Here is a 71,486-nt window from a genome sequence, read left to right on the forward strand (position 1 = left end):
CAAAAAGCAGATTAGTTACCATCAGGTTACTTCAGGTTACTTTTCTTATAAAGATTAAAGCATAGGGAATTTCCTTATCATGTAGACTAAAACTGGCCAGTTTAGGGATTTGGCTATCATCTTTCTCTCCTGACTTCTCCGAAGATCAGAAAACCAGTTTAGTTGTTTGGTTTGGTGACAAATAACTTTAGCATCAATAACTTCATTTTGGTTTGATCTTTTCTGTTGGGGCCCAGTGCAGAAGCTCAGTCCAAAATAATGGCTTCCCACAAACTTCATTTAATAGTGAGATTAAGTCACTGTGGGTAGTAAAACCAGACTTTGGCTCCAGAGCCTGCACTCATACTGAAGATGCTGTATTGCCTTGTTTGAAAGCACAGGCTGCTGAAGCCTGGGGATCTGTGCTCTTTATCTGTCTTGCCTAGTGTAGTACAGGATACATGAATGAGGAACAGAGGAATCAAAGAAACAGACAATGGTGTGACAGCCACGGCTCAGTACAGCAAAGCCCTTTATAATAACTCAGGTCCATTAAAAATGCACTGCGGGGCCGGGCGCAGTGGCTCATGCCTGTTATCCCAGCACTCTGGGAGGCCGAGGCAGGTGGATCACTTGAGGTCAGGAGTTTGAGACCAGTCTGGCCAACATGATGAAACCCTGTCTCTACTAAACATAAAAAAGTTAGCCAGGTGTGGTGGTGCACACCTGTAATCCCAGCTACTCGGGAGGCTGAAGCAGGAGAATTGCTTGAGCCCAGGAGGCAGAGGTTGCAGTGAGCTGAGATCACACCACTGCACTCCTGCCTGGGCAACAGGGTGAGAGACTCTGTCAAAAAAAAAAAAAAAAAAAAAAAAAGCACTGTGGAATTCTAGATACTCAAATAGATAAGCAAGCTGTTAAAGCTGCTAAAATTAAGTTTAGCCTAAATCTGCTTCCTTACATATTTTAAGTTCAGCCTAAATGTTTCTCTGTACATAGTGAACTATAACCTAACTGGGTATGTAAACAGACTACATCCTACCTTCATACCAATGACTGAGTTTTGGCCAATCAAATATGGCCAACTGTTCAAACTGTGTTCAAATAAGGCAAATGCAAAGCTGTAAGCAATGCAACTGTTACTTTACCTCACTTTGCTTTTTCTGCCCATAAATTCTCTCTGACCATGCGGCAGCACTGGAAATTCTCAGAACCTATTCTGTTTTTCTTTCTTTCTTTATTTATTTTTTTAAGAGATGGGATGTTGCTATGTTGCCCAGGCTGGTCTTGAACTCCTGAGCTCGAGTGATCCTCCCATCTCAGCCTCCCAAAGGTGTGAGCCACTGCACCCAGCCACAGAACCTTTTCTGGTTTAGGGCACTGAAAGATTCAGAAATTGTTCTTTGCTTAATTAATCTGTTTAATTTGTCTAAAGTTTTTCATTTAACTTAAGAAAAATTAAACAGATTAATTAAGCAAAGAACAATTTGGTGTCAGAAGTAGGAACCAAAGTGGAGCTCCTAGCGTCTCCTAGGAGCATCAAGCGATGAAATGAGTGACGTGCTGGACTCATTTTGTCCATTCCTCTCTCACAGCAACTGGGGATTGTGGGTAAGTTCTCAGATTTGAAAGCCCCATGAATTTGGGTTTCTAGCTATCCAAGTTTATTTGAGCAAATTTTTTTTTTTTTTTTTTTTTTTTTGAGACGGAGTCTCACTCTGTCGCCCAGGCTGGAGTGCAGTGGCGCGCTCTCCGCTCACTGCAAGCTCCGCCTCCCGGGTTCACGCCATTCTCCTGCCGCAGCCTCCCGAGTAGCTGGGACTACAGGCGCCCGCCAACATGCCCGGCTAATTTTTTGTATTTTTAGTAGAGACGGAGTTTCACCGTGTTAGCCAAGATGGTCTCGATCTCCTGACCTCGTGATCCGCCCGCCTCGGCCTCCCAAAGTGCTGGGATTACAGGCTTGAGCTATTTGAGCAAATTTTTGATCCGAGCTGTCTTCAGAAGTCATGATAGAAAACTGGCAGTAAATGGCAATACTTCAGAGAGTAAGAAGTTCAGCTTTCAGAGATTTACAGGAATTTTTGGAGACAGAGTCTCGCTCTGTCACCCAGGCTGGAGTACAGTGGCGCAATCTTAGCTTACTGCAACATACACCTCACAGGTTCAAGCGATTCTCATGCCTCAGCCTCCCAAGTGGCTGGGACTATAGGCGCATGCCAGCATGCCCAGCTAATTTTTTTGTATTTTAGTAGAGATGGGGTTTCACTGTGTTGCCCAGGCTGGTCTTGAACTCCTGAGCTCAGACAATCCACCCGCCTCAGTCTCCCAAAGTGCTAGGATTACATGTGTGAGCCACTGTACCTGGCATGAAAGTTACAGGATTTTTTTGTGTGTGTGTTATGTCTCATTTGTTTCTTCTTCTTGCTTGTTTAAGTAGGGAAAAACTACTGGGTAAGTTGATCAAAGGGATCTGAGAGCCAAAGCCAAGATTCAGTATAAAAATAGCACCTTTAATTTCTGAAGAAAGAAGTACTCTACCTTTTGGCTATGCCTACCTATACCCATGAAAGTATTAGGCCCCAGAAGAAGCATGCACTTACAGAAATAGCAAAATCTTACTAAAGGTAATTTAAAATTACAATGAAGGGTGGGTGTGGTGGCTCACACCTGTAATCCCAGAACTTTGGTCTAGACAGGTGGATCACCTGAGGCCAGGAGTTTGAGACCAGCCTGGCCAATATGGCAAAACCCTGTCTCTACTAAAAAAATACAAAAGTTAGCCAGGTGTGGTGGCACATGCCTGTAATCCCAGCTACTTGGGAGGCTGAGGCAGGAGAATTGCTTGAACCCCGGAGGCAGAGGTTGCAGTGAGTCGGGATCATGCCACTACACTCCAGCCTGGGCAACAGAATGAGGCACTGTCTAAAAATAAACAAAAATAAATAAATAAAATTGCAATGAAATGTTCCAAATAAACAACACTGATACAGACAGGAGACAGAGAAATACTGGGTAGAAGAGGGTGGTTCCCCAGCAAAGGCCCCGCCATCAAATCTGGATACTCACGGCCCTAAGTGAGGACAAGCATTTCTGTTTTCACACCCAAAAAGTTGCCTTTTGGCCTGCCACTCCCCCATCCTGTACCCATATAAACCCTGAACTCCGGGCTCCAGAAGCAGATGAGGAGACGAGGAGACAAGGAGACAAGCAGACGAACAGCAGAACAGCATGGCAGAGAAGGAACGTCTGGAGGGGTTTGGCTGTGGATGTTCAGAGAATTGGCCACTGGACGGCCAAACTTCAGGGGAAGATCATCTTCCCACTCCATCCCCTGTCCAGCTCCCCATCCATCCTACTGAGAGCCACCACCACTGCTCAATAAAACCCCTGCATTTATCCTTCAAGTCCACGTGTTACCTGATTCTTCCAGGATGCTGGACAAGCACTCAGGATACAGAAAGCTGTAACACTGGCCCTCTGCCCCTGCAAAAAGGCAGAGGATCCACTCAGCTGGTTAACACTTAAGCCATCTGTGGATGGCAAGGCTAAAAGAGCATACTGTAACATGTTCCCCCTTGGGCTTTGGGAATTGCAGACAGCCACCCCTAGACACTGCCATGGGGCTGGAGCCTAAAAGTGTCTACTCCTGTTCCTGCACCTGTCCATCTGTGTGCTCCCCATACCATAAGGGGTTTGAGCTTGCTGCAGCAAAACAGAGAGCCACAACCCTGTTGCATGTCCTGCAAGGGGGGCCAGGGAACTCTCCCATTTCAACACAGCACTTTAAGAAGTGCATTTAAAAAAGAAGGCTCCGCCGGGCGCGGCAGCTCATGCCTGTAATCCCAACACCTTGGGAGGCCAAGGCAGGTGGATCATGAGGTCAGGAGATTGAGACCATCCTGGCTAACACAGTGAAACCCCGTCTCTACTAAAAACACACACACACAAAAAAAGTTAGCTGGGTGTGGTGGCAGGCGCCTGTAGTCCCAGCTACTCGGGAGGCTGAGGCAAGAGAATGGTGTGAACCCGGGAGGCAGAGCTTGCAGTGAGCTGAGATCATGCCACTGCACTCCAGCCTGGGCGACAGAGCGAGACTCCGTCTCAAAAAAAGAAAAAAAATGAAGGCTCCAGGGATGTCTATTGATGTGCAAAAGTTTCTAAAAAGATTCAGTATTGTTATTGGCTCTTTTAAAAGGATTTATAAAAGGCAAATAAAAAACTTGAGACTAATTAATTAAAAAATAAAATCCAGCTGGGCACAATGGCTCACACCTGTAATCCCAGCACTTTGGGAGGCCAAGGCAGGCAGATCATGTGAGGCCAGGACTTTGAGACCAGCCTGGCTAACATGGTGAAACCTTTTCTCTACTAAGAATACAAAAATTAGCCAGGCATGGTGGCAGGCAACTGTAATCCCAGCTACTTAGGAGGCTGAGGCACAAAAATCATTTGAACCCAGGGATGGAGGTTGCAGCAAGCCAAAATTGTACCACTGCACTCAAGCCTGGGTGACAGAGCAAGATTCTTTTCTTCTTCTTTTTCTGTTAAAATAAAAAAAAATTAATTTGCTAATTTTCACTTTGTTACTATCTGATATGGTTTGGCTGTGTCCTCACTCAAATCTCATCTTGAATTCCCATGGGTTGTGGGAGGGACCTGATGGGAGGTAATTGAATCACGGAGTGGGGTGTTTTCCGTGCTGTTCTCGTGATAGTGAGTAAGTCTCATGAGATCTGATAGTTTTATAAAGGGGAGTTTCCCTCTACAAACTCTCTTCTCTTGTTTGCTGCCATGTGAGATGTGCCTTTCACCTTCTGCTATGGTTGTGAGGCCTCCCCAGCCACGTGGAGCTGTAAGTCCATTAAACCACTTTCCTTTGTAAATTGCCCAGTCTCAGGTATGTTTTTATCAGCAGCGTGAAAATGGAATAATGCAGTAAATTGGAGCCAGTAGAGTGTGGTGCTGCTGAAAAGATACCCAAAAATGTGGAAGCAACTTTGGAACTGGGTAACAAGCAGAGACTGGAACAGTTTGGAGGGCTCAGAAGAAACAGGAAAAGTTTGGAACTTTTTAGAGACTTGTTGAATGGCTTTGACCAAAATGTTGATAATGATACGGACAATGAAATCCAGGCTGAGGTAGTCTCAGATGGAGATAAGGAACTTGTTGGGAACTAGAGCAAAGATGACTCTTTTTATGTTTTAGCAAAGAGACTGGCGGCACTTTGCCCCTGCCCTAGAGATCTGTGGAACTTTGAACTTGAGAGAGATGATTTAGGGTATCTTTTGGAAGAAATTTCTAAGCAGCAACACATTCAAGAGGTGACTTGGGTGCTGTTAAAGGCATTCAAGTTTAAAAGGGAAACAGAGCATAAAAGCTTGGAAAATTTGCAGCCTGACAATATGATAGAAAAGAAAATCCCACTTTCTGAGGAGAAATTCAAATCAGCTGCAGAAATTTGCATAAGTAATGAGGAGCCGAATGTTAATCCCCAAGACAATGGGAAAAATGTCTCCAGGGCATGTCAGAGGTCTTCACGGCAGCCCCTCCCATCATACGTCTGGAGGCCTAGGAGGAAAAGATGGTTTTGTGGGCTGGGCCCAGGGCCCCCCTGCTCTGTGCAGCCTAGGGACTTGGTACCCTGTGTTCCAGTCTCTCCAGCCATGGATAAAAGGGGTCAAGGTACAGCTCAGGGTGTTGCTTCAGAGGGTGCAAGCCCCAAGCCTTGGCAGCTTCCACATGGTGTTGAGCCTGTGGGTGCACAGAAATAAAAAACTGAGATTTGGGATCCTCCACCTAGATTTCAGAGCATGTACGGAAATGCCCAGATGCCCAGGCAGAAGTTTGCTGCAGGGGTGGGGCCCTCATTGAGACTCTCCACTAGGGCAGTGTGGAAGGGAAATGTGGGGTTGGAGCCACCACACAGAGTCCCTATCAGAGCACCGCCTAGTGGAGCTGTGAGAAGAGGGCCATCATCCTCCAGACCCCAGAATGGTAGATCCACTGACAGCTTGCACTGTGCACCTGGAAAAGCTGCAGGCACTTAATGCCAGCCAGTGAGAGCAGCCAGGAGTGGTGAAAAAGCTGCAAAGCCACAGGGGTGGAGCTACCCAAGACCATGGGAACCCACGATCAGCGTGACCTGAATGTGAGACATGGAGTCAAAGGAAATCATTTTGGAGCTTTAAGATTTGACTGCCCTGCTGGATTTCAGACTCTCATGGGGCCTGCAGCCCCTTTGTTTTCACCAATTTCTCCCATTTGGAATGGCTGTATTTACCGAATGCCTGTACTCCCATCGTATCTAGGAAGTAACTAACTTGCTTTTGATTTTACAGGCTCATATGTGGAAGGAACTTGTCTTGTCTCAGATGAAACTTTGGACTGTAGACTTTTGAGTTAATGCTGAAATGAGTTAAGACTTTGGGGGACTGCTAGGAAGGCATGATTGGTTTTGAAATGTGAAGACATGAGATTTGGGAGGGGCCGGGGCAGAATGATATGGTTTGGCTGTGTCCCTACCCAAATCTCATCTTGAGTTCCCAGGTGTTGTGGGAGGGACCTGGTGGGAGGTAATTGAATCATGAGGGCAGGTCTTCCCTGTTATGTTCTCATGATAGTGAGTCTCACGAGATCTGATGGTTTTATAAAGGGGAGTTTACCTGCACAAGCTCTCTTCTCTCGTTTACTGCCATGTGAGACATGCCTTTCACTTTCCACTATGATTGTGAAGTCTACCCAACCACGTGGAACTGTAAGTCCATTAAGCCTCTTTCTTTTGTAAATTGCCCAGTCTCAGGTATGTCTTTATCAGCAGCATGAAAATGGACTAATACACTATTCCACCCTAAAGGCTAAAAGAAACCATCCTGGATAGTGTTTATAAAAGGTATGCCCTCTGACTGGGCATGGTAGCTCACCCCTGTAATCCCAGCTCTTTGAGAGGCTAAGGTGGGAGGAATCACTTGAGCCCAGGAGTTGGAGACCAGCCTGGGCAACATAGTGAGACCTCTTGAGACCTCTTCTCTAAAAAAAAAAAAATTAAAAAGTTATGCCCTCAGGTAAAGTATGTTTGCTGCCTTTTCAGAGATATCCACGCTGGGCTCATGCATAGCAAATCCTTTCTTTGCCCAATTCCTGAATGGGCTTCACCCAGAACTCAGTAGTTTTATTTTATTTTATTTCATTTTTTTATAATGTGCAAAGAGAAGGAGAAATAACTCAGTAAATTTAGCTAAGAAACAGTAGCTATATTAAAAAGACCACCTATTGAACTAAATCCATCTCCAAAATACATCTTTCTGACATTTAGCTGGCCATCTTAAAACATTTTTGTAAAATAAATTTACAGCTATAACAAAAATTTTCATTTGTAAGAGTTCTGAGAGGGATGACTGAGTCACTAAAAAACTCTTACCATTGTTTTAAATTTACATAACAAGTCTTTGCTTTGTTTAAGGTGCTTTTCCTTCCCAATTTTTTTTAACTGGGCCTTCACACCCTTCTTCCTTGTTTTTGGCAAATGATGGTACAATGTTTAGACCTCAAGTCTCAGCTCTGTGCTTTTGAGATATAAATTTTCTGTCTTCACTGAAGAATTATTTATTTATTTATTTTATTGTTTGAGATGAAGTCTCACTCTTGTTGCCCAGGCTGGAGTGCAATGGCACAATCTTGGTTCACTGCAACCTCTGCCTCCCGAGTTCAAGTGATTCTCCTGCCTCAGCCTCCCAAGTAGCTGGGATTACAGGTGTGCACCATCATGCCTAATTTTGTATTTTTTTTTTTTTTTTTGAGACAGAGTCTCGCTCTGTCGCCCAGGCTGGAGTGCAGTGGCGCAATCTCGGCTCACTGCAAGCTCCGCCTCCCGGGTTCACGCCATTCTCCTGCCTCAGCCTCTCCGAGTAGCTGGGACTACAGGCGCCCGCCACCACGCCCGGCTAATTTTTTTTTGTATTTTTAGTAGAGACGGGGTTTCACCGTGGTCTCAATCTCCTGACCTCGTGATCCACCTGCCTCGGCCTCCCAAAGTGCTGGGATTACAAGCGTGAGCCACCGCGCCCGGCCTTAATTTTGTATTTTTAGTAGAGGCAGGGTTTCACCATGTTGGTCAGGCTGATCTTGAACTCCTGACCTCATGTGATCCACCTGCCTCAGCCTCCCGAATTGCTGGGCTTACAGGCGTGAGCCACCATGCCTGGCTGAGTCATCTTTTTAGAAGGCAAATTATTGCCTAGTGAACAATTGCTTTGAGCAACAAAACAGGTAATTGGAAGATTGATCATCTGAGTGGGGAAAAATTATTTATTTATTTACTTATTTATATTGAGGCAGGGTCACACTCTGTTGCCCAGGCTGGAGTGCAGTGGTGCAATCACAGCTCACTGCAGCCTCGGCCTCCGAAGGCTCAGGTGATCCTCCTGCCTCAACCCCTGCCAAGTAGTTGGGACTACAGGCATGTGCCACCATACCCAGCTAATTTTTGTATTTTCAGTAGAGATAGGGTTTCACCATGTTGCTCAGGCTGGTCTCAAACTCCTCGGCTCAAGCAATCCACCCACCTTGGCCTCCCAAAGTGCTGAGATTACAGGCATGAGCCACCATGCTTGGCTGAAAAAATTATTTAAAAGCCAGAAAATACAAATTCTTTACGAAAGCTTAAGATCGCTTTCTGTACGTATATCTATATGTCTATATGGGTTGTGCGTATGTGATAATATTTGGTAAATTAAGCTAGTTTTTAAATTATTGATATAATAGGAATGGCTTCAAAATTATCAGTTAAATATAATTCAGAAATTGTTGCCTGGGTCTACTGGTTAAACAGGTTTATGCTGTCTCCAATACATGTTTTAAGGGCCACAAAACTGCTGCTTCTATATTTTTGATACTTGCTTGATTTGTCTGTGAGCTTGTTTTTGGTTTTGAGCTTCTGGATTCTGGAATCCGACAGGTGGCCATATTAAGACCTGGGGACATGTTTTCAGCACCTAGACCACCAGCTAGCTTCAAGGCAGAATCAAGCCCAATATGGCCCCTTCCTCTCTGGTCCATCTTTGCCTCTTGGCTATTCTGGGAGGGGTTTGATCCTCTAGGCATCATTTTCACAGATCTGCCTGTTGTCTTGAGCTCCAAATGTGGCACATAAATTCTGGACCCAGAGGAACCCTGCCCTCTTTAGCCATCCTGGGTGCCACACGGCTACATGAGACCCAGGATGACTGGGGAAGACATTAGGGAGGGTACCTGTGTCAGAGTTTCAAATTTATTTTTAGTAATCTAAAATCTTATAGTTGTGTTATGTTAAATTAAGTAATAATCATAAAATGTCTGAGCCATTTATAAATAAAATACCAAACATTTATTATTAAATATAAGTTTAAGTTGATATGCTTTGGCATCTTATTTTTTATATGGTATAGAAAAGCTAAATATACTTAGATTTGCTAATAAAGAAAAAATGTGAGGCTGGGTGCAGTGGCTCATGCCTGTAATCCCAGCACTTTGGGAAGCTGAGGCAGGAGGACTGCTTCAGCTCACGAGTTTGAGACCAGCCTGGGCAACATAGTGAGATCCTATCTCTACAAAAATAAAAAAATTAGCTTGGACTACAGGCCACATTTTATATTTGTATGTTAAAATAATAATAAAAAAATCTGATTTTTCTCTCTCGGAGACAGGGTCTCACTCTGTCACTCAGGCTGGAATGCCACGGTGCGATCACACCTCACTGCAGCTTTGAACTCCCAGGCCCAAGTGATACTCCTGCCTCAGCCTCCTGAGTAACTAGAACTACAGGTACACAACACCACACTGGCCAATTTTTTTATTCTTTATAGAAACAGGATGTCACTATGTTTCCCAGGCTGGTCTCCAACTCCTAGGCTCAAGTGATTCTCCTGCCTTGGGCTCCTAAAGTGCTGGGATTACAAGTGTGAGCCACCATGCCCAGCCTGGTTTTCTCTTTTAAACAAAAATGTCATGCAGTATTAATAAAATACAATAAAATATTTTTGCTCACCTTTTGCATAAACTGCAAAACAATTTTTAAAAAGGAAAGGGCAGGAGAGACAGATTCTGTCTCATGCTATTCTTGTTTAGGTCTTTTGATTGTTTGGAAAACAGTCTTCTCTCTATCAAAAAGTAAAGGTTTTTGCTTTTTAAAATCTGAATTATCACAGTGACCTGTGATCCTATTTTGATAAGGTCTTTTAATCCTTTAACATATTTGACAGGCTTCTCAAAATCAAATTTCAAATTAAAAATTGTCTTTTTTTTTTTTGCCTTTAACCTTGGGATGCATCACAGGGTCCTTGCAGCATCCAGAAGAAAGATAAAAAAAGGGCTTATTTGATGTGTTAAATTACATGGGAAGCATTGTCAAATAAGAAATAATGTTTAGGCCACACGTGGTGGCTTACGCCTGCAATCCCAGAACTTTGCAAGCGTGGATCGCTTGAGCCCAGGAGTATGAGATCAGCCTGAGCAACATGGGGAGATCCTGTCTCTATTTTAAATAAACAAATAAAAAGGAAAAAGTAATGATGTTTAACTTTGAGTTTTGTTTTTATGAATGTTATTAACATATGTTCCAAAATTATATAAGATTCCCCAAATTCTGATATGTCTGGATGTATGTGTGTGTGTGTGTGTCTGCGTGTGTGTATATATCGTTTTATATATATGGTTATATATATATATAATTATAGTTATTATATTACTGTAGATCACAGAAATGAACAAATTTGTAAATTGTGTCTTTAACAACGACAATTAAGTTGGTTCTATAGTTAATTGCTTAATTCTGATGCAGTTTCTGAAAGTTCTTGGCTGGCATGGTGGCTCACACCTATAATCCCAGCACTTTGGAAGGCCAAGGTCGGAAAATCGCTTGAGCCCGAGAGTTCCAGACTAGCCTGAGTAACATAGGGAAATCCTGTCTCTACAAAAAATAAAAGTAAATTAGCCAGGTGTGGTGGTGCATGCCTGTGGGTCCCAGCTACCAGGGAGGCTTCAACCTGGGAGGTCAAGGATGCAGTGAGCCGTGATCACACCACTGCATTCTAGCCTGGGCGACAGGGTGACACCCTGTCTCAAAAAAATAAAAAAATAAAATTAAAGTGAAAACTCTTCTCAAGAAGTAAAATCCTAGAGTATTATGTCTTCAAGGAGGTTCATGGAAAAAGTAAAAAAGACCCTTACAAGCACTTTGTTTTTCCTGAGAAGCACTCTTAAACACAGGTTTCTGATAAGTTTTCAATCATATCATTTGGACTGGGTAAGAATTCCCAGAAGTGTAATAAAGAGAATAACTGATAAAACTGCTCACCCAAGAAAGAGAGGAGTTAATTGAATATCAAGACAATAGTTTCCCAGATTTTCATGCTAAATCAGGCAGTCCGGAAATTGTTTAGATATGCAATTTGAATGAACCCATGGTCCAAGACAAATGACCTATGATAACCCATCTAATAAATCATGCTATACATCTGACTTGGGGAAACAAAATCAGTATTTAAGGGGATATAAATCTAATGTTAAGCATGTACTCATAGAGAGCCTGGATGCTTGTCTAGTCCTTCCTGAGTCCTTAAAGCTTCCGTTATTAAAAGCTCTGCACTCCATGACTCCTCATGGAAGAGATAAAATTATCCAAACAGGAATCATATATATATATATATGATTCGATGACTGTTCTAAATTGCCAAAATAACTTATGACCAGTGTTTGGTTTGTTAAACCTATAATCCTGGGAAGACAATGAAAACTTCAGGTATATTTCTGCTACCTGATGGGCTATTTAAACATTTATAGATGGACTTCATTTAATTGTCATTTTCAATGTATGTTTTCTGGCTTCATAGAAACTTTCCCATGTAAGTGGGCTGATGCTATAACAGTAGCTAAAAGGTTATTAGGAAATGTGTTTCTCTCATGGACATTCCTGGAAAAATCTCCAGTGATAGAGGTACTTGTTTCACTGGACAAGTTGTAAAATGGTTAAATAAGGTATTACAGATACAGTAAATATCTGGAAAAGCTACCTAAATCAACTGTATTGGCTCGGTCAAAGGCATTAGGAATTGATAACAATCAGATCCACTTTCAGTGGAAAACATGAGTTGACCCCATATGAAATAGTCACTAAAAGGTCTATGCTCCTAATAATAGAATCGCATGTATCTTCCACTCCTAATCTCTGATATGACTAAATGGTATAAGGCTTTCTTTCTTTCTCTTTTTCTTTCTTTTTTTTTGAGACATGGTCTGGCTTTGTTGCCTACACTGGAGTGCAGTGGCACCATCATGGCTTACTGCAACCTCCATGTCCCGGGCTCAAGTCATCCTTCCACCTTAGCCTCCTGAGTAGAGTGGCTGGGACCACGAGCATGCACTACCATGCCCGGCTAATTTTTATATTTTTGGTAGAGACTCGGTTGCACCCTGTTGCCCAGGCTGGTCTCCAACTCCTGAGCTCAAGCAATCCTCCTGCCTCCGACTCCCAAAGTGCTGGGACTACAGGTGTGAGCCACTGCACCCAGCCTTTCAAGGCTTTAATGCATTCTGCCAAAGTGTATTTTCACCAGGTAAAGGAAACTTTTCATGATCCACTGACTAAGGACAGTTGAAGACTTCACTATCTAGAACTCAGAGATTGGGACTTTTGGAAACGACATCAGAGAAAAATTGCACTTGCCACCCACACTGCAGCAAAACTTTGTGACTTTGAGCTTTGGGTTTGTGATCTTGCAACTCAGAAAAGCCCCGCTAGAACTGTATACCTATTGGAGAACATAAGGTAAAGCTAATCAGAGAAGGTTCTCTCCAGAAGCAGACGACATCCTAGATGTGGACAGCTTTCCCAAAATCAGGGATCAACATTCCTCTGCCATCATGAGATTCTTACTTCTCCTAATTTTTTCCTTACTTATGCCTCTATGAACAATAGAACTGGAAAAGAGGTCTTGTGTGCACCCGTGGGGTATACTTTTATTTGTGGAGGATTTTGCAGCCAATCTTATACATGGACAATCTTATGCCTTGATAGATGGAAGATATAGGGCCAATGTCGGTGAGAAATTTTAATGGTACATTTTTTGCATCATAATCAGTCAGAAACAGAACACTGGTCCACTCTTAACCTACATCATAGGTTAAAGAATACATTGCGGCAGGTACAGGAGGCAATCAGCCTGACCCTTCACTGAGCTGTTAACACTCAGCTGTCCACAGACTGGAAGCTGAGTGAAATGAGCCACTCCAGTTCCTGCCCACAAGGGGGTCAAGGTCAAGGGAACAAGCACCATCTCAAGGCAACCATCAGGTAATGGTCAGGCAGTTGTTCAGCTGTCTCTCTAAAATAATAATTGGTCACATCTGGCATCAAGGAAAAATTAATCTCCCAATAGACAGAAAACACCTGAAGCTGGTGATCCGCAGCTTCCCACTAAGATCTCAGAATTTGGGTGAGTGGGTCCAAGCATGTGCACTAAGAGGCAAAATGGTGGAGTTTAACTGGTACACGACCTTTCTCTAGGAACACTCGGCTGGTAAGGGGAAAATGCCTCAAGTGAGCATGCACACTGCTTCAGTAAACACACCACGCATGCACCCCTTCCCAAGTGTTGGCAGGCTACTGCATATGCGGACAGCCTGCCCCAAGGAAAAATCAAGGGAGGAGAGATGCAAAACTCCAGAAGCATGCCAATGTATAAAACCCAAGTCTAAGGTCAGTCAGGGCACTTGGATTGCTCAAGTTGCCTGCTTGGCCCTGTTCCAAGTGTATTTTACTTCCTTTCATTCCTGCTCTAAAACTTTTTCATAAACTTTCACTGTTTCTCTAAAAAAAAAAAAGAAAAAGAAAACATCGCCAGGGGGGCTTCACTCTTTTAGATGGGCATCATTTGCTAGATCTCTTTTTCTATGGTTTGGAGTAAATGAGGCAATAATTAGAAATTTATCCCTTATAATAGTCTCTATAAGATTCTACTACAAAGGTTTTCGTTAGACAACAGACTTTAAATTCTCTTGCTAAATTATAGTAGGCTGGGCTCGTGTCTGTAATCCCAGCACTTTGTGAGGCAGAGGCCAGTGGATTGCTTGAGCCCAGGAGTTTGTGACTAGCCTGGGCAACATAGCAAGATCCCATCTCTACAAAAAATAAACACAAAAATTGGCCAAATATGGTGTTATGTGCCTGTAGTCCCAGCTACTTGAGAGGCTGAGGCAGGAGGATCACTTGAGCCTGGGAGATCAAGGCTGCAGTGAGATATGATTTCCAGCCTGAGTGACAGAGTAAGATCCTCTTTCAAAAAAGTTGAATAAATAAGGTTGTGTTTTTTTTTTTTTTTTTAAGAGACGAGGTCTCACTATGTTGCCCAGGCTGGTCTCAAACTCGAGTTCAAGCAATCCTCCTTTCTCTGCCCCCTAAAGTGCTGGAGTGCTGGGATTACAGGTGTGAGCCGCACATCTGGCCTCATTCCCTTCTTTCTCATGCCCCCTTTCTCTCTGTCTCCTTCCTTCCCTCCCTTATGTTAAATACAAATTTTAGGAGTTCATTATTTGGACTGGGCTCTGGCATTAGACCCAATGGACCAAACCAAAATGGAGTACAAATGCTGAAGTTCCACACCACTAAGCCAAAACCAAGATTTTTTTTTTTTTTTTTTTGAGATGGAGTTTTGCTCTTGTCACCCAGGCTGGAGTGCAATGGCATGATCTCAGCTCATTTCAACTTCTACCTCCCAGGTTCAAGCGATTCTCCCGCCTCAACCTCCTGAGTAGCTGGGGATTATAGGTGCCCACCACCAAGCCCAGCTAATTTTTGTATTTTTAGTAGAGACAGGGTTTCACCATGTTGGCCAGGCTGGTCTCGAACTCCCGACCTCACGTGATACACCTGCCTTGGCCTCCCAAAGTGCTGGGATTTACAGGTGTGAGCCATTGCACCCAGCCTGAAACCATTGTTATCAAACCTTCCAAGAAATCAGGACAGAGTGAAATAATAACCAAATCTCCAAACAGGCCAGTTTTAGACCTACAGGACTACAGGCGCATGCCACCACACCTGCCTAATTTTTATTTTTTTTTTAGAGAGAGGGTCTCACTATGTTGCCCCAGCTGGTCTCAAACTCCTAGGCTCAAGAGATCCTCTTGCCTTAGCCTCCCAAAGCGTGCGATTACAGGTGTGAGCCCTCACACCTAGTCCAACCATTCTATATTGTTCTTCTGTGCTCTCTTAATGTTTAACCATGCCTTTTATTTAAATAATTCCAGGAACTGGCCTTAGGATATCCAGAATATCAAACCAAGGTTGAGAGTGTCCCATCTCAGGAAAGAATGCTGAACAATTGATTTACAGCCTTGTTGCCTCCAGCTAGACCACCAGGTGGCCCATTATCCAACATAACCATTGGAACTAGATAATGCTGACCTGCATACCCTACCCCCTCAGAGCTTTGCCCCGTCCTGCCTGCATATCTACCCCTGATATTTATTATTTATTTTTAAATAATTTTAAATTAAAATATGGAATGCTTCACGAATTTGCATGCCATCCTTGCGCAGGGGTCATGCTAATCTTCTCTGTATCGTTCCAATTTTAGTATATATGCTGCTGAAGCAAGCACTAACTGTGATGTTTTATATTCCTCTGAAATAGGAAATATTTACTTACTGCTTAACTTACTTGCTATTATCTGTAGCGTCACAACAGGAAACAGAAGGCACACTCCCACTTGAGTAATTTGAAGAGAATATAATAAATCATTAACTTATTTATAATGGTGTGGGCAGGGTGTAGGAAAATTACAATGGTTAGCATAAGACGGTGGGGCTAGGACAATGGAAGGCAGTGGTTACCGGGACTTGGAACAAGAGGGCTGTGTACACTAGACACTATGGCCTTTGGTTGAAGGCCACCGCCAGCCTTAGTTAAGCCTTCGGGGGTGGGGGTGGGGTGCTGTGGGAATAAAGACCCCAACTTCCATCTCCTCCCTCTCTCCATGTCCCATTCAGAAACCAGAGGGCAGGGAAGTGTGTGGATGAAATCATGAGGCTAGTTTCCTGAGGCTCAGACAGGCGAATAGGAAATTGGGATGGAAAAATGGAAGATATCTCTCATATTCATTTAGGCAAAATTTAACGACTGAACTTCAGAATGCTGCCTTGTGTGTGACTTTGGGCATGTGGGTTTACCTGACCTGTTTCATCATCTGTAAAATGCTGGATAAGTTTCTACCACGTATAGTTATTGCAGAGACAGATGTGGAGTTGCCTAGCACCCCGTTATCAGTTAGCTATCATTGTCGCTAACCCCCAAAACTGAGTAGTACACAACAGTACGTTTTTACTTTTCACATTTCTGCAGGTTGGCTGATCTGGGCTGGGTTCTGCTTTGAGCTGGTGGCCAAGGCTCACAGGCAGCTCTGGCCAGCCTGTCTCTTGCCCTCTTGTCCTCTGGCTGAGGTGTATTATTCTCATAGAGACAGCTGGGATGCAGGAGAGCAAGCCCAGGTGTGCAAGTGTGTCTTAACATGTTGTCTTAAGTGTGTCTTAAGGTGTTGTCTTAAGTGTGTCTTAAGGTGTTGTCTTAAGTATGTCTTAAGGCTTTAGCTGTGTTGTATTAATTTTTCTGGAGCTTCGGTAACAAATTACCACAAACTTGGTGGCCTAAAATATACATATATTTTTTGAGACGGAGTCTCGCTCTGTTGCCCAGGCTGGAGTGCAGTGGCACATCTCAGCTCACTGCAAGCTCCACCTCCCGGGTTCACGCCATTCTCCTGACTCATCCTCCCAAGTAGCTGGGACTACAGGCGCCTGCCACCACGCCTGGCTAATTTTTTGTATTTTTAGTAGAGACGGGGTTTCACCGTGTTAGCCAAGATGGTCTCGATCTCCTGACCTCGTGATCCGCCCACCTCCGCCTCCCAAAATGCTGGGATTACAGGCGTGAGCCACGGCGCCTGGCCTAAAATATTTTCAAAGTAATGGCAAAAACCGCAATTACATTTGCACCAACCTAATAACACAAATTTATTGTCTTATGGTTCTGGAGATCAAAAGTCAGAAATGGGTTTCACTGGGCCAATCAAGGGAGAGAGGGAGGCAGGGGCCCGGTCAGGGAGTCGGCAGGGCTGTGCTCCCTTAGGGAGAATCCGTTTCCTCGTTCCGTGGCTCCGCCCATCTTCAGAGCTGACAGTAGAGCATCTCCAATCTACTGTTGCTTCCATTTTTACACCAACTTTTTCTGATTTTTCACTCTCCAGCCTCCCTAGATTATAAGGGAGGCTGGAGAGTCAAAAAAAGCCTCCCTTTGTGATTACACTGGGCCTAGCCAGATAATCGCATCTCCAGAACATTATTTAATTACCTCTGCAAAGTGTCTTTTACAATGTTAGTTACATATTCACAGGTTCTGGAGATTAGCTCGTGGACCTTTTGGGGGGCGGGGGAGGGTATCATTCAGCCTACCAAATAGATCATGCCTGCTAAATTCCATTGGCCAACATCAAGAGAGGGAAGTACTCATAAATGCAGAAAGGGGAGATAGTAAGTATTTCTGACAGTAATGTAATCTACCACACATCTGGCAAGGTACTTTTTTTTTTTTTTTTTTTTGGAGACAGTCTTGCTCTGTCGCCCAGGCTGGAGTGCAGTGGCGTGATCTTGGCTTACTGCAACCTCCGCCTCCTGAGTTCAAGAGATCCTCCTGCCTCAGCCTCTGGAGTAGCTGGGATTACAGGAGCCTGCCACCATGCCCAGCTAATTTTTTTATTTTTAGTAGAGATGGGGTTTCGCCATGTTGGCCAGGCCGGTCTTGAACTCCTGACCTCAGGCGATCTGCCTGCCTCGGCCTCCCAAAGTGCAGGGATTACAGGCGTTAGCCACCGCACTCGGCCAAAGTTTTTAATAAATGCTTACTGAATATGAGTTGGACTATGATGACTCATGGTGCTATACTTTTCCAGGGCTTCCTGAAAAACTTCCTGAAAACACCAGTGAGCACTGATCATCTTATTATGATCACAGCCACACTGTTGTCTGGGCTTGAGTTACTGCTGGGTCTGCAGGCAATGGTCAAGGTGGATGAAAACTATAATTTGAGGTCTTTACTTACTCATTCCATTTACAGTGCTGTTGTGTACTCTAGAATCACACTGAAAGTTAGGCTCTGAATTTTCCTTCTTCCTCTACTCATTATTCAGAGCAAGATGACACATTATCTGCTTTAAACCATCTGACGGTGCGGAAAAGAGGCCGCAGGATCTTAGAGAAACAATTTCCTTTTAATCCTCTTATCCCTTTGCCAGAAACGGCCCAGAAGTCAGCTGAGGAAGCATATATCAAGGCAGGGAAGCCATACACTGCTCTGCTTTGAGCAGGTTAGAGCAAACCTGGAGTGCTTTGTCTACCAGTGGACACCACTCTGTAACAGTGGCACTCACAAGGCCAGGCGCAGTGGCTCATGCCTGTAATCCCAGCACTTTGGGAGGCCGAGGTGGGCGGATCACAAGGTCAGGAGATCGAGACCATCCTGGCTAACATGGTGAAATCCCGTCTCTACTAAAAATACAAAAAAAAATTAGCCAGGCATGGTGGCGGGCACCTGTAGTCCCAGCTACTCGGGAGGCTGAGGCAGGAGAATGGCATGAACCTGGGAGGCGGAGCTTGCAGTGAGCCGAGATCGCGCCATTGCACTCCAGCCTGGGCGACAGAGCAAGACTCTGTCTCGAAAAAAAAAAAAGAGTGGCACTCACAAATTAAGAGTGCAGGAAGACAACATATGGTTAGGAGATTCAAAACTGTGGCACTGACTGAGGCAGGGTTGAGATGGTTTCTGCTTGGAGAAGAGAGGACCTTCAGATGACCAGAAGGTAACATGATTTGTGTGGCCAGAGGGGGAATCAGGTAATATTTTCCTAGCTCTGTCAACCGAGAAGGCCTATGACCAAACAAGTGGCAATGAATTTGCTTATTGCCCAGACTGGTTGCTAAATACCATTTCCAACAAAACCAGGGCTCCTTGGAGAAATGGCTGATTTCAGATCTGGACTGAAAATGTACAACATGATCCTGGAAATCTTACCCTACCAGAAAGCGAGGAAACTGACAAGATTAGAATTGTTTCAAAAGGACTTAGGAGACAACTTGAGTTGCGTCCCACTGACCGAAGACAGAATTAGGTAACTGAGTAGAAGGCCAGGCACAGTGGCCCACATCTGTAATCCCAACACTTTGTGAGGCGGAGGCAGGCAGATTGCTTGAGCTCAGGATTTCAAAACCAGCCTGGGCAACATGGCGAAACTCCGTCCCTACAAAAAATAGAAAAATTAGCCAGGCATGGTGGCACGTGCCTGTCGTCCCAGCTACTTGGGAGGCTGAGGTGGGAGGATGGCTTGACCCCAGGAGGTTGAGGCTGCAGTGAGCCATGATCATGCCACTGTATTCCAGCCTAAGTAACAGAGTGAGACCCTAACTCAAAAAAGAAAAAAGAAGGTAGCATTGATAAGGCGAGCTGCAATGGATTGAAATAAATGTTTAAAGCCACAAGTCCACGGTTTAATGTATCTAGGCAAAAATAATCAATGGTTGCCATTATGACAAAAAAGACATTCAGATAGGGTCTTGCTAAGTTACCCAGGCTGGTCTTGAACTCCTGGCCTTCAACTCCTTGAACTCCTCCCACCTTGGCTTCCTACAGGTGTGGGACACTGCACCCCACCCGCCCCCACGTAGTTTTCTGTTTTTTCTTTTTTCTTTTTTTTTTTTTGAGACAGAGTCTCTGTCACGCAGGCTGGAGTGCAGAGGCGCTATCTTGGCTCACTGCAGCCTCCACCTGCAGGGCCCAGGTGATCCTCCACTTCAGCCTCCCAAGTAGCTGGGACTACAGGCACCTGCCACCATGCCTGGCTAATTTTTCTATTTTTTTGTAGAAGCAGGGTCTCCCTATGTTGCCCAGGCTGGTCTTGAACTCTTGGGCTCAAGTCATCTGCCTACCTCAGCCTCCCAAAAGTGCTGGGATTACAGCCATGAGCCACAATGCCCAGCCCCCAAGAAGTTTTGATAAAAAATAAAGGTGGTGATGGGCACACTGAAAGCCCAGACTCACTGACATAATATATGCATGTAACAAACCTGCACTTGCATATCCTATTCAAAATTTTTTTAAAAATTGGAATTTGACAAAACTGCTAGAGTAGTGGGTCTTAAATTTTAGTATGTGCCAGAACCACCTAAGGGGCTTTTAAAAACACCTATGGCTGTGCTCTACCCAGTTTTATTTTTTAAATATTTATTTATTTGAGACAGAGTATCGTTCTGTCCCCATACTGGAGCACGATCTTGGCTCACTGCAACCTCTACCTACTGGGTTCAAGGGATTCTCCTGCCTCAGCCTCCCAAGTAGTTGGGATTACAGGTGTGTGCCACCACGCCCAGCTAATTTTTGTATTTTTAGTAGAGACAGGGTTTCACCATGTTGGTCAGGCTGGTCTCCCACTCCTGACCTCAGGTGATCCACCCGCCTCGGCCTCCCAAAGTGCTGGGATTGTAGGAGTGAGCCACTGCGCCCGGCCCAGAGTTTTAATTTATTTGCTTAAAAAAATGTTGGCCAGGCCAACAGAGTGAGACTGTATCTCAAAAAAAAAATTGTTGTGGGTACATAGTAGGTGTATATATTCATAGAGTAAATGAGATACTTTGATACAGGCATGCAATGTGTAATAATTGCAACATGGAAAATGGGGTATTCATCCTCTCAAAGCATTTTTTTGTATTTTTTTTCTTTTTAATTACCCATACTACAGAGACATACCCTCAAACATTTATCCTTAATGTTACAAACAATCCAGTTATATAGTCTTTATTTTAAAATGTACAATTAAATTAGACTATAGTCACCCTGTGTGCTATCACATACTACATTTTATTCTTTTTTGGACCCATTAACCATCCCCACTTACCTCTCACCCCCCTACTACCCCTCCCAGCCTCTCATAACCATCCTTTTACTATTTCCAGGAGTTTGTTTTGATTTTTAGCTCCCACAAATAAGTGAGAACATGCGCAGTTTGTCTTTCTGTGCCTGATTCTATCCAGAGTTTTTGATTCAGAGTCCAGGGTGAAGACTGAAGTTGTATTTCTAACATCTAACATCGGAGATGATTTTGCTGCTGCTGGTTGGGAACCATGTGCTTTTTTTTTTTTTAGACAGGGTCTTGCTCTGTCACCCAGACTGGAGTGCAGCCTTAACGTCCTGGGCTCAAGTGATCCTCCCACCTCAGCCTCTTGAGTAGATGGGACAGGCAGGCAGCAACATGTCTAATTTTTAATTTTTTTTGTAGAGATGGGGTCTCACTATGTTGCCCAGGCTGGTCTCAAACTCCTGGGCTCAATGGATCCTCCCAGAGTGTTGGAATTACAGGCGTGAGCCACTGTGCCTTGGCAGAACCACACTTCTTGCTGGGCACAGTGGCTCATGCCTGTAATCCCAGCACTTTGGGAGGCCAAGGCGGGAGGATCGCTTGAGGTCAGGAGTTTGAGACAAGCCTGGGCAACATGATGAAACCCCACCTCTACCAAAAATACAAAAAATTGGCTGGGCATGGTGGCAGCTACTCAGGAGGCTGAGGTGGGAGGATTGCTTGAGCCCAGGAGGCAGAGGTTGCAGTGAGCTGATTGTACCACACACACACAGAGGTTGCAGTGAGCTGACTGTACCACTGCAACTCTAACCTGGGTGATAGAGTGAGACCGTCTAAAAAAAAAAAAAAAAAAAAAAAAAGAAAACCGCTTCACTAGGTCTATTAATTTACAGGAAATGCAGCATACAGGAGAATACACTTAATGATACCATGAGATTGCAATCAGTAAAATCAAGACTGGGAAACTCTCCAGGACAATGACTTAGCTTCTCCAATAGATACACTGCAAGGGGACAAAAAGAGAGACTCTAGATTTAAAGAGAGTTTAGATGTCTTTAAAGAGCTATATAGTTCATCTACAGATAAAATGTCTAGGATTTCCCTCAAAATTATTTGGGAGAGGAAGTAGACAGGTATATATTGTTAAAGCTAGAGGAGCACAAGGGCGGTTCATTCTACTATTCTCACTGGTGTTTGAAACTTTGTATAACAAAAGTAACAGTAATGTATTTAGTACACTCCAGCTGCTCATGAACAACGAAAAAGTAGGGACAGTAGATACTTTAATACTTGGGCACCACGTTCCACATTTGGTATCTTTGTTTTGCCTTTTTCTCAAGTTGGTTACAACAGTATTATTAGAGTTTAGCTATTTTTTTTTTTCTTTTTTTGAGACAGTCTTGCTCTGTTGCTCAGGCTGGAGTACAGTGGTGCAGTCTCTGCTCACTGCAACCCCCCCTCCTAGGTTCAAGCGTTTCTTTTGCCTTGGTCTCCAGGGTAGCGGGGATTACAGGCCTGCGCCACCACGCCTGGCTAATTTTTGTATTATTAGCAGAGATGGGTTTTCACCATGTTGGCCAGGCTGGTCTCCAACTCCTGATCTCAAGTGATATGCCTGCCTTGGCCTCCTTTACAGGAATGAGCCAGCGCACCCGGAGAGTTTAGTTCTTCTATTTCAGAATGTTTTCCTAAATGCAGTTACTATTTAATGAGTGACTGTGCCAAATGCTTTGATAATAGTATTTACTTTTCATAATATTAGCAGGTCTTGTTTTATAGATGAGGGTGCAACTTATTTGTCTCCCAATCCTTTTGGCCCTGGGCTAGGGGATTTGCTCTGCTTTCAGCAGTAATGGGAGTTCAATCTGATGCCATCAAAGCTTTGCCTTCAGCAGCTCTTAATCTCCAAATTGGCTCCCTCCTAAAGACAAAAATAAAAAGCCACCTTCTTTAAACCTTACCTTTACAACAGTCTACTCCCTTAGCTGGCTGTGGTGGTGCACACTTGTCTCGGCAATTTGGGAGACTGAGGTGGGAGCATCGCTTGGGCCCATGATTGCACCACTGCACTCCAGCAGGGTAAGAGTGAGACTCCATCTCTTAAAAAAAAGAAAACCCTATAGTGTACCTGCCCCCTCCTCCCCGCCACCCCTCCAAAGCAATTCCTTTATGGTAGAAGGCCAGGCAAGGTAGCTCACACCTGTAGTCCCAGCACTTTGGGAGGCCGAGGCGGGGGGATCACCTGAGGTCAGGAGTTCAAGATCAGCCTGACCAACACGGAGAAACCCTGCCTCTATTAAAAAAATACAATCTTAGCTGGGCGTGGTGGCGCATGCCTGTAATCCCAGCTACTTGGGAGGTTGAGGCAGGTGAATAGCTTGAACCCAGGAGGCGGAGGTTGTGGTGAGCTGAGATTGCACCATTGCACTCCAGCCTGCATAACAAGGGTTAAACACCGTCTCGGGGGAAAAAAAATTTATTTTGTAGGTTTTTCCCTCATCTTGGATTTGTCTCATTTCTACATGACAGCATTTTGGGCAGGAATATCACAAGAATGAGACTGTCCTCAATGTATTATGTCCAGTGACCCATGTTAATAACCTGGATCACTATGAAGTCATTTTTAAAAATAATTTTGAGGGAGAGGGTAGGCTAACTGGAGGCTAGGTATATTAACTACTCTTTAAAAAGTAACATGAAGAAAAATCCTGAGGATGCATTAGAAATTAAGAGACTCAAGAGCCACGACAACAAAATGCAACCAATGAATCTTAGACCAAGAGAAAAAATGTAAGGGACATTAAGGGACAACTGATGAAATTTCAGTATGAAATGTGTATCAGACAACAGTATTTTATCAACGTTAATTTTCTGATTTTGATAATTCTGTAGTTATAGAAGGTAATGGCCCTGTTCCTAGAAAACACATTAAAAAAATTTTTTTTTGAGACAGGGTTTCACTCTGTCGCCCAGGCTGGAGTGCCATGGTGTGATCTTGGCTAACTGCCACCTCCGCCTCCTGGGTTCAGGCGATTCTCCTGTCTGTCTCAGTCTCCCAGTAGTAGGACTATAGGCACGCACCACCATGCCTGGCTGATTTTTGTATTTTTGGTGGAGACAGGGTTTCACCATGTTGGCCAGGCTGGTCTTGAGCTCAGGTGATCCTCCTGTCTTGGCCTCCCAAAGTGCTGGGATTACAGGCATGAGCCACCGCACCCACTCTTCTAAGTTTTGAACCATGATTCCTTTCTACTCAAAAGGAATAAAAAGTTAATGACTGTGTTAAGTGGTATACTGGGGGCCATCTGCAGGATTGCTCAAAGATAAACAGGCGTATGTAAACAAGCTATTTAGGATCTAGGAAGATCAACTGCACAATTGTACTGACTCGTCCTTTCAGTAAATGGATGCATACATGTTTGGGATACTAATCTATGTCATTAAAAATATGGTCACTGAGGAAACTCAAAGATTAGCATGTAAATTGGTAATTACTACGCTAGGTGCTCTATTGCAAGAACGCTGAAAGTTTTATTGTATAATGTTGAATCCTGAAAGTGATTTTTAAATTCATGTTGATACACAACTCAAAGGATTATTCATTCACGCTGTTGGTTCTGAAAAAAATTTATCATACATTCATTCAACAGCAACCAGTCAGCCATTTAAAGCCGATCTCTGTATTACCATATATTAAAGCAAACTGTGTACTACTACTCAGGGCATGAAAACCTAAAAGGGCATTTTTATATGATCATAGAAATCTCTCAGCAGACGCAAGAAATGTTAACAGCAGCTGCATTAGTAAGTAGATTCCAAGGTATAGTCCAAGCATGTATATTTGTAAATAAAATTGTGTTATGGTATTCTCTTGTACTGTTCATATTCTTGACTTTTAATCTTCACATCCCATGCATGTTTTATCCCTATTGTTTCATGATGACACTGAAGCACAGTGATTGAGTTGCCCAACATAAACCACATACTAAATCCCAAACTCACGTTTCTGGGGAAGTGAAAACAAGATCCTGTTCTCATACTCAAGACAGGAATGGCTTGCCAATGCAAACTCCAATTCAAAAAACCATTTGTTAAGAATCTGGTCCTAAGTGGGCATATGCAATAAACTCAAAACAAGCCTTTCCCTCAGTAAGTATTTTATTGAGATTTAAAGCACAAAATAGATGAACAAATCGGGAGGAAGGTGGTAACACAAGAATGGGAACGTAAAAGTCAAAGTAGGCAGGACTCAAACTGGCCATAAAGGCACTACGGCATGTTCATAAACACCATCAAGTAAAAGAAAGGGGAATCAAGATGTTCTCACTTCTTTTCTGCTCCACCTTAATACTCCATCTAGCCACTGGTATGGAGCATGTCATTGACTCATTCTTCTCACAAGTTAGCAAGGGAACTAAACATTTTATCAGTCAACCCTATGCTCATCAAGTGAGCCAATGTTACACAGTGATTTTGTGCATCCAGTGACTTAGAACTACAGGCAAGGATAGGCCCTGACTGTTAATAAATTGGTTGTGGCTATTACTAGAAAATTATGGGTGCAGGCATTCACCTATACAATGACCTGCTTACTGTGGCAGCTAACAATGTAGTCAAACCAGTCTATTACCATATGACGTCCTAATAACAAGAGAGCCCAGTTGAAGGATGTTTCATACTTTTAGAAAGCCTAATTTCTTACTGTAATATCCTCCCATCCCTCTTTTAAAAAGGCTGTGGTTCAAAAAGCTTTTATGTTCTTTCCCTGAAAACAAGAGAACTTTGGTCAAAGCCAATTTTTAAGAGTCATCACTTCTGCTGAGTAGGCAAAACCATGAACTATAACAACAGACATCATTTTCTTTCCTTAAATTCTGAGGTTTATACTGGAAAAATAAACCCATTTCTTTATAAACATCTAATTAAAGTATCAAAGAAAATAAGATAATGGAAGAAGCATCCGCCTTTTGGGGCACTATATTCCTAAGGCTGGGCTTTAAAATTTTTTAACAGGAAACCCAGGAATTTCTGAAAAACAAGGCTTTTTTCACATTACCAAGAACTCACAGCTACTCTGTGAATGCCCAGATATTTGACTCAAGTTTTTCACTCAATCTTATTAGGTATATTTCTGGATTATTTGAACCTACAAACCAACCCTAGAATATCATGCTTTCCAGTCACACCTGTGGCACAATGAGCAGTGTACAACCATGCCCCATCACAATCCAACCCTTGGTACCCTACATTGTGACAGCTCCTACAAAGGTATTAAAGCTGAGCCAATTAATCTATATTTTGACTTGACTAAGATTAATAAGTGCTTTTAAATAAAGTAACTTTATGTAAAAGTATCGGAACAAAGGGATGTAAGGTTAATTCACTTCCCAAACTGCAATTTCAACTCATCAGGCTTATGGATGTATGGACTAATTGCTAACCTAGTAACTCCTACGAATTTGCAGTATTCAAATTTGGTTTCCACAGTACTCATTACACTTTACTCGTAATAAAGTACAAAAATTTTGGGTTTACCCGTTTCACTATTTTTCAAACCAATTACACAAAGCATTAAAATTTACAAGTATGATCTAACCAATTATCAAATAATCCCACTAACTACAAAGGGGACTGACTACTGGGTGGAACTTAACTGGCAACCGACTCTACTAAGTGCCTGTTAAACATAATGATCTTTCAGCAGAAAATGCAGTATGTGCTTTTACACTTTGAATAAACTCAATTTCAGATCAAAAAGAGGCTACTTCCATTTCCACATGTCAAACATTAAAGACAACTGAACCACTGTCAACACTAATTACGCTGACAACTTTCAGAAAGTGGATTATCTAAACAAGATCCCAAGTATTAGGAGCTATTTCTTAAAGTTTAAATTTGCCTTTGAAAAAAGTTCCATTACTTAAAATTATTAATTTAAGCAAAATCATGGAACACATTGACTAAAAAATACCTTTTATTTTTACTCAACTTGTTAAAGGGGCAGATAAAGACTTTGGCAAATTTGATTAACCGCACAAAATAATGTTATCCAAACTGAGTAATTTATTGCTGGTCTGAGGCTTGCCTTTACACTTAAGTAGAATTTACGTTGTTTCCACAAATGGCAGATATCAACATTTAAAGGAATTTAATAGTGACCTATTCAATAAGGCAATCATCTTGGTAGCAAACTTTTATTTAAATCTTACATAACTCAAGCTTTATAAAAAGCCAACATAATTGAAAATTGGGTTCTCCCTCTAAAGCCTTAAGTATTCAAAGCTCAAAACAGTTAATTTAAAAATAAGCAAACAAATAAAACAAAAAAACCCTGCCAGCAGATCCTGCTGAAATACTTTAAAAAAAAAAAAAAAAAAAAAAAAAAAAACTAAATGAGCTTAATCTTTACAAAAGTTATGTTAGCTCAAAAGCTATAAAATCAAAGTTATCTTAATTCTACAAAGAAGGGAGAGGGTCTTCATGCCACCATTTCCTTAGAACCTCATCTTTTTCATCCAATTTGGCCACAAATCAAATTTCTGTGTGCCCCTGTTTTCAAGAGATTCCTCTTGCAGAAGAGGCCAAGTATAAACACGGAAGAGTAACTGCCTAAGTAGGAAAGTGTTCCGTAATAGTGTGCAAACAAGAGAGTTCTGAGTTAATCTCTGGAACTCGACCTGGACCTTGATCTTGACTTTGAGCGAGATCTAGAACGGGATCTTGAAGCAGCTCTTTTTGGTGGAGGGGACACAGAACGGGCCTTTGAGGGTGGAACAGGTAGCGGTGAATTGGAACGGGACTGGCTCCTTGATCTGGATTTTGACTTTATATCACCCTTTCCATTTTCTTTGGGGGATCGGGACCGAGACCTGCTTCGAGATTTCTCATACTCATCCTTAGATCTGCTTCGAGAATGTGAATGGGAGCCCCGATCAGACTTGGGCTTAGATTTGCTCTTTGATCTAGATTTCCTGCCTTTTGATCGAGAACGTGATCGACCTTTGCTCCGCGACCTGGAACTGGACAAGGAAAGACCGATTTTCTCAATACTTTGTGAGAACATACACATACTCCATAAACAAGTATGGTAATATTCACAGTGACTTAACACAACGTTATTTACCGGGAGCGACTTTTTGAGATACTTCGAGATCTACTGCGGCTGCTCCTGCGACTCCTACTTCGTGACCGTCTTCTAGATCGAGACCTATTAGGAGAAAAACAATGAAGTCTTGATCCCAATCCATCTTAAATACATCTGTGCCATCTGGCAAAAATAGATAAGCCGAAGAATAATGTTTTTCTTTACTACGAAATTAAATACACTGTCTAAAACATCTAGAAAGAACCCAATGATGCACAGCCAAAACAAACTAAAAGCTGGCTTTAATTCAAGTAGGCAACAACTGGAATTACTCAATTACTCCCTTTTTTATTGGCAAATATTGTTTCCTTCCCACAGTGTCCTTCAACAAGTTACCTGGATCTGCTTCCAGAGTAAGATCGCCTATGGCTTGTGCGTGGCTTATCTTCAATAAGCCTAATATTTCTGCCATTTATTTCTGTACCATCCAGTTTGTCCAAAGCACGCTTCATGTCAGAGTAGGAGCGAAACTCAATTACACCCTCATTTGTTCGTTCCTTGTGGGCATCCGCATAGGTTACTTCACCTGCTTGTCGCATAAAATCCTGAAATGACAAGATTGGTCAGACTTGGAAATCTTAAAAGATCTATATACTGTAATAAATTCCCAGAAATAAGAATGTAAAAAGAGTTTACTTTAAAGCATTAGTCATATCATTTCTATCTTGAATTACAAAACATACCTTTAAATCTTGCCAACTGCACCGACTAGAAAGATTTTCTACAATAAGCCTGTATTCTGTACGAACAGGTGGTCCGTATTTGTCTCTGCCAGATGTTCTCCGACTGCTGTATCCACCTCCACCACCTTTATCACATGAAGGGAACAATTAGATGCCTTGTAATGATAAAAACGCATAATGTCTTTGAAAGTTAGTACAAACATATCAACTTTTATTTACTGGAGTAGGACTTTGCTATTATATTGCTAAACCTTCGACACATTTGTGATTTGCCATAAAATTAAATTAAGGGCAAGTCAAATAGACTAAATCCAACTAAACCTCTCCTACAATCTGTTAGAGAGTGACTGCTCCTTTATTCGATTTACCTCGCTAAGTTTTATTTTACAGAACATTGTAAAATATAAAACTTAACTGATTACATGCATTTCTACATTTTACAAAAATGTTTACTAGTTTTACACTAAGTACTTACATCACAGTGTGAGGTTTTTGGTGGTGGTTTGGCCACAAAACACGCAAGGTAACAGTCACCTAGTTCAGATTAACCAGTTTTGTCTAACCCTTGGAATCCTCACCATCACCCTGCGTCTAATGGCAAAAGGCTGCTGTCGTCATGGCTTCCGGTAAGGTCAGCCAAAGGGTCATAGGGCAAGGGTCACACAATGTATGGAAAAGCCAAGGCCAATCAGGAAAGGCAGTCATCTTAGCCTCAGTGGACACAGCCTCAGCCCCATTGGTCACTTTCAAATTGAAACATCAAGGACTTGTTAAAAAGTTTGAATTCAACATGCAACAATTTAAACATCAAACATTTAACATAACCAAAAATCCCCCCAACCTCCTCCCAATAACATGCCCCAATTAGTTCAAATACAGCATGAAGCTTATTTAGATCTACTTTGTGGTACAATACCACATTACTTAAAAATAGTACATTCTTTGGCCCCCATCAAGTTCCATAGCTTTAAGACCTATACTTTATGCTCCTCCCCATCCCCGCCCCCCGCCCCCCCCCCACCTCCACCCGAGCCTGCCCCCGAACCTCTAACTAATGCACTGATAGGTAAGCAAGGAGAATACAACAAATACAGCCACCCCTTACTTCCTCTGTGGGAAGAACCCGTGACAGTGCTGACAAGGGGCCAGAAGAAGCCACCCACCTCCCAACTTGGCAAATAAACAAAACCAAACAACCAAACCCAATCCCCGCGCTCCGGCGTCCCATGGCTGCCCCGGGCAGACATGAAGGCAGCAAGGCTCGGGGACACCCAAGTCAAACGACCCCCGGCCCTCGCGCCTGCCCGGGCTGGGAGGCCCCACCCCACCCACCCCCGCCCCGAGGGTCCCCAAGGGCGCGGAGCGCGCGGGGGTAGGACTCACTGCGGCTTCCGTAGCTGTAGCCGTCGCGATCGCGACGCGGGCCCCGGGCGTGCTCTACGATCACGCGCTCGCCGCAGAGCTCCTTGCCGTTCAGCTCGTAAACGGCGTCGTCGGCGTCGCGGGAGTCCTCGAACTCCACGAAGCCGTACCTGGGGGCGGTGCGAGGGCCGGACAACGGCGGGGGAGTCATTAGCCAGGGCGCGCACGTGCGCGCGCCCGCACCCCACCGCGCGCCCTCGCGACGCCGCGCCGTCGCCATCTTGGAGGCCCTGCCACGCGGCGCCGCGGCCTTGGCCTCTTCTTTCTTTGGATAGTTCCCGCCGCCACCAGGCCTGGGACGCTGGGCGCGGGCGCCCAGGACCGACTCACCCATTTTTGAGGTCTACTTCGAGGAGGCGGCCATAGCCACTGAAAAAGCGCTGGATGTCCTTCTCCCGGACGTTGTAGCTCAGGCGTCCTATGTAGACGCGCGGCATGTCCGTGGCGGGCGGGGGCCCAAGGGCTGGTTGTCGAACGGCGGACCGCAAGCCAGTAGCCGCGGTGCGGGTGCGGGGACTGCAAGAGCCCGAACACGCGCCTCACACCACAGTGGCGGCCGAGTCCAGCCACACAATGGCGCGCGCGCGCGCCCCAGGCTTACGCTATATGGGCGGCCGGTGGGGCGGGACCTGGCGCATGACGTCAGCGCGCAGCGGCACGTCCGTCCCGCGTCGGCCCTGGGCTAGATGGTGACTGGCGAGTCCGTTTCCCGCGACGTTTCGGTGTAGTGCGGTCTTGCTCGCTTCTAGGATTTTTCTCTAGCCCTCCCCACAGTCTTTGAAAACACAATGTCTCTAATCCAGCCGCAGAATTGTTTTCTAATTTGTACCTTTTATAAAACTCTGCGCGATCTCTTCCGGGTTGAAGCTCGGGAGGCGGGCTGAAAGAATCCCAGTTTTTCATTGGATTCTCGAGGTTATCATAATAGGTCGCCGCGGTCTCTGTTTGGTGGCTTAAAACGAGGCTGCCGATTTCCCCCAGCGATTGGTTGATGCTCGCTTTGATGGGGACCGCGCTCTCGGACCCAGTCGCTTGCCTTGTTTCGCAGAATCTGAGGATCGCGCGCCGAGGTCTTGCTGACCGGGCGGGGGTCGCGTTATGAGCGCGCAGACCCGCTGACATCAGCCTCTCCGGGTCTCACTCGCAGTCTTCGCCTCCCCGGACGTTCCCCTCTTCCTCCATGGGTCTTTCTTGGAGCCCTGGCAGCTTGACTCACTTGTGGATTGGGGTATCCGTGGCAATCCTGCGCTCACTGTAGGTGCTCAAAAGGGAACGCGGACAAGAGACCCGGCAGCCCTCCCACAGCGATGAACGATTTTTTTTTTTTCTCCCATATATGGAAAGTCCTTTGTCCCAATACTATCATTTCCTCCATTGACTTGAAAGTGCCTTATTTTGTGAGTTTATCAATGGAGATGCTATTTAAAGCTGGAGAACCAGAAGAAAACCTCAAAGGAGTAAGTTTAAGTGGAGAGCGGAAGACCCAGGCCAACGCCTGGGTACTCTGAAATTTAAGTACAGGAAAGGAGACTGGGAGGAGTGACAAGGGAGGTAGGCAGAAGACCAGGAGAGTAGGGTGTCACCGAAGCTAAAAAAAAAAGGAAGGGATATCAATGAGATAACACCAGCTCTTTAGATATTTGTGTATTCCTGCTCTGTTTTGAGTGGTGCAACCTCAATATCTTTAAGCTTCGGGTTGAAAAAGGGGGGTTTTGTCCTCCTGGAGCTATTCGGAAATCTAGAGGGAAACGTTGTTTGTCACGACTGGGGGAGGTAGAGGCTGTGCTTAAAGTTAGTTAAATAAAAAATACGAGTCTGTAATCCCCACACCTTGGGAAGCTGAGGCAAGAGGATCTCTTGAGCCCAGGAGTTGGAGGCTGCAGTGAGCTATGATCATGCCACTGCACTCCAGCCTGGGTGACAAAGCAAGACTCCAACCTGCTTGAAGGAAAGAACAAAGCTCCCGCAGCATGGAAGAGGACCCCAGAGGGTTGCCACTGCTGGCTAGACCCTTATTTGGCCCCGCCCATATCCTGCTGATTGGTCCATTTTACAGAGCGCTGATTGGTCCGTTTTTACAGAGTGCTGATTGGTGGGTTTACAAACCTTTAGCTAGACAGAGAGCGCTGACCATGTTAGGCTGGTCTGGTCTGGAACTCCCAACCTGAGGTGATCCACCCGCCTTAGCCTCCCAAAGTGCTGGGATTACAGGCGTGAGCACTGCACCCAGCCCAACACCAGCTCTTTAGATATTTTTGTATTCCTGCTCTGTTTTGAGTAGTGCAACCTCAATATCCTTCAGCTTCGGGTTGAAAGGGGGGGTTTTGTCCTCCTGGAGCTATTTGGCAGTCTGGAGGGAAATGTTGTTTGTCACGACTGGGGGAGATAGAGACCGTACTTAAAGTCAGATAAATAAAAAAATATGATTCTGTAATCCCTGCACCTTGGGAAGCTGAGGCAGGAAGATCTATTGAGCCCAGGAGTTCGAGGCTGCAGTAAGCTATGATCATGCCACTGCACTGCAGCCTGGATGACAAAGCAAGACTCTGACTCGATGAAATAAAGAAAAACAAGGAGTAAGGCATGGTAGCACTTTGAGAGGCCCAGTTGGGAGGATTGCTTGAGCCCAGGAGTTTGATATCAAACTGGGCAACATGGCGAGATCCCATCTCTACAAAAAAATTTTTTTTTAATTAGCTGGGCATAGTGGCACATGCCTGTAGTCGCAGCTATTGGGGAGGCTCTCAACAGGGGGCAGTTCTGTCCCCCCTGGGGACATCTGTCAATATCTGAAGACTTTCTGGTTGTCACAGCTGGAGGAGGGAAGGAGCTGCTGGTATCTCATGGGTAGAGGCCAGGGATGCCACAAAACATCCTACAAGGCACAGGACAGCCCCACCACGAAGGATTATCTGGCCCCGAATGTCAATAGCTGAGGTTGAGAAGTGCTATTCCAAATCCTGTACAGAAGTTTTTTTCTTTTCTTTTCTTTTTTAAATAGAGGCAGGATCTCCCTATGTTACCCATGCTGATCTCGAACTCCTGGGCTCAAGGAGTTCAAGCCTTATCCTCCCAAAGTGCTGGGATTACAGGCATAAGCCACCATGCCCAGCCTACAGAAGTTTTTAAAACGGGGTTTGGACTAGCTTGGCAGCGTGCAATCCAATCTCCCAGTTGGAAGAGCCTCAGAGGATCTTTCAAGCATCTGATTCATGATTCTTTCTAACTCTGTCACTGACAGTTTCCAATTCTGGATTCTGTTCCTGGAGCAACTGCTGCTATATTCACTCCACTCCATACAAATACACCTGAGTTGCTAGGAGAGGGGATTTGCCCGGCACTGTGGCCCACACCTGTAATCCCATCACCTTGAGAGGCAGAGATGGGATCACTTGATCCCGGGAGCACAAGACCAGCCTGAACAACATAGCAAGACTCCATCTCTTAAAAAAAAAAAAAAAAAAAAAAAAAAGAAGGCCAGTACTGGCGGCGCATACTTGTAGTCCCAGCTACTCCAGGGACTGAGGTGGGAAGATCAGTTGAGCCTTGGAGGTCAAGGCTGCAGTGAGGTATGATGGCTCCACTTTACTCCAGCCTGGGTGACAGAGCAAGACTCTTGTGTAAAAAAGAAAGGAGAGAAAGGAAAGAAAGAAATAAGAAAAGATATGAGCTCCCATGCTGCACATCTACCATTTCTCCTTTGAGTTGTCCTCCCAACACATCAGAGTTGGGTCCTCAGGAAGACTCCACAGAATGGTGACAATCCAACACCTCTCTCAATTATGATATTTGAAACTGTTTTCTCTCCCGCAGCAGCGCTCTTGGGTTTTTTGTTAGGGGTAGCCACTGGGCTTTGGGAAAGAGAAGTGAGAGGAAGAGTGGATGATATCAGCTGCATCTTTCTCTTTGATAAACGAATTCCCCATCTTTCAATAAATACAACCCCACTAACTCCCCAAAGCAATGTCCAGTCCCACCAATACCATAAGAGTGTCATTTCCTGCTTCAACTCTTGCAAGTAATTTTAATAAATTTTTTAAAAATGAGAGTTTGATGAGTAAAAAATGTTATCATTGTCAAATTCTCCTTTCCGTAACTACATTCCATGAACTTGTTTAAGCCTCTCTCTATACATATTTATGTATACATGCACATATAAATCTTGCTGCTGCCCACTCTTTGGGTCCGCACTACTTTTAAGAGCTGTAACACTCACTGCAGAAAGTCTGCGGCTTAAGACCATGAACCCACTAGAAGGAAGGAACTCCGGACACATCTGAACATCTGAAGGAACAAACTCCGGACACACCATCTTTAAGAACTGTAACACTCACCGCCAGGGTCCGCGGCTTCGTTCTTGAAGTCAGCGAGACCAAGAACCCACCAGAAGGAACCAATTCCGGACACACTACCACAGGGACTCTGAAATTCTGTTAAATTTAGGAATGAAAGCTGGGTGCAGGGACTTGTGCTTGTAATCCTGGCGCTTTGGGAGGATGAGGCGGGAGGATCTCTGGAGGATGAGGTGAGAGGATCTCTGGAGGCCAGGAGTTCGAGACCAGCCTGGGCAATACAGCAAGTCTACAAAAAATGAAAAAAGGCCGGGCACAGTGGCTAACGCCTGTAATCCCAACACTTTGGGAGGACGAGGCGGGCAGATCACTTGAGGTCAGGAGTTCGAGACCAGCCTGGCCAAAATGGTGAAACCCCGTCTCTACTAAAAACACAAAAATTAGCTGGGTGTGGTGGTGCAGGCCTGTAATCTCAGCTACTCGGGAGACTGAGGCACGAGAATCACTTAAACCCGGGAGGTGGAGGTCGCAGTGAGCAGAGATTGCACTACTGCATTCCAGCCTGGGTGACAGAACGAGACTACGTGTCAAAGAAAGAAAGAAAGAAAAATGTTAGTAGGCATGGTGGCACGCACCTGTAGTCCTAGCTACTTGGGAGGCAAAGGCAGGAGGATCACTTGAGCCCAGGAGTTTCAGGCTGCAGTGAGTCATGATTGTGTGACTGCTCTCCAGCCTGGGCCACAGAGTGAAGACCTGTTCCCTTCCCTTCCAAAAATTTAGGCATGGCAACTGGGAAGTGTCTAAAAAGGTTAGGAAAAAAACCCAAAAGAGTGTGGTGTCACAGAAGCTAGGAGTGGAAAGGGTTTCAAGGAGGTAGTGGTTAATTGACAAACAGCAAGTTCATAAACCTTTGACCTAGTAACCTTAATCCTAGAAATCTATTTGACAAGGAGCCAGTTTGTAAAACCATAGGTCCAAGGATGCTTATTCAAGCCATGGAATACTCTTCCACGATGAAAATAAGTAAGATTATTCTCATTTCAAATAAATATTTATCTAATGCCTACTGTTCTCAGCATTGGGAAAACAATAGTAACGTCATGTGTCGGCTTTGCAAACTAGGGCCCCAGTCAAATCTTGGCCTGCCACCTGTTTTGTAAATAAGGTTCTGTGGGAACACAGTATCACACATTCATTTACACATTGTCTATGGCTCCTCTCAAGCTACAACAGTAGTCTTGATTCGTTATTATATTGAGTGGTTGCAACAGAGACTATCCAGCCTGCAAAGCCTAAACTATTTCCTCGCTGGCTCTTCACAGAAGAGGTTTGCTTACCTCAATCTGTGTGACTGACCACTAATGATGCTTATGAGTGTTGTTAAGAAGGCGAGTTTTAATATATGCATGATCCCATTTTTTTTTTGTAAATAACACCACCTCAAGCCCCGCCCCACCCTGCTTTTTTTTTTTTTTTTTTGAGTCAGAGTCTCAGTTGGTCATCCAGGCTGGAGTGCAGTGGTGCCATCTTGGCTTACTGCAATCTCCGCCTCCCGGGCTCAGGAAATTTTCCCACCTCAGCCTCTTGAGTAGCTGGGACTACTGGCATGCGCCACCATGTCCAGCTAATTTTTTGTAGAGATGGGGTTTTGCCATGTTGCCCAGGCTAGTGTCGAACTCCTAGACTCAACTGATCTGCCCACTTCGGCCTTTCAAAGTGCTGGGATTACAGGCATGAGCCACCTTGCCTGGCCCAAAACCCCCAGCTCTTGATACGACTACATATGTGTGTATCGGATGGGTTTGTGGTTGCTTTTGAACATCAATGGGGGTAGGTCCTATACAGTCGCATCCCTCCAACTCTCCCTGCATTCCTTACTCTTCCTTCTCCCACCAGCTCTTGAATGTGCCAAACATACACCGACTTCAGGGCCTTATCACTGGACAGCTCCCTGCATCTGGAACTATTTTTCTGTGATTTGCTCCCCTCATTTTCTTTTGGTTTCTGCTCAACGTTGTTGCTGTGGCTTGAACATGTCCCTCAACAATTTCTGTGTTGGAGACTTTAACCCCAGTGCATGATATTGGGAGGTGGGGCCTAATAAGAGGCGATTAAATCGTGAATAGGGGTGGAGCCTTCACAAATTAATATTGTTATTACGGAAGGAGTGGGTTGGTTATTGAGAGGGTGGATTGTTATAAAGCGAGTCTGGCCCCGGTGCCTCTCCATCTTGTGTAAGAAATAAATTTCTTTTCCGGCTGTCCAAGTGCAATGATGTTTGCGACTAATTGACCACAGTTACAGATTTCTTTGTTCCTCCTCCACTTCCACTGCCTCACTTGCCTAGCCTTAAAAAAAGAGTGAGAGAAATTTTTCATTATAAATTACCCAGTTTGTGGTATTCTAATTTTATTATAAATTAGAATGATATACCAGTTTGTGGTATATCAGCAGGAAAAACTGTTATCAGAAGTGCCTCCTCCACCACCTATTTAAAAATAGCGTCTTTCCCCTGCACTCTGTGTCTCTTCTTCCCCGTTCCATTTCTTTTCATGGAACTTTTCATCACCTGCCTCTCCCATCCCCAACTAGAATGTCAGCATCAGTGGAGCAGGGATGCTGTCTGTCTTTTTACACCTTCATCTCCAGCCCTTAGAAAAGTCCAAAAACAGGCTGGGCGCAGTGGCTCACGCCTGTAGTCCCAGCACTTTAGGAGGCCGAGGCAGGCGGATCACCTGAGGTCAGGAGTTCGAGACCAGTCTGGCCAACGTGGTGAAACCCCCTCTCTACTAAAAATACAAAAATTGGCCGGGTGTGGTGGTGCATGCCTGCAATCCCAGCTACTTGGGAGGCTGAGGGAAGAGAATCACTTGAACTGGGGAGTCACAGGTTGCAATGCAGTGAGCCAAGATCGCGCCATTGCACTCCAGCCTGGGCGATAGAGTGAGCAAGACTTCATCTCAAAAAAAAGAAAAAAGAAAAGTCCACATACAGCTAGACACAGTAGCACACACCTGTAGTCCCAGCTACTCAGGAGGCTGAGGCAGAAAAGTGCGTGAACCCAGGGTTTCGAGACTGCAGTGAGCTAATGCACTCCAGCCTGGGTGACAGAGTGAAACCCTATCTCTAAAAACAAAACAAAACAAAACAAAAACAAAACTGCAGCACACATAGTAAGTGCTAATTGAGAGCGGCACCACTCTGGGACATTGTGCAGAGCACGTGAAGCGAGACTCTCCATTCAGCAGATATTAGTGTGCTGATGGGTTCACCAGGATGTGCTAGTGGGATGGAATCTTCCACCTTCTGGTTAGTGCTGCCCACACACACCACCTTCAGAGGGGTGCAGGGATGTCCTCACCAGATCCCACATTTCCTCCACCAAGATTTATCCAAACAGAAAATTCCAGTGTGGCTCTGGAGCCACTGGAACTCTCAGATTATTGGTGGCAGTGTAAATTGGCACAATCATTTTGGAAAGCTGCATGGTGGTGTCCATTAAAGCTGAAAGCTGGTAGTGGCTGTCACCGTGACCTAGGGAGGGGAGGGCTAGGAAGGGGTATTAGGGGCCGCTGGAATTCTGGTCACATTTTGTTTCTTGAGCTGGGTACTGGGGTGCTCTGTTGATGAAAATGCACTGAGCTGTGTGCTCATGATTTGTGCATGCTACTGTATGCATGTTGTACTTCACCGGAAAATTAAAACAAAAAAAGATGATAAATCTCTAAAGAAAATTACAAAATTACACACTTCACCTAGAACCCTCTGGGTCATGCTGGTAACTAAAGCTCTACTGATAACTATTTATTTATTTATTTTTTTTTTCTGAGATGGAGTCTTGCTCTGCCCCCAGGCTGGAGTGCAGTGGCACGATCTCAGCTCACTGCAACCTCCACCTCCTGGGTTCAAGCAATTCACCTGTTTCACTGCAACCTCCACCTGGGTTCAAGCAATTCTCCTGTTTCACTGCAACCTCCACTTCCTGGGTTCAAGTGATTCTCCTGTCTCACTGCAACCTCCGCCTCCTGGGTTCAAGCAATTCTCCTGTTTCAGCCTCCTGAGTAGCTAGGATTACAGGCGTGTGCCATCACTCCTGGCTAATTTTTGTATTTTTAGTAGAGGCGGGGTTTTACCATGTTGGCCAGGCTGGTCTCAAACTTCTGACCTCGTGATTCGCCCACCTCAGCCTCCCAAAGTGCTGGGATTACACCACGCCCGGCTGAGAACTTGATTTACAGTCTTTGTCCATAAATGTTAATTTATCTGAATCAATTAGTTGTTTCTGGTTTGGCTGAGGGGGCAGGGGACTTGTTTTCCAGTGGGTTTTCTGTAGGCTAGGACACGATCCATGGTGCTGAAGGTGTGGCTTTGTTGCCACCTGGTGGCTATCAGTGTGATTACGGTGGTAGAAAAATTAACAGCGGCTCATTCCTGCCTGAAAGAAGCTCACAGCGATTAATAGAAGAATCCAAGTCTTCTAATTGTCAAGCCTCTTATTCACCTAGAAGTTTTCTGGCCCTCACTTGGCTACACCCCTGTTGGAGAGTTCACTGTTTAACTGGGGGTCCAAGTCCATTGTTGGACATCTTTCACTGTGTGTTATTAATTCTTTATGTACACAATTGCCTTCCTTGAATTGTCTACCCACTGGTCCTGGCTGTGCCCAAGGCTGTGCAAATACATTTGTTTCCCACAAATGGGTCTTTCAGATGTTGGGGTCAGCACTCAGATGCTCTATTCATGTCCTCTCTTCTGGCTAAGTGCCCATAGTCTCCCTGATATGGTTAGGCTCTATGTCTCCACCCAAATCTCATCTCAAATTGTAATCCCCACGTGGACAGAGGCACCTGGTGGGAGACAATTGGGTCACGGGGGTGGTTTCTCCCATGCTGTTCTCGTGATAGTGAGGTAGTTCTCATGAGATCTAATGGTTTAGAAGTGGCAGTTTCCCTTTTGTGCTCTCTCTCTATCTATCTCTATCTCTCTATCTCTATCTCTCAATCTCTCTCAATCTCTTTCCCTCCCTCTCTCCTTCCCTTCCTCCCTTCCTCTCTCTCTCCCTCTCTCCCTCTCTCCCTCCCTACCTCTGTCTCCCTCCCTGTCCCTTTCCTTCTCCCTCTCCCTCTCCCTGCCACCACACCCAGCCAAGACCCCATCTCTTAAAAAAAAAAAAAAAAAGAAGCTTTTGAAAATGTCCATTGTGGCAAATGTGGAAGCAGGCCAGTCAGCAGAATGGAAATCCAGTAGGTGCTGGTGGGTAGACTCAGGATCATTGCCCAGGTTTCCGGGGCAGTGGGGAAATAGAAATGCTGATGAGAATGCCAGGTGCAGTGGCTCACACCTGTATTCCCAGGACTCTGGGAGGCTGAGGTGGGTGGATCACCTGAAGGCAGGAGTTCGAGACCAGCCTGGCCAACTTGGTGAAACCCCGTCTCTACTAAAAATACAAAAATTAGCCAGGCATGGTGGAAGGCGCCCGTAATCCCAGCTACTTAGGAGGCTGAGGCAGGAGAACGGCTTGAACCCAAGAGGTGGAGGTAGCAGGGAGCCGAGACTGTACCATTGTACTCCAGCCTGGGCAACAAGAGTGAAACGCTGTCTCAAAAAAAAAAAAAAAAAAAGAAATGTTGATGAGGAAAATCCTAGTTGGCCACGTGTCAGGTGAAGAGCATGAGGCCATGGGGAAGATTAGAGACAGTTACAGCCCACAGCACACTTTAGTTAGCAGCATTGTCTTCAAGCCTGTCAGAATCCTGCAGGAAGCAGCACTGAGGTCCCCTCTCAGATCTTTCCTGAAGCTGGTGCATGCAAGTTTCTGGCCTGGTCAGGCTGTGGCTTGCAGACCTTTTACTCATCATTAGTTCCACATGCTGTCATCTGGACAGATATAATGGGAGCATGTTCCTGATTGCCTCGGGGGTGCATGTGCTTTTCACTGCAGCCCTTATTCTGGCAGCAAAAGCTGCCTCACATGGTGGCCCTCTAATGCCACAGGCAGGAGAAGCTGAGCGGGTCTGCCACATGGCAGAGGTACAGAATGCACCTCCCAGGAGAGTGAGGGGAAATGAGTTGTTTTCAGGCACCTCAACTAGCCCGGGCACAGTGCTCATCTCAGGGGACATAACCAGATGAGACAGGCCCAGGTGGGCCATCCAAAAATCGCAGTCCCAAGGCAGTGGTCTCAGGCATTGGCAAGCACCGTTGAAACACGGATATGTGGGTCCCATCGTTGGCGTCAGGCTCCCTGGGTGCATGCAGGGCCTGGGGCCCTGCGTGTTAAAATCCTCCTGAGAGCCGAGAGGCAGATGCTCAGGGACCACACTAGGAAAGGTGGAACTGAAGGGACAGCAAGCAGATAAGTGGCTGCCCGGGCTGGCGATGGGAGGAAGGAATTGACTGCTGAGAGGCAGGAAGGAGAAGGAAATGTTCCAGATCATGATTATTGTGATGTCTACACAAATGTATATATTCGTCAAAACTCATTGAACTGTCTACTTAAAATGGGTACACTTTACCATATGTAAATTATGTATCAATAAAGATGATAAAAAACAAAGCTGGCCAGGCGCGGTGGCTCACGCCATAATCCCAGCACTTTGGGAGGCCAAGGCAGGTGCAGTACCTGAGGTCAGGAGTTTGAGACCAGCCTGGCCAACACGGTGAAACCACGTCTCTACTAAAAAATACAAAAATTAGCCAGGCATGGTGGCAGGCACCTGTAGTCCCAGCTACTCGGGAGACTGAGGCACGAGAATCGCTTGAACCCAGGAGGTAGAGGTTGCAGCCAGCCGAGATCGTGCCACTGCATTCCAGCCTGGGTGACAAGAGCAAAACTCCCTCTCAAACAAACAAACAAAAAAACCTAAGAAGGTCATCACATGTTTTTGTCCTCAGAGAGCCTTGGTTAAGCCTCTTTCACCCCACCCTAAGGCCAGGTGCAGTGGCCCACGCCTGTAATCCCAGCACTTTGGGAGGCTGAGGTGGGCGGATCACTTGAGGGTCAGGAGTTTGAGACCAGCCTGGCTAAACATGGTAAAATCCCGTCTCTGCTGAGAATACAAAAGGGCATGGTTGTGTGTGCCTGTAATTCCAGCTACTCCAGAGGCTGAGGCAGGAGAATTGCTTGAACCCGGGAGGTGGAGGCTGCAGTGAGCCGAGATCACACCACAGCACTCCAGCCTGCCTCACAGGGCAACAGAGGGAGACTCCATTCCCCACTCCCCACCTAAAAAATTCACCCCACCCTAGGCAGATGCCAGAACTTCCTTCGCATCTGAACAAAACCCGAAAACTGGGACCTCCAGGCCTGTAGGGGGCGCTGTCTCCCGCAGTGTCACGGTGTCTCTCAACGGACCATTGAGAGAACCCACTTTGTGCCACAGGCACCGTATGGGGAAGAGGGTTGGGAGTACAGCCGTGTGTCCCTTAAAGACGGGGATATGTTCTCTGAAAAGTTGCATTAGGTGATTTCAACCCTGTGTGAACATCATAGAGTCCACTATACATCCCTAGATGGGATAGCCTCCCACACACGAGGGCTGGTGCAGCCTGCCACCCCTAGGCTACAAACTACAGCATGCAACTGACCCCATAACATAGACGATGGTAACACAGTGGGAAGTGTCTGTGTATGGATGACGCCAGACTGGCAAGCCCCAGAATTGGGGCTTAGCTTGGGAGAGTTCTTGTCTTTGTCCAGGAAAGAATTCAAGCGTGAGCTGGTGATGTTGGCAACTTTTATTGAAGCAGCGTACATCAGCCACAGAGGTGCTGCCACAGGCAGTGTGCACAGAACAGCAGCTCAGGCCAGGGCAGTTCTGCACTCATATTGATATTCACTTTTTTTTTTTTTTTTTTTTTTTGAGATCGAGTCTCACTGTGTCACCCAGGCTGGAGTGCGTTGGCATGATCTCGACTCGTTGCAACCTCTGCCTCCAGGGTTCAAGCGATTCTCCCACCTCAGCTTCTGTAGTAGCTGGGATTACAGGCGCCTGCCACCATACCCGGCTGATTTTTGTATTTTTAGTAGAGACGGGGTTTCACCATGTTGGCCAGACCGGTCTCAAACTCCTGACCTCAGGTGATCCTCCTGCCTCAGCCTTTCAAAGTGCTGGGATTACAGGCATGAGCCAGTGCAGCCGGTCAAGATCCACTTTTAATTACATGCAAATTAAGGGGTGGATTATGAAGAAATTTCTAGAAAAATAGCAGTAACTTCTGGGTGGGTGGGTCATTGCCATGGGAAGAGGTGATAACGTCCTGTTGTTGCCATGGCAACAGTAAACTGACAGGGCACTGGTGGGTGTGTCTTACAGAGTGTCCTTTTACCTTTTTCCTGTTTCAGCTAGTCTTCAATCTGGTCTGGTGTGCAAGCTCCACCTCTGGAGTCCAGTCCTGCCTTCAACCTCATCTAAACATAGAAAAGTATGTTGAAAATACGGTTATAATCTTATGGGACGATCTTTGTGTAAGTGGCTCCTCCTTGACCCACTCACTGTTGTGTGGCTCATTGTAATGACTGTATCTGGAGTTATACTGCCTGAGTCTAGTTCCCTCATCTGCTAGCTTTGTGACCCTGGACAAACTTCATGACTTTCTCGTGCCTCAGTTTCCTTGGCTGTAAAATGGAGAAAGCAATAGTACCTATCTCAAAGAGTTGTGCAAAATTTTTAAAAAGTTATTTTATTGTAAAGCACTTGGAACAGCAGCTAGCATACAGTAGGCATGAAGTGAGCGTTCGCGATTATTATTTAATAAATGCAACTTTCATCCATGCTGTTTTTCCCTCCTAATTTTGCCATGGAGATCATTTTTATGGAGAGCTCTTAGTTCTCCATCTTTTATGACAGGCTGATTCTGGTCCCATTCCAGCCATCTTCTTGGATAGAGGATGGTGACATGGGAGGTGGGAGCTGGACCTGGAGCAGAAAGAGCTGGAAGGTTGGGGTGTAGCCTCAGTCTCGGACAGTTTCACTCTGTAGTGAAGACAGGCTTGAATCCCCTCCCCCCAGGACCCTTTCTTTTTATTTTATTTAGTTATTGGAGATAGGGTTTTACTCTGTCACGCAGGCTGGAATTCAGTGGCATGATCATAGCTCACTGCAGCCTCCATCTCCTGGGCTCAAGTGATCCTCCCACCTCAGCCTCCCAAGTAGCTGGGACCACAGGCACGAGCCACGACATCTGGCTAAGTTTTTGATTTTTTTTTTTTGAGATGGAGTCTGGCTCTGTCTCCCAGGCTGGAGTGCAGTTTTGCAATCTCGGCTCACTGCAAGCTCGCCTCCCGGGTTCACGCCATTCTCCTGCTTCAGCCTCCCGAGTAGCTGGGACTACAGGTGCCCGCCATCACGCCTGGCTAACTTTTTGTATTTTTAGTAGAGATGGGGTTTCACCATGTTAGCCAGGATGGTCTCGATCTCCTGACCTTGTGATCCGCCCACCTCAGCCTCCCAAAGTGCTGGGATTACAGGTGTGAGCCACCGTGCCTGGCCGATTTTTTTTGTAGAGACAGGGTTTTGCCATGTTGGCCAGGCTGCTCTTGAACTCCTGGACTCAAGTGATCCGCCTGCTTTGGCCTCCCAAAGTGCTGGGATTAGAGACGTGAGCCACCGTGCCTGAAGCAGGACCTTTTCTTGAGCCCTCTGGCCCTTGCTAATGCCTAGCAGGCTGGGGTTCTGCTTGCTTTACCTCTATGAGCCCCTCAGCCTGCACCTCAGAAAAATGGGGATGAAGCTGGCTCCCGGGGCGGTGGTCAGGATCAGGTGAGAGGGCGTGTAGAACTCTTTGTGCTTGTCTTTGAATTTTTCTGGAAGCAGCCTCTGAGACAAGATTCTCCGTATTATTTTACAAGCAGTTGATTTGGGAGGTGATCCCAGCAAGCACCAGTAGGAGAAGATACGAGACAGGGAATGGGAGGAAGTCAGCAAATGTGTTAATGGGATGAGGACAGCCCAGAGCAACTGGAGCTTCATGCCTCTGTGAACTCTGGGAGACGGTGCAGAACACACCTCGGACAGAGGGGAGAGGATGGCCTTCTCCCAGCCAAGCAGGGAGAAAGCTGGGTGTTCATACGTTAACTGCCCAGCTGCCCTTGGTTGAAGCTTGCTTCCAGGAGTGTTCACTCTGGCGTTTCCTGCCTGCTTGATTGGCTGAATCTTCTTCCACAGCCAGAAATTAAGAAGCCCCAGGGCTGGGAGGCAGGAGTTCCCAGCAAGCCTTTGGCTTGTGAAGGTGAGTACTGGGAGGACAACAGTGCAAATTGTGTCTGCTACAGGCGGTCAGCTCCTGATAAGAACTAGTTAATGTAGTCAGGCGTGGTGGCTCATGCCTGTAATCCCAGCACTTTGGAAGGCCAAGGTGGGCGGATCACCTGAGGTCAGGAGTTTGAGACCAGCTTGACCAACATAGTAAAACCCTGTCTCTACTAAAAATACAAAAATTAGCTGGGTGTGGTGGCACATGCCTGTAATCCCAGCTACTTGGGAGGCTGAAATAGGAAAATCGCTTGAACCTGGGAGGTGGAGGTTGCAGTGAGCTGAGATCACACCACTGCACTCCAGCCTGGAAGAAAGAGGGAGACTCCATCACACACACACACAAAAAAAGAACTAGGTAATGTAGTTGAGCGTGGTGGCTCAGGCCTGCTAATCCCAGTACTTTGGAGGCCAAAGCGGGAGGATCACTTGAGCCCAGGAGTTTGAGACCAGCTTGCGCAACACAGCAAAACCTCATCTCTACCAAAAAAAAAAAAAAAAAAAATAGCTGGGTGTGGTGGTGGGCACCTGTAGTCCCAGCTATGTGGGAAGATCGCTTGATCCCAGGAGTTCAAGGCTGCAGTGAGCTAGGATCGTGGTATTGCACTCCAGCCTGGGCAAGAGAGCAAGAACTTGTCTCTTAAAAAAAAAAAAAAGCAACTGTAGATTTAAGCATCTTACCTGTCTCACAGGAGTAGAGAAAAACAAAGACCAAGTTAAAGGAGCTTCTTGTAAACGGACCACTTTTGTCACGTGGTGCACTCCAGCGGACTTTCACCTCCTCCTTCAGATGTGAACCTGCCCTCCCACAAAGACTGAGTAACAGAAGATCATGACACCAGCCTCAGATTTTGGATGAACTCATGAATGCCTGCTCACCACAGTGAAAGGTCTTCTGGTGCCTGTAGGAGACAGGCGCCCATGCAGGGCTGGGGACCTGACCAGGTTCAGGTCTCTCTAAGACAACGTGGCAGATGTCAGGTGTTTGGGGAGTGGGGACCATGGGGATAGTCCAGTGGCCCACTGCTGATGGAGGTTGTGAGCTTGCTTGCTTGCTTGCTTGCTTGCTTGCTTGCTTTCTTTCTCTTTTCTTTTCTTTTTTTTTTTTTTTGAGACAGAGTCTCGCTCTCTCACCCAGGCTGGAGTGCAGTGATGCGATCTTGGCTCACTGCAACTTCTGCCTCCTGGGTTCAAGCAATTCTCCTGCCTCAGCCTCCCAAGTAGCTGGAACTACAGGCGCTTACCACCAAACCCGGCTAATTTTTTGTATTTTTAGTACAGACGGGATTTCACCGTATTAGCCAGGATGGTCTTGATCTCCTAAAATCGTGATCTACCCACCTCGGCCTCCCAAGGTGCTGGGATTACAGGCGTGAGCCACTGCGCCGGCCGGTTGTGAGCACTTTCAAGAGTGAATACCAATGTTTCAAAACATTGGCCATCAACATTTTTGATGTGACTCGGAGCCGTGAGGGGCTTTGGAATTATCCAACTTTGTACCTTTCCAGCAATGGGACAAGCCATCTCCTGCCTCTGAGCCTCATTTCTCATCTGTAGCATGGACATGGTAGTAGGACACCTTCCAGAGTCGAGTTGAGAAGTAAGGGTGGTACTGCCTCGTCAGTGCCTGGCACGGTATAGACCAGGAGTTGGAAAATTTTTCCTGTAAAGGGCCAGGCAGTCAATATTTCAGCTTTGTGGGCCGCATGGTCTCTGCTGCACCTACTCAAATTTGTAGCATTAAAGCTACTATAGGCAATATATACATCTTAGAAAAATAGATGCTGGGTGGGCGCGGTGGCTCACGCCTGTGATCCCAGCACTTTGGGAGGCCGAGACGGGCAGATCACATGACGTCAGGAGTTCGAGACTAGCCTGGCCAAAATGGTGAAACTCTGTCTCTACTAAAATACAAAAATTAGCCAGGCATGGTGGCAGGCATCTGTAGTCCCAGCTACCCAGGAGGCTGAGGCAGGAGAATCACATGAACCGGGAGACGGAGGTTGCAGTGAGCAAAGATCACGCCATGGCAGCCTGGGCAACAGAGCAAGACTCTGTCTCAAAACAAAAAACAAAAAACAAACAACGAGCAAATGCTGACCCTCTGTATAGGGAATGGGCAGAAATGGGAAGAAATGGGGAGATTTTATCTCTTCCTCCTGAAAGGAACAAATGTTTCTTACCTATCTTTGTGTCCTCCTTCGGGCCAGCATGGGGCCTGGGACATGTAGATGCTCAGGAAACGTTTACTGAAGGGAGAAAAACAACCTATAGCATGAAGAAGAGAATGGTATTTGGAGTCAAGCAGACCTGTGTCCAAATCAATTTATTCTCTGTGTGGCCTGGGCTAAGCCCCTCCTTTTCTCTGAGCCTCTTCATCTATAAAATGGGTGTTAAGAGTAACATCTACTGCATAAGTTGTTGTGTGGGTATTAATGGCCAAAAAGTGTGCATGTTGAAAAATATTTTTAAAAAAGAAAGCATGAATAAAGTCTCTGCTTTCCATGATTTTTAACTCATGGCTCTCAACTCTTAGTTCCCCTGGCTTGAGGGGCATTTTTGTCTCCTCCAATCTGTACAACCAGCTTTCTCTGGCCCCCCTTGGACTCTGGGAGGAAGTGAGGGAGGGCATCTCATCTCTGCAGGAAGGAGGAGTGGTTGACTGTAATAGAGGGTGGTGGGAGAGTCAAGCTTCCTCTTCTGAATTCAGGACCAGGCAGGCAGTAACTGCAGACAATCAGTTTTTGCCTCAAGGGCTCAGTGTTCGCTGTAAAGAATTAATGGCCAAGAAAGGTGTCTACCAATTATTTTTCCACTCAAGGTGCAGAGATTACAGAAACACAGCCAAGCCCATTTCAGATCCAGTCCTCCTAGCGCTGGCTGGCAATTACCACCCTACAGACCTCCATCCCAGGGGAATGCTGGGAGTCAGGGGTCTCTCCTTAGAGGGTATGCTCAGACTTCCAAGTGTGTGCAGAACATTTTATGTTTCCACAGAAAAGAGGGAGAAAAAGGAAGGACGCATAGGTCTCTTGGTTCAGTTGTCCTAAAAGCAGACCCTGAGACAAAGATTCAAGTGCATGCAGTGGTCTTGGGAAGTCACCCCGGGAAACGCCATTAGCAGGGGAGGGAAGTGAGATGGGGAAGGGACAGAGCATATGGGTATATTATCCAATCAGTTACACTTTGGACAACTGGAGCTTCATCTCACCTGGACTCTGGGAAATGGTGCAACATATATATCTCAAAATGGTCCCATCTGAGGGGCAAGGGAGCTGGGGTATTTATACACCAACTCCTGTGGATCAGTAGTTGAAGTGTTACTGGTGGAGGGTGTTCAGGTTCTTGGTGTCTTGAACAAAGAATTGGACAAAACGCACAAAGCAAGGAAAGAATGAAGCAACAAAAGCAGAAATTTATTGAAAATGAAAGTACACTGTACAGTGTGGGAGCAGGCCCTGGATGCAGAATCTTCTCTGGTCCAAATATCCGCGAGAGGTTTTCCATTGGCCACTTGGCGTTCACCTCATGTAAATGAAGTGGTGGCCTGTAATCAGAGGCTGAAGTGAAGTCACAAAGTTACACTCCTATGCAAACGTCTTGGTACTTTCATTTCCCATCTGCCCCACAGAAAAGGTGGGTGTTTGCAAAGGGTGTAGACTCTGGTCCTTTTTTTACTTAGGTATGGAAAGTTATGGTTTTTCTTTCAATTTAGTTCTAGGGAGTCAGCCTGAAAGGGCCTTAGGTTCCCTGCCTCCAGACCCCATTCTCCTGCCACAGAAGGCTGCTGGGTGGTGGGAGTGGGGGGTGGGGATGGGGGGGGCTGTTAATTACCCAGCACTTCCAGTATCTCTCATTTGGTGGCCAAGAGAGTCCTGAGGCAGGAAATGCAGGTGATGGCAGTTGTTGTGCCCTGAAATGGTTAGACCTAGGGAACAAGCCAGGTACCCACAGAATCCGCTACAACACAGGTTAAAGGTCCACTCTGGTCCAGGCACTTCACACCTGAGATTATTTATTTATTTATTTTGAGAACTGAGTCTTGCTCTGTTGCGCACGGGCAGGCTGGAGTGCAGTGATGCAATCTCGGCTCACTGCAACCTCCGTCTCCCAGGTTCAAGCAATTCTCCTGCTTCAGCCTCCCAAGTAGCTGGGATTACAGGCACCTGCTACCATGCCCAGCTAATTTTTGTATTTTTGGTAGAGACTGGGTTTTGCCAAGTTGGCCAGGCTGGTCTCTAACTCCTGCCCTCAGGTAATCCGCCTGCCTCGGCCTCCCAAAGTGCTGGGATTACAGGCATGAGCTACCATGCTCAGTCCTGAGATCTATTTTAATCCCCGTGTATATCCAAGACTGAACCTTAGTTAACCTCCTTTCCCCAGGCCTCTTCCTCCGGGCTGGAAATGGGCAGGTGAGTGAAGCTCTCATCCTGGGTGCACAGTGTAAGGGGGCACCAGAAAACACACCATCAAATAATATTTTGATGCAGCATTAAAAAGGAATAAATGAATGCAAAAAAATCCATGGTGAGCAAAAGATCAAACATTTTAATCAAGACAGGATCAGTAATAGTGCTGTGCTGAGCCATATTGAAGCCCGAGGAAAAAGGAAAAATCAGTAACCCTGATCTTGTTCTTCATGGATTTTTTTTTGCACTCATTTTGATTTTTTTAAAAAAATTACTGCATTAAAACATTATTTATCTTTTTTAATGATTTTTTTGGAGGCACAGCCTTATATTTGGTGTCTGGAGTACCTCACTTGCTCACTTTAGTCCTGACCCTGCTCCCTCCCCCATCTTTCCCAACTTACCGCACGGTGCTCAGTCCACTTAGCTGCTCAAGTCAAAAATCTAGGGTTCCCTTGCCCCCCCCATTCCCTTCCCTCTCCCTGCTGTACCATTTCTGGACTTTCAGTTCCACCCCTAAGCATCTCTCAAATTTGTCCTTTTTTTAAAAATTCTCCATTGCTACCACCCCGCTATAAGGACCTCATTCGTGGCCTCCTTTGGGCAGACAGGAAGAGCTTCTTGGATACTCCCTGCAAGCTCTGGTGTGTCCACTCACATCAGTGGCTCCAGCAGACATGATAGTGGCTCTTTGTCTGGCCCTCTGATTTCCACCTCTAAGTCCTCCCACATCTGCGTGAGTTTTTGTTCCAATATGAAATCTGATTCCCACAGTGCTTGTAGAGGCTCTGTTTTTGTGACTGCCCCCTGATGGATCCTCCAAGGCTACGACCATCTCTCTGCTACCTTGGCTGCTCCTTGGTCACCCAGAGGCACAGTCTCAGAGCCTCAATGAAGAAAAACCCCTTCTGATTTCTCCTTATCCTCTCACCTTCTGGGATTTCTATTTTCTTTTTTTCGAGACTGAATCTTGCTCTGCTGCTTAGGCTGGAGTGCAGTGGCATGATCTTGGCTCACTGCAGTCTCCACCTCCTGGGTTAAAGCGACCCTCCTGCCTCTGCCTCCTGAGTAGCTGGGACTAAAGGTGTGCACCGCCATGCCTGGCTAATTTTTGTATTTTTTGTAGAGATGGGGTTTCACATGTTGGACAGGCTGGTCTCGAACTCCCAACCTCAAGTGATCCTCCCACCTTGGCCTCTCAAAGTGCTGGGATTACAGGTGTGAGCCACCGAGCTCAGCCCTGGATTCCTATTTTCTTTCCATCCCATACTGGGGCAAGGGCTGAGGGAGGTGGGGGCACTGAGTCCCCGAGCGTCCCAGGCAATGTCTTTCTCTTGGTTGCATTTTCTCTAAATCTCCCTGCCTCCTTGGTTCCACCTCCAGGCTTGGAAGAGGTCACCTTCTTCTGAGCTCTTTTACTGAACCCATCTCATGACTGCTTATAATATATACCAGAGCTCAGACCTCCCAGATTTGCCTTTGCATGGAAAGGGAAGTTTTTGAAATTAAGAACCTCTCCGTATTCCCCACCAGGCTAGATTTTAAGACTATGGCCTCTGTACAGACTCAAAGCTAAAGGATGGCCTCTTTATTTCAGGTGGGGTCGGCACTCCTCTTGATTTAATGGGGCTGGGGGTGGTGGAAAGAAGAGATTCAGAGCATTATGACTCACAGGAATGAAAAGTAGATGGATCTATTTGATAGTTTCAAAAATATTAACCCCTTTACACAGTCAAATGGTTCCCCAAGTTCGCAATACCTTTGCTCTTCTCCTGGGCATTCATTATTTCTGGAGAGTTCTGGCAAATTCTGTTAAGCGTTTCCTCCCCTTATCGGGGCCATATTTTCTCTCCTTTCAGAGGCCATCTTTGTCTTGGGCACACCAATGGCTCCTCGGCTCACTTCTTTAAGTTCTGAATAGATAAAGAAGTTCCTTGAATCACTGACGGTGAAATCCAGACATTGGGTGGGCACTTCACCAAGGAAAAGGGAGACCTGGATTCCAATCCTGGACTTGACTGGATCTAATACAGTTCCCGAGTGGAGAATAGGGAAAAGGGTACCCCTGAAGTGTGTTGTTGGAAGGATGAAATGAGATAATGCGTGTATAGTGAAGCTTCACGTAGCAGCTGGCACAGTGAATTTACTCAGGGTCTGTTTCCTCCCCTCTTTCTCCACCTTCTGCCATTCTCTGCTTTCTGAGATGAGTCTCACTGTTCTGGAATTCTGGGCTTCCCTGAACAGAGCTTAGTTTGTTCACCCACTCTGCAAAGTTAATCCAGCTCTAGGGCACCAGTCCATTGGACTGTTGTTGAACAGTGCAGTGGCTAAGTGGGCAGCTGCTAATCAAATGACTAATTATTAGTGTGACATTCTCAGCACAGAGCCAGGCATGTTGGTCCTCCAGTCCCGTGAGCTGAGGATTTCTCCAATGCCATCTGATCTTCATCATTGTTGTACACATACATACACACACTCACATCTTGGATCCTGGCATCTGGGAATCTTGGGTCAGTAGAAGTGAGGGGTTAAGGGAGGTGAGTGGGGGAGCAGGGGAGAGACTAGAAGTCCCTCTAGGTACCTACAGGTACCCCTCCCCACCACCCACTGATGTGGTTTGGCTGTGTCCCTACCCAAATGTCACCTTAAATTGTAATAATCCCCACGTGTCAAGGGCAGGGCCAGGTGGAGATGATTGAATCATGGGGGTCGTTTCCCCCATACTGTTCTCTTGGTGGTGAATAAGTCTCATGAGATCTGATGGCTTTATAAATGGGAGTTCCCCTGTGCAAGCTCTATTGCCTGCCACCATGTGAGACTTCTTCACTGGCCTTCTGCCATGATTGTGAGGCCTCCCCAGCCATGTGGAACTGTGAGTCAATTAAACTTCTTTCATTTATAAGTTACCCAGTCTCAGATATGTCTTCTTCTTTTTTTTTATTTTTAGCAGAGACGGGGTTTCACCATATTGGCCAGGCTGGTCTCGAACTCCTGACCTCAAGTGATCTGCCCACCTCGGCCTCCCAAACTTCTGGGATGACAGGTGTGAGCCACCGCTCCTGGCCAGGTATGTCTTTATTAGCAGCGTGAGAACAGACTAATACACCCTCCTTAGCCACTCACCTGCCCAGCCCTTATAGCCTGGGGCTTCCTTTTTGTCACACCTATTTTGAGTCCTGAGCGCAGGCAGATGAGTGGAACATAGTGCTATAAAGCTCAGTGTGCCATGGTCTCTGCTGACCTCTTTACCTCGGTCCTGAATTGCCCCTTCCCTCTGTCCTTGTGCTCCAGTCACAGTAATCTCTGTCTCTCTCTCTTTTTTTTTTTTTTTGAGATGGGGTCTTATTCTGTTGCCCAGGCTGGAGTGCAGTGGCTCAATCCCAGCTCACTGCAGCCTTGAACTCAAGCTCAAGCAATCCTCTCTCCTCAGCCTCCTGAGTAGCTGGGACTACAGGCACACACCACCACGCACGGCTAATTTTTACCTTTTTCGTAGAAGTAGGAGGTCTCACTGTGTTGCCCAGGCTGGTCTCAAACCCCTGGCCTCAAGCGATCCTCCCACTTTGGGCTCCCAAAGTGCTGAGATTACAGGCATGAGCCAGTGCACCAGGCCACAATAACCTCCTTTTGGTGACTAGAAAACACCAAACTTATTCTGCTCAGAGCCTCATCACCTGCCCTGCTGGTCCCACTGTGTCGATGCCTGTTCTCTTCTCTTCCCATGGCTGGCTTTGCATCCTTCAGATCTTAGCTCACATATCCCTTCTTCAGAGAAGTCTTCCCTGACTATCCTCTCTAAAGAGGACCCTACGGAGATTATTTATTATAGCACTTCACGCACGTTCTTCCTTCACAGCATATATCGCAACTGTAATTTTTCTAACCCACTTCTTCATTTGCTTTTCTACTCCCCCACCAGCTTGTACACTCCATGAGGGCAAGAGCTATTTTGCTTCTGTTCACTACTCCACCACCACCTAGAAGAGTGCAGGCACAGAGTACGTGCTTAGTAAGTATTTATGCAATGAGTGATCTCCATGTTCCTTTTCATTTTATTGTCCTAAATGAATTTTGCAGACAGCCCAATGGGCCATCAGATTGACTCACTTTGAGAATAATTTCTGGGGCCAAATCTCCTTATTTATTTATTTAGAGACAGAGTGTCACTGTCATCCCCTTCTCACTCTTTAGAAGCAGCTGGGGTTGGATCTTTCAACATGTGATGCCCGAGCCTCCTTGAGACCAATCCTGGACTCACATTGCCATGGCCAGCCCAGCAGGCTCCTTCCTTCCTTCTTTCTTCCTTCCTTCCTTCCTTCCTTCCTTCCTTCCTTCCTTCCTTCCTTCCATCCTCCCTCCCTCCCTTCTTTCTTTCTCTTTCTTTCTTTCTTTCTTTCTTTCTTTCTTTCTTTCTTTCTTTCTTCTTTCTTTTTCTTCCTTCCTTCTTTCTTTTCTTTCTTTCTTTTTCTTCCTTCCTTCTTTTCTTTCTTTCTTTCTTTCTTTCTTTCTTTCTTTCTTTCTTTCTTTCTCTTTCTTTCTCCTTCCTTCTTCCCTTCCCCTCCTTTTTTCTTCTTTCTCTCTCTGTCTTTCTTTTTCTTTCATTTCTTTCTTTTTCTTTCTCTCTCTCTCTATCCTTCCTTTCTTCCTTCCTTCCTTCCTTCCTTCCTTCCTTCCTTCCTTCCTTCTTCCCTTCCCCTCCTTTTTTCTCTTTCTTTCTTTCTTTCTTCTGTCTCTCTTTCTTTCCTTCCTTCCTTTCTTTTTTCTTTCTTTTTGTTTTTCTCTCTTTTCTCCTTCCTTCCCTCATTTCTTTCTTTCTTCTTCTTCTTTTTTTTTTTTTTTTTTTTGAGACAGAGTCTCGCTCTGTTGCCCAGGCTGGAGTGCAATGGCATGGTCTCGGCTCACTGCAACCTCTGCCTTTCAGGTTCAAGTGATTCTCCTCCCTTAGCCTCCCAAGTAGCTGGGATTACAGGCGCATGCCACCACACTTGGCTAATTTTTGTATTTTTAGTAGAGATGAAGTTTTGCCATGTTGGCCAGGCTGGTCTTGAACTCCTGACCTAAGTGATCTGCCCGCTTCGGCCTCCCAGAGTGCTGGGATTACAGGCATGAGCCACTGTGCCCGGCCTGCTTCCTTTGTAATAAGCAACTCTCCCTACATCCGGTAAGGGAGAATCAGGGAGTAAGAACTCGTCTTCACTCATAACTAACTCTATGAAAACTGTGTGAACTTGGACAACTAAATCTCAATAGGTGGCAATTTTCCAATTTTTAAAAAGGGAATTACAGTAATAATTTCTCAACCCCAGTTCTACTGACATTTTGGGCTGGATAATTCTTTCTTGGGTAGTGTGCGTGTCCTGTACATCGAAGGATGTTTGGCAGCATCTACCCACTAGATGCCAGTAGCAAACCCAGTTAGGACAATCAAGAATGTCTCCAGACATTGCCAGACATCACCAGGGGGCAAAACCACAACTTTTCCTTTCCTCTTTCCCCCATTTTAAACCACTCCAATAATACCTGCCTTATTGCATTATTGGTAGTTTAAATGAGATAGGTCATGTTAAGTGCTTATTATTATGCTTTGCACAGAGGAAGGATTTAATCAATATTTAAAATCTATTACATTATTAACAATGTCATCACATTGAAGGCTGCAGGACTTTCAGGGAATTCTGGCAGATCCAGAAAAATTCACTCTAGTGCCCGTGGTATACTGGAGCTGTCTTGTCTGTGCTTCGAAACATTGATTGCTAAATTTTCAGGAAATTTGCAAACCAGTTGTTAAACATAGCCATCCTTGAAATGGGCAATTGTAGGAGTTTTTACATCATGGGAACTGGCAAATACTACATAGCAGGGCTTTATTTTCTGGGAGCTACCTGGCTACCATAGTGCTTCTTTATTAATGCACTAAATGACAAGATCTTGTGGTGAGTCAGTTAACTACTGATATTTTGAAACAGTGATGACCATAAATGATATTTTGAGATATCAACAACTGTAATATGATATGAAAATCAGTGATTTCCACTGGAGGCAAAGTTATTGATATTGGTTTGTTGCCCCCTTTCAGATTTGAAGGAAATGTTAAATTTGAGTTAGAAATAGGAAAAAATAAAGATGTAGTTTCGTTTTTCATCCACAGACTCCCTGAATTCTGTCCATGGACCTCAGTTAAGAACGTCTGCTTTAGGCCTTGCACAGTGGCTCATGCCTATACAATCAGAACTTAGGGAGGCTGAGGTGGGAGGATCACTTGAGTTCAGGAGTTTAATAAGACCACCCCAGGCAACATAGTGAGACCCTGTCTCTACAAAAAAAAAAAAAACGAAGGAAGGGAGAAAGAGAAAGAAAGAAAGAGAAAGAAAGAAGAAAAGAAAGACAGGCTCTAGTGCTCTAGTGGTATTGTGTAAACTAACCTGGGCCTTTAGGATCAGACAGGCCTGGGTTTGAAGCCCAAGTCTGCCAGTCACTTAGGTGAGCAACTCTTAGTTTCCTCAGTCTCTAAAATGGGAATCTTAACTTCACAGGTTGTTGGAATTAAATAAAAGGATGAATTTAAAGCGCTTTAAGAGGGACCTGGCACCAGTAGAGTGTGTGTTTGTGTGTGCGTGTGTGTTTATGTGTGTGTGTGTTTGTGTGTGTATGTGTGTGTGTTTGTGTGTACGGTTGTATTTATGTGTGTGTGTGTTTGTGTGTGTGTATGTGTGTGTGTTTGTGTGTGTGTGTTTGTGTGTGTATGTGTGTGTGTTTGTGTGTGTGTTTGTGTGTGTGTGTTTGTGTGCGTGTGTTTGTGTGTATGTGTGTGTGTTTGTGTGTGCGTGTGTGTTTGTGCGTGTTTTGGGGGAGGGACTTTATCACTTTTCTCCCCATCCCCGGTATCTGCAGAGATCTCTGGATTTGAGCGGTTAAGCCTTAGCCTTAGTGACAGATCACATCCCAGATGGCGCTCCTGGCTTATCTTTATTTCCAGTTTCTGTCTGGATGAAATATCTGTAACGTGTACACTGGAAAGAACAAATAGAATTATGAGTCACTTTTCACAAAATGTGTAGTGGATTTCACATACTCTCATGCTTGATTTTCCACCATGTTTCAAACTGTTACAAAATGTTTTTTTCCCCCTACTTTAGGACACTGTGGCATAGGTCCCAGTGGAGAAGGGACATGGTATTCCCTTCACCCTTGCCCTCTCTGCCTTCCCCATGGCACAGCAAGCGAAGAAACTTATTCTCTCCCACCCTCAGCCTGGAAGCTCCGTTATTCCCAGGCACAGGACCATTTTTCCAGCTCAGTAGAGTCTGGGGCTAAGATAAAGGAGGGCAGAACCATTAGGTATCAATTTATATGTAAATGTGAAAGTTGCCGAAGAAAGAGACACTTGGCTCTTGTTCTTTAGGAAACATTCCACTTGGGACCTTCTGGAAAGTGGGCACCAGCGCCTAGAACCCTGAGTACACACAGGAACTCTAGCCCCCCTCTGTCTCCTTGTCTTCACCCATGGGGAGACTGAGGCCCAAGGTTACAGAGTGAGTAACGTGCAGGGCTGATTACAGCTCCATGACTGCTCCTGCACAGCAGGGCTACCGTATGTGCAAGAGTAGCAGCTCAGGGCAGTTTTGCAGTTATATTTATAGCTATTTTTAATCACATGTAGGTGAATGGGCGGTTTATACAGAAATTTCTAGGGAAGGGGTAGTAACTTTTGGCTCGCTGGGTCATTGCCATGGCAAAGGGTGGTAACTTTCAGGTGTTGCCATGGCAACGGTAAACATGGCACCCTGGTGGGTGTGTCTTAAGGAAAGCTGCTTCCACCCCATCCCTGTTTTAGCCAGGGCTCAATTCTGCCTGGTGTCCGAGCCCTGCCTCTAGAGTCAAGTCCTGCCTCTTACTTCAGGCCTAGGGCTTAAAACCCGTAGGTGGACCCCAAAGCCAGTGTTTGGCTGCTTTAATGGGGCACCCTGACCAGAAGGTGCCCTCTGACCAGCCTGCAGCCTCACATTCTCCTTTCTCCCTACTTAGTTAGTTCTGCCTATTGAGGCTGACAAAGATTCTCTTCTTAGACCAAAACTATCACTGGGCTTCTCTGAGCCCTCTGCTCACCTAGCCCTGAGCTTGAGCTTCTCTCTATCCTCGTAGAATCCAATTTGAGCAAGAATCCCGCTAAGTCAGTTTAGCAAAAACTCCCCACCCTCGGTATCTTATCACCCTGGCCTGCCTTCAGCAGAAATTCTGTTGCGCTCCTTCCCCTGCTCCTTGGCGATAAATCTCTACTTGAACTGAATGCAGTCAGAGTTGAGTCCAGTCTCTCTCCCTCACTGCAGGACCCCGTTCCAGTGGTCCCTATGCTTATGGTCAGGGCCCCTCTTCAATCAAGTTTGCCTTATTGTCTTTAACAAGTGTCATGAGTAATTTTTTCTTTAGTAAGACTCACCTTCTGGCTTGGGAGCTTGAAGCTGAGAGGAACAGTGTACTGTAGACTCCATTGATAAAGATTAAAATAAAGAGTTATTGTGCCCAGTGCTATGCTGTGTATGTATGGAGGACAGTCAGTAGCAGAGGAGCCCTCCCACCTTGGTCCTGAGCTCTATATCAAGGTATCAAGAATTAGAATGGAGAGCTGGGTGCAGTGGCATGCACCTCTAGTCCCAGCTACTCAGGAGGCTGATAAGGGAGGATCGCTTAAGTGCAAGAGTTAGAGGCTGCAATGAGCTATGATGGAGCCATTGTACTCCAACCTGGGTGACAGAGCAAGACTGTCTCTTAAAAAAAAAAAAGAAGGGTGGCTGGGTGCGGTGGCTCATGCCTGTAATCCCAGCACTTTGGGAGGCCGAGGCAGGTGGATCACGTGAGGTCAGGAGTTCCAGACCGGCCTGACCAATATGGAGAAACCCCATCTCTACTAAAAATACAAAATTAGCTGGGCGTGGTAATACATGCCTGTAATCCCAGCTATTCGGGAGGCTGAGCAGGAGAATCACTGGGAGGCGGAGGTTGCGGTGAGCTAAGATTGCACCATTGCACTCCAGCAACAAGAGCAAAACTCCATCTCAAAAAATAAAAATAAAAAAAAGGGAGGGCACTGTGAATGTGGATCAGTGTAGAACCTTCTCCCTAAAGCAAAAGAAAAGTGGGCTTTATCCCTGCTCTAGGCTTTTCTTCTCTGTGGTCAGTCATCTCCATCCAGCTCATTGCCCCAACCTCTTGAGAATAATAGAGTCAGAGGGATGAGTGGGAGATGGAAGGCTGTCGCCCTAGAGGAAGCAACCTCAGCCCTCTCACTTCTTCAGCCACCTGGCAAGTAGTTTTCCAAAAAGGAAAAGGCATCCTCACCTCTGCCAAATGTTCTAGCACCCCTAGCCCTTGAAGATGGCCCACGGCAGTGTTCTTGCTTCTTAGATATGTGGTAAAGAGAGAGGCCAGGGGCTGGAGATGGCATGTGCTGGGGGAGGCTGAGCATATCTTTAAACCAATGTATCATGTTTAAGGGTTTGATCTTGGCCTGGTGCAGTGGGTCACATCTATCATCCTAGCACCTTGGTAGGCTGAGATGGGAGGATTGCTTTAGGCCAGGAGTTTGACACCAGCCTGGGCAACATAGTGAAACCTCATCTCTACTAAAAACAAAACAGAAAATTAGCTGGGTGGGGTGGCCTGTGCCTGTGGTTCCAGCTACTCAAGAGGCTGAGTGAGGAGGATTGTTTGAGGCCGGGAGATGGAGGCTGTGGTGAGCTGTGATAGCACCACTGCACTCCGGTCTGCGCAACAGAGGGAGTCCCTGTCAAAAAAAAAAATAAATAATATATGTATATATTTGTTTTGTTTTTTTTTTGAGACAGAGTCTCTCTGTCTCCCAGGCTGGAATGCAGTGATGCAATCTCGGCTCACTGCAACCTCTGCCTCCCAGGTTCAAGAGATTCTCCTGCCTCAGCCTCCCCAGTAGCTGGGATTACAGACACCTGCCACCACGCCCGGCTAATTTTTTGTATTTTTAGTAGAGACGGGATTTCTCCATGTTGGTCAGGCTGGTCTCAAATTCCTGACCTCAGGTGATCTGCCCACCTCCGCCTCCCAAAGTTTTGGGATTACAGGCATGAGCCACCAAGCCCGACCAATTTCTTTTCTTTTCTTTCTTTCTTTTTTTTTTTTTTTGAGATGGAGTCTTGCTCTGTCACCCAGGCTGGAGTGCGGTGGCGCGATCTCGGCTCACTGCAAGCTCTGCCTCCCGGGTTCATGCAATTCTCCTGCCGCAGCGTCCCGAGTAGCTGGGACTACAGGCACCCGCCACGACGCCCAGCTAATTTTTTGTGTTTTTAGTAGAGACAGGGTTTCACCGTGTTATCCGGGATGGTCTCAATCTCCTGACCTCGTGATCCGCCCTCCTGGGCCTCCCAAAGTACTGGGATTACAGGTGTAAGCCACCGCGCCCGGCCTCTTTCTTTCTAAGAGTTTGACCTTGATCTTAAGAGCAATGGGAAATCCTCAAAGAGATTTAAACAGGGAAGTGATGAGGTCAGATCTGTGGTTTAGAAAAATCTCTCTGGCATCTATGGGAGATAAATGGGGGCAGTGGACAGAAAGATGAATGAACAGGCTGCTTCAGTCATTTACAAGAGATGTAATGGTGCCCAAATCAAAGCAGGGGTAGGGGAGATGCAGACAAGAGGATGGATGGATAGAGACTCAGGAGACAGAACTGACAGCACCTGGTGAGCGACTGGATGTGGGAGTAGGAGAGAGTAATGATATCCAAGATTACGGCTTTAGCAAGGGGCGGGTGGCGATGCTGACATTCTCTGAGATTGGACTGCAGGAGAAGAAGCAATAGCTTTTGGGGGAAAGATGATGAGATTAGTTTTGGCCATGCTGGGTCTGATGACCTGTGGGACATCCAATTAGAGATGTTTGGTTGGAGTTCAAGACAGCAGCTTGGGAGACATTAGCATCTAGGTGGTAATTAAATTGAGAAAAGGACAGGTTTGAGGACAAAATCCAGAGGAAGATGATGGGAGGGATGGAAAGAGGACTGAGAGGTGAAGATCACAGAGGCAGGAGTTGGGAGCAGGGTGCCATGGAAGTCGATTGAAGGGAGTATTTCAAGGAGACATCTGCCAACAATGCGAAATGCTGGTGAGAGGTCAGATAAGATTAGGGTCTGGCAAAAGTAGGAATTGGGAGTTGAGGCCAGGAGTTCTAGACCAGCCTGGGCAACATAGTGAGACCTCATCTCTACAAAAAATGAAAAAAAAAATTTAGGCACAGTGTCACATGCCTGTGGTCCCAGCTACTTGGGAGGCTGAGGTGGGACGATGGCTTGAGTCTGGGAGATGGAGGCTGCAGTGACTTGCGATGGCACCACTGCACTCCAGTATGGAAAACGGAGTGAGATCCTATCTCAAAACAAAAAGCAAAAAAACCCAGTAGGAGTTGGGGTGGGTTGGAGAAATAATAGGAGGTAAGGATATGAGGCCTGTAGACTTCTTTTCTTCCTCCCTCTCTCCCTCCCTCCCTTTCTCCCTTCCTTCCTACAAAGACAAGGAAATAATTACCTGGAATCCTACCACCATGAGATGACCATTATTAACATTTTGGTGCCCAGCCTTCATGTGCATCTCTTTAAGCACCACACCCTGCATACTACAGAAAATTTAACTTATTTTAATTTTATTTATTTATCTTTTAAAGAGACAAGGTCTTGCTCTGTTGCCCAGGCTGGAGTGCAGTGGTGCAATCACAGCTCACTGAAGCCTCAAATTCCTGGGCTCAAGCCATCCTCCCATCTCAGCTTCCCAAGTAGCTAGGACTAGAGGCATGCACAACCACACCAAGCTAATTTTTTTTGTTGTTGTTGAGACTAGGGTCTCGCTATGTTGTCCAGACTCATCTTGAACTCCTGGGTGTGTCTGGCCAGAAAACTTAAAGGAGATGATATACATGCTGTTTTTTAAATCATGGATATTCCCCCTTACTTCCATAACAACACTCAACCCTTTATTTTTTGCCTTTACCCATAAGCTGTGTTAACAATCTATGTTCTTCCATTTTTTTAATATATATAATTCTATCCAGAGAGAGAGAGAACAAGAGCGAGAGAGTGTATGTGTGGTGTGTGTGATTGTTTTACAAAAATAGGATTATATTATTCACTCTTGCTTTTCTCCCTCAACCATTCCTCAGTGAAATCCCTTTAAACTTTCTGGAGAGGCTCTGACTTACTTCTTTTAGCGGCCACGTTCTAGCCCATGGTGTGGACATGCCATGCTCCACTCAGGTGAGTACTCATATCCACCCCCATTTCACGGATATGAACTTTGCTTCCAGTTCTTGGTCACTAGGAACAGCACTGCAATAAATGTTCTTACACGTGTTATTATAGACAAATACTTTTATTTCTATGGGATAAATTCCCAGGAGTAAAATTTCTGGGTTGAAGAGTATATATATATTTTCCCCTACAATTTTATTATAGAAACTTTCAAATATATGGATAAGTTGAAGAATCGCACATTTTAACACTAATATACTTATCACCTTGCTGTCTTTGCTTAATCATCTGGCCATTATCTAGTCACTCATCTTTTCACTTCTCAATCCGTCTTATTTTTTGGCCCATTTCAATGTAAGTTGTAGACATCAGCATATTCTACCTCTAAACACCTTGACCTGCATAACTTCAGCTCAACATTTGTTTACAGGTATTTTTCAGATATAATTTATATAAAGTGAATTGCACAAATCTTAAGTGTACCTTTCAACAAGCTCGGACAAAGGCAAACACTTATGAGTCCCAAATCCCGGTTAAGTTATAGGACCGTGACATCAACTCCAGAAAGTTCTCTCAAGCCTTTCCCCAATCTATCCCTACCCCACTCCCCCAAACAACCACTGTTCTGATTTTTTCATGATATATTAATTTTGCTGTTCTGGAATTTCATGTAAATGAAATCGTATAGTGTATATGCTTTTTTTTTTTTTTTTTTGAGACAGAGCCTAGCTCTGTCGCCAAGGCTGGAGTGCAATGGCGCGATCTTGGCTCACTGCAACCTCCGCCTCCCGGGTTCAAGCAATTCTCCCTGCCTCAGCCTCTCAAGTAGCTGGGATTACAGGCACGTGACACCACGCCTGGCTAAGTTTTGTATTTTTAGTAGAGATGGGGTTTTGCCGTGTTGGCCAGGCTGGTCTCAAACTCCTGATCTCAGGTGATCTGCCCACCTTGGCCTCCCAAAGTGCTGGGATTACAGGCGTGAGCCACTGTGCCCAGCCATATATGCTTTTTAGTAAGGCTCTTTGACTATGTGTAATGTTTTTGAGGTTTATTCATATTGTTGTTTGTGGCTTTTTAGTGCTCAACCATATTCTATTTTATGAATACACCACAGTGTGTTTATCCATTCTTCTGATCTGTTTTTGGCTTTTGATTATTATGAATAAAGCTGCTATGAACACTTGCATGCTAGCCTTTTTGTGGGCATGTTTTACTTTCTCTTGAGTAAATATCTAGGAGTAGAATTGCAGGTCACAGGACAGGTGTATGTTTACTTTTATGACACTGACAGATTTTTTTTCCTAAAGTGATTGTATCATTTTATACTCCCCTCAACAACGTGTGAGTTTTAGTTACACAACATTCTTAACAATAATTGATGTTGTTAGTTTTTAAATGTAGCCATTTGGTAAATATGTAGAGGTATTCCAATGTGATTTTAATTTGTTTTTCCCTGGTGACTAATGAAGGATGAAGCTTTTTTCATGTGCATATGGGCCATTTCCACATTTTCTTGTGTAAAGTGTTTGTTAAGGTCTTTTGCTCATTTTTAATGGGCTGATCTTTTTTGAAATGGGGTCTTGCTCTGTTGCCCAGGCTGCAGTGCAGTAGCACAGTCTTGGCTCACTGCAATGTCCAGTTCTGCATTGAGAATTGGACTCAAACAATTCTCCTGTCTCAGCCTCCTGAGTAGCTGGGATTACAGGCGCCCGCCACCATGCCCAGCTAATTTTTGTGTTTTTAGTAGAGACATGATTTCACCATGTTGGCCAGGCTGGTCTCAAACTCCTGACCTCAGGTGATCCGCCCGCCTCAGTCTCCCAAAGTGCTGGGATTACAGGTGTGAGCCACCATGCCTAGCCTAAAAAAAAGCTTAATAAAGCAAAATTAAATTAAAAAAGACCAGTCTGGGCATGGTGGCTCACACCTATAATCCCAGCACTTTGAAAGACTGCGGTGAGAGGACCGCTTGAGCCCAAGAGTTCAAGACCAGCCTGGGCAACATGGTGAAACCCTGTCTCTACAAAAAATAGAAAAATTAGCCAGGTATGATGGTGCATGCTTGTAGTCCCAACTACCTGGGAGGCTGAGGTGTGAGGATTGCTTGAGCCTGGGAAGTCAAGAATGTAGTGAGCCCAGATTGTGCTACTGCACTCCAGAGTGGGCAAGAGAGTAAGACCCTGTATCAAAAACAACAACAACCACAACAATAAAACCACAAAAAACACAAAACATTTTTAGCCTTCCTCCCGCCTGAGGAGCTGGAGCAGCCCAGCTCTGCAGCCGCCACAGCCTGCCCTCAGGATGAAGCAGAGTGCCTGCACCCAGAGCCGTGTCCTTGTCTGCTGGCAGCAGTCACCAGCCCAGCCAGTGGTGTGCCATCCCCACCTTTATTGTGCCCATCAGCGACATGTGCATCTACCTCATGACTATTGCACCATGCCTGGAGGATGCTCTTCACCACACCCCAGGGATCTTGAATCATTTATGATCAAAAGTTTCTGTTGGATCATTGCAATTCTCCCATGGCTCACACACAGCCCTGCCATCTGCCCAATATCCCAGGAGTCACTAGCCCTGGCACCTCAATAGAAGATTCCTAAGTGGAAGTAAACAACTTGAACAACTTGAACAATCACAACAGGGAACATGCAGTTGAGGATGATGCTCACTTTGAGATGGACATCTGACTTTCCTGCAAGGATCAGAAGAAAAGCAGCAACGCTGATACCTGTGTGTACCTAATTTGGCCAATAGGATCAATAACAAAAAGACAGAAAAGGCAATACTAGCAGTCCCCATTACAGTCTCCACCTGCTCCTCTTCTTCTGGCTGCCAAATGATGGGAAGGTGAGTTTCATCAGACTGTTTCTTCTCCCTGTTTCCTGTTTCCTGTTCCCTGTTCGCCTTCCCAGTTAGCTTAGATTGAAGACCCCTGGTGTGTATCTGTAGAGCTAAGCACCCCATAGAGGAAAACAGTTAAAAACATTTTTTAAAGTGACACATAATAATTATGCATATATATGAGTACATAGTGGTGTTGTGATACATATAATATATAGTGATCAGATCAGGGTAATTAGCACATCCATCATCTCAAATGTTTGTCATTTCTTTGTGTTGGAACATTCACTATCCTCCTTCTAGCTGTGTGAAACTATATAAAGTATTATTGCTAATTACAGTCATCCTACAGTGCTGAAGAGCATTAGAACTTATTCCTCCTGTCTAGCTGTAATTTTGTATCCTTTAACAAATATCTCCCTAACCCCACCTTCCCCCATCCTTCCCAGTCTCAAGTATTCTCTGTTCTACTTTTTACTTCCGTGAGATCAACATTTTTTTTTTAAAGCTTCCACGTACGAGTGAGAACATGCAGTGTTTAACCTTCTGTTCCCCTGGCTTATTTCACTTAACATAATATTCTCGAGTTCCATCCATGTTGCTGTGAATGACATGGTTTCATCCGTTTTTTGGGGGGAGTGGGGGGCAGACAGGGCCACGCTCTGTCGCCCAGGCTGGAGCGCAGTGGTGCCATCTCGGCATACTGCAACCTCTGCTTCCTGGGCTCAAGCGGCTAATTTTTGTATTTTTAGTAGAGACAGGATTTCATCATGTTGCCCAGGCTGGTCTTATACTCCCGAGCTCAAGCAGTCCTCCTGCCTTGGCCTCCCAAAGTACTAGGATTACAGGTGTAAGCCATCATGCCTGACCTATTTAGTTTCATTATTAATTTCTGTCATCACCCATTGGTCATTCGGGAGCATGTTTGATTTCCATTCATTTGTATGGTTTTAAATGTTCCTCTCATTATTGATATCCAGTTTTATTTCATTGTGGTCAGATAAAATACTTAGTAGAATTTCAGCTAAAAAGTTTTTCTTGAGACTTGTTTTACGTCCTAATGTATGGTCAATCATGGAGAATGTTTCATGTGCTGATAAAAAGAATGTGTATTCTGCATATGTTGGGTAAAATGTCTGTTAAGTCCATTTGGTCTGTGGTGCAGTTTATTTATTTTTTGTTTATTTTTATTTTTGAGGCAGAGTCTCGCTCTTTCACCTAGGCTGGAGTGAAGTGGCGCAACCTCAGTTCACTGCAACCTCCACCTCCCAGTTTCAAGCGAATTCTCCCACCTCAGCCTCCCAAGTAGCTGGGACCACAGGTGTGTGCCACCACACCTAGCTGATTTTTGTATTTTTAGTAGAGATAGGGTTTTACCGTGTTGGCCAGTCTGGTCTCAAACTCCTGACCTCAAGTGATCTGCCTGCCTCAGCCTCCTAAAGTGCTGGGATTACAGGCATGAGCCACCATGCCTGGCCTGTGGTACAGTTTAAATTAGATGTTTCTTTGTTGATTTTCTGTCCATATGATCTGGCCAATGCTGACAGTGGGACATTGAAGTCCCCAGGTATTATTGTATTGGGCTCCATTTCTCCCTTTGGATCTAATATTTGCCTTATATATCTGGGTGCTCTGGTGTTGGGTGCATATATATTTACAATTGTTATATTCTCCTGCTGAATGAATCCCTTTATTATTATATAATTTCCTTGTCTCCTTTTACAGCCTTTTACTTGAAGTCTGTTTTGTTTGACATAGTTGCATTAGTCCGTTTTCACGCTGCTGATAAAGATATACCCAAGACTGGGAAATTTACAAAAGAAAGAGGTTTAATAGACTTATAGTTCCAAGTAGCTGGGGAAGCCTCACAATCATGGCAGAAGGCAAGGAGGGGCAATTCATGTCTTATATGGATGGCAGCAGGCAAAGAGAGAGCTTGTACATGGAAACTCCCGTTTTTAAAACCATCAGACCTCATGACACTTATTCACTATCACAAAAACAGCACAGGAAAGACCTGCCCCCATGATTCAATTACCTCCCACCAGGTTCCTCCTACAACATGTGAGAATTGTGAGAGTTACAATTCAAGATGAGATTTGGGTGGGGACACAGCCAAACCATATCGTAAGCATAGCTACTCCTGCTTGCTTTCGGTTTTGGTTTGCTTGGAATATCTTTTTTCATCTCTTCACTTTCAGCCTATGTGTGTCTTTACAGGTGAGGTGAGATTCTTATAGGTAATGAGTAATTGGGTCTTTTTTTTTTTTTTATTGAGACGGAGTCTTGCTCTGTCGCCCAGGCTGGAGTGCAGTGGCACAATCTCGGCTCACTGCAAGCTCTGCCTCCTGGGTTCATGCCATTCTCTTGCCTCAGCCTCTCTGAGTAGCTGGGACTACAGGTGCTCGCCACCACGCCTGGCTAATTTTTTTTTTTTTTTTTGTATTTTTAGTAGAGACGGGGTTTCACCATGGTCTCAATCTCCTGACCTCGTGATCCACGCGCCTCAGCCTCCCAAAGTGCTGGGATTACAAGCGTGAGCCACCGCGCCTGGCCTTTTTTTTTTTTTTTTTAATCCATTCAGTCTATGTCTTTAAATGGGGGGAATTTAGTTTATTTACATTCAAAGTTATCATTGATAGGTGAGGACTTATTCCTGTCATTTTACTGATTGTTTTCTTGTTGTTTTGTCTATTGTTTGTTCCTTACTTCCTCTCATTATTTTTGTGTTTGAGTCGTTTTGCATAGTTTGTTTGATAAGATTTGATGATTTTCTCTTTCTCCTTTGTGCATCAGCTCTAACAATGGGTTTTATAGTTTTACATGCTTTCATGATGATGCCTGTTGTCTTTTCACTTCCAGGTGTAAAACTCCTTTGAGTATTTCTTGTAAGGCCTATTAGTTTTTGCTTGTATGTGAAATATTTTATTTTTCCTTCATTTTTGAAGGATAGCTTTGCTGGGTATAATATTCTGGCTTGGTAGTTTTTTTTTTTTCTTCAGTACTTTTTTTTTTTTGAGCAGGGTCTCACTCTGTCACCCAGGCTGGAGTGCAGTGGTGTGATCACAGCTCACTGCAGCCTCAGCCCCCTCAGGCTCAGGTGATCCTCCCACCTCAGCCTCCTGAGTAGCTGGGACTACAGGCATATACCACCATGCCTGGCTAATTTTTCTATTTTTGTAGAGATGGAGTCTTGCTATGTTGCCCAGACTGCTCTTGAACTCATGGGCTGAAGCAATCTGCCTGCCTTGGCCTCCTAAGATACTGTGCTTACAGGTGTGAGCAACCATGCCTGGCCTTCTTTCCATAGTTTAAATATATCATCCCATTCTCTCATGACCTGTAAGTTTTCTGCTGAGAAATCAACTGTTAGTCTGATAGAGATTCCTTTATATATGACTTAATGCTTTTCTCTTGCTGGTTTTAGAAGTCTTTCTTTGTTTTTGACTTTTGACAATTTGAATATAATATGCCTTAGAGAGGACCTGTTTGAGCTGAATCCATTTGGGGTTATTTGATCTTCCTGGACCTGGATGTCCATCTCCTTCCAAAGACTCGAGTTTTCAGCTATTATTTTATTAAATATGCTTTCTAAACCTTTTCCCTTCTCTTCTCCTGGAATGCCCATAATGTGAATATTTCTTTGCTTAATAGTGTCACATAAGTTGTGTAGGCTTTCTTCACTTTTTTTTTCCTTGAGACAAAATCTTGCTCTGTTGTCCAGGCAGGAATGCAGTGCCATGACTGTGGCTCACTGCAGCCTTGACCTCCTGGTCTCAGGTGATCCTCTTGCATTAGCCTCCCAAGGAGCCAATATTACAGGCATGCACCAACATGCCAAGCCAATAAAAAAACCCTTTTATTGGTAGAGATGGGGCCTTGCTATGCTTCCCAGGCTGGTCTCAAACTCCTGGACTCAAGTGATACTCCTGCCTTGGCCTTCCAAAGTGCTGGGTTATGGATGTGAGCCATAGCACCCAGCCACTTTTTAATTATTCTTTTCTTTTTTCTCTTCGTTTCTCTTTTTTCTTTCTTCCTTCCTTCCTCCCTCCCTCCCTGCCTCTCTCTCTCTTTCTGTCTTTCTTTCTCTTTCTTTCTTTCTTTCTGTTTCTTTCTTTTTTCTTTCTTTCTTTCCTCTCTCTCCCCCTTTTCTTTTTCTCTTTCTTTCCTCTCTCCCCTCTCTTTCTTTCTTTTTCTCTCTCTCTTTCTTTCTCTCTCCCTCCTTCTTTTTCTTTCCTTTCTTTCTTCCTTCCTTCCCCTCCCTCCCTTCCTGCCTCCTTTCTTTCTTCTCTCTCTCTCTTTCTTTCTTTCTTTCCTTCTTCCCCTTTCTTTCCTCTCTCTCCCCCTCCCTTTCTTTTTCTCTTTCTTTTCTGTCTCTTCTTTCTTTCTTCTCTTCTTTTTCCTTCTTTCTTTCTTTTTTTCTTTCTCTCTGTGTCTTTTTCTCTCCCTATTTTTCTTTCTTCCTTCCTTCCTTCTCCTTCCTTCCTTCCTTCGCTCTTTCTCCCTTTCTTTCTTTCTTTCCTTTTCTTTTCTTTCTTTTGTTCTGCCCATATTATTTCAAATGACTTGTCTTAAAGCTAAGAAATTCTTTATTCTGTTTGGTCTAGTGTGTTGTTGAAGCTCTCAAATATATTTTTTATTTCATTCATTAAGTTCTTCAGCTTTAGAATTTCTGTTAGGTTCTTTTTTATGATCTCTATCCCTTTGTTGAATTTCTCATTCACACCATGAATTGTTTTCTTGATCTCATTGAATTGTATATCTGTATTCTATTGTATCTCATTGAATTTTCTTAAGATTATTATTTTGAATTCTTTTTCTGGCATTTTTTATATTTCCTTATGATTGGGGACTGTTACTAGAGAACTACTGTGTTCCTTTGGAGGTGCCATGAGTCCTTGGTTGTTCATGTTTGATGTGTCTCTACATTGATTTCTATGCATTTGATGGAAAAGTCACCTCTTCCAATTTTAGGGAGTAGGTTTTATAGGGAAAGTGTTATTAATATACATGGTGTGTAAAGGAAAAGAAGTCATTATATGAAAAAGACACATGCACGCATGTTTATAGCAGCACAATTTGCAATAGCAAAGATGTGGAATCAACCTAGGTGCCCACCGAGGAAGGAGTGGATAAAGAAAATGTTACATATACAGTACAAAATACCACTTAGCCATAATAAGGAACAAAATAATGCATTTTGCAGCAACTTGGATGGAGCTGGGGGCCATTATTCAAAGTAACTCTGAAATGGAAAACCAAATACTGTATGTTCTTACTTATAAGTGGGAGCTAAGCTATGAGGACGCAAAGAATACAGAGTGATATAATGGACTCTGGGGACTCAGTCAGGGAGACTGGAAGGTGGGTGAAAGAAGACTACATGTTGGGTGTGGTGTTCACTGTTCGGGTGATGAGTGCACTGAAATCTCAGCGTTCACCACTAGAGAACTCATCCATATAACCAAAAGCCACCTGTACCCCCAAAACTATTGAAATAAAAAAAATTAGCCAGGTCTGGTGGCGTGTGCCTATAGTCCCAGCTCCTCAGGAGGCTGAGGTGAGAAGATTGCTTGGGCCTAGGAGTTCAAAGCCGCAGTGAGCTGAGATTGTGCCATTGCACTTCAGGCTGGGCAAGACAGCAAGACCCTATCTCAAAAAAAAAAGTTTATCTGGAAGGATCATTGTGAGAGAAAGACCTTGAAATATATGAGAAAAAAATGACTGGGGTGGGGAAGGTTAAATATTATCTGTGTATTATAAAGTCACAACACTTACAAAAATATACATGGGGTGTTGGTTTGGTGGAGAGTACTGGCTTTGGTTTTAGGGGGATGCAGTATTGTAGTTTCCTGCAAAAATTAGCTGGGCATGGTGGCGGGCGCCTGTAGTCCCAGCTACTGGGGAGGCTGAGGCAGGAGAATCGCTTGAACTCAGGAGGCAGAGGTTGCAGTGAACTGAGATCACATCACTGCACTCCAGACTGGGCAACACAACAAGATCCCGTCTCAAAAATAAATAAATAAATAAATAAATAAATAATAAATAAAATACAAAGTACTGTAGTTTCCATGTAGTTTCTTCAGCTGTAATCCACTCTAGTGACATTTCCAAGTGTCTCAGTGGCTTAGGCTAACAGAGGCTGTGGCAGCAGCTGTGTGGCTTTATGGGGGGCAGGCTTGCCAGGCTGTTTTTCAGGTCAGAGGTGCATGTGTGCACATTGTGTGTTGGCAAACTTGAGGCTGGGGTTGGCACTACGAGGCTATTACTCTAGTTGGAAATGTGTGCATGTGGTTGCATGGCTGGCCTGGGGCTGTGCCTGCCAGGAGCAGTCTGCAGGGCTGTTTCTCAGGCCCAGGACATAGGCTTACAGTTGCTCTGCAGGCCTGGGGGCATGCATGCCAGGGCAGACTCTCGGGCTGTTTCTCAGGCCTGGGATGCAGCCACAAGGCTACTCGGCTGGCCTGGAGGGTGCCCACCAGGGGCTGTCCATAAAGCTGTTTCTTGGACCTAGATATGGTCACACAGTTGCTTGGCTGGCCTGGGGTATGTGTGCTGAGGGAAGCCCATGGGGCTGTTTCTCAGGCCTGGGATATGGGCTCATGGCTGTTTGGCCAGCCTGGGGTTTTGTCCAACAGGGATCACCTGTAGGGTTGTTTCTCAGTTGCAGGGCATGGGCACACAGTTGCTTGGCTGGCCTAGGGGTGTGTCTGCCAGGGGTAGCCTGCAGGGATGTTTTTCAGGCCTTGATTGTGGGTGCAGGGCCATTGGGTAGGCCAGGGGCTTGTCTGTAGGGGATTGGGCATTGCAGATTGTTTCTCGGGCCGTGGGCACAGGCACATAGCTGCTCTGCCAGCCCAGGAGTGTTTCAGCTGTTTGGAGGCTTGAGGGCCTCTCCTGCTTGGGCACGCAGCAGTTTGGCTGGCTCAAGGGCAGGTTTGCCCTGGGCAGGACTTCCAGACTGTTCCTCCTGCTGGAGGTGAGGGTCACGGGAGTTGGTTTCCCTGCTGTGCAGGGCCAGTAACAGCCAGTGCTGCCCCCAGGCTTTATGTTACTGCGCTTGCATCAGCAGCCACCTGCATGGGCTTGGTGGAATGCTGAAGCCCGGTGCTGGAGGTGGTAGTGGCTACTGGCCCTCAGAGCAGGGTGCACTCTAGAAATGGCTCTGGTCTCAAGATGGGGCTGTGCTGCAGTAGCTTGGCTCGAGGGGGTAGATGGGGATGGAGAGTGTGCAGCTGTGCTCCAGATCCAGGGCAGTGTGG

The 71,486-nt window shown here is 45.3% G+C and overlaps 1 protein-coding gene and 1 non-coding gene across 2 annotated transcripts; both read right to left on the reverse strand.

The window, feature by feature from the left end:
* Positions 1 to 15,504: 15,504 nt before the first annotated feature.
* LOC116461588 (U6 spliceosomal RNA) lies at positions 15,505 to 15,611 on the reverse strand. Its single transcript, XR_004246120.1, has one exon. It is a non-coding gene; the product is annotated as a U6 spliceosomal RNA (small nuclear RNA).
* Positions 15,612 to 25,640: 10,029 nt separating this feature from the next.
* SRSF6 (serine and arginine rich splicing factor 6) lies at positions 25,641 to 30,755 on the reverse strand. The gene is made up of 6 exons (XM_032142246.2): positions 30,489 to 30,755; positions 30,120 to 30,268; positions 28,737 to 28,861; positions 28,390 to 28,598; positions 28,033 to 28,116; positions 25,641 to 27,928 (listed from the first exon to the last, which is right to left on the reverse strand). Exons 1-6 carry the CDS (start codon positions 30,593 to 30,595, stop codon positions 27,568 to 27,570), a joined length of 1,035 nt encoding a protein of 344 aa, XP_031998137.1. The 5' UTR covers positions 30,596 to 30,755; the 3' UTR covers positions 25,641 to 27,567.
* Between the last annotated feature and the right edge of the window lie 40,731 nt (positions 30,756 to 71,486).

This window comes from Hylobates moloch, unplaced genomic scaffold, assembly GCF_009828535.3.
Source record: "Hylobates moloch isolate HMO894 unplaced genomic scaffold, HMol_V3 SCAFFOLD_21, whole genome shotgun sequence".
NCBI lineage: Eukaryota > Metazoa > Chordata > Mammalia > Primates > Hylobatidae > Hylobates > Hylobates moloch.

Excerpts from the sequence above, each read along its gene's own strand:
- SRSF6 (XM_032142246.2), bottom strand. The coding sequence starts at position 30,595 with ATGCCGCGCGTCTACATAGGACGCCTGAGCTACAACGTCCGGGAGAAG. Across the intron at positions 28,599-28,736 it reads GCAGTTGGCAAGATTTAAAG|GATTTTATGCGACAAGCAGG; the intron begins GTATGTTTTGTA and ends TTGTCATTTCAG. Across the intron at positions 28,117-28,389 it reads TACTCTGGAAGCAGATCCAG|GTCTCGATCTAGAAGACGGT; the intron begins GTAACTTGTTGA and ends TTCTCCTAATAG.